The 71,610-nt window shown below is 46.1% G+C and overlaps 3 protein-coding genes across 5 annotated transcripts in view; 2 read left to right on the forward strand and 1 right to left on the reverse strand.

Annotated features, from left to right (window-relative positions):
• Positions 1–9,744, forward strand: part of LOC130125490 (tripartite motif-containing protein 67) — a 72,816-nt gene extending 63,072 nt beyond the window's left edge. The window contains exons 10-12 of the mRNA XM_056295065.1: positions 1,149–1,327; positions 6,975–7,137; positions 9,697–9,744. Of these exons, the coding sequence (XP_056151040.1) occupies positions 1,149–1,327; positions 6,975–7,137; positions 9,697–9,744 (390 nt within the window). The remainder of the gene's footprint in view (positions 1–1,148; positions 1,328–6,974; positions 7,138–9,696) is intronic.
• Positions 9,745–13,058: 3,314 nt separating this feature from the next.
• c15h1orf131 (chromosome 15 C1orf131 homolog) lies at positions 13,059–27,728 on the reverse strand. Of its 2 annotated transcripts, none has more exons than XM_056294792.1 (8): positions 27,533–27,728; positions 26,690–26,881; positions 26,489–26,589; positions 26,272–26,337; positions 26,031–26,126; positions 21,736–21,822; positions 16,417–16,451; positions 13,059–14,846 (listed from the first exon to the last, which is right to left on the reverse strand). In XM_056294792.1, the coding sequence occupies exons 1-8, from the start codon at positions 27,609–27,611 to the stop codon at positions 14,723–14,725; spliced, it is 780 nt and encodes a 259-aa protein (XP_056150767.1). In that variant the 5' UTR covers positions 27,612–27,728; the 3' UTR covers positions 13,059–14,722. The 2 variants fall into 2 exon arrangements, with proteins under 2 accessions (XP_056150767.1, XP_056150766.1); XM_056294791.1 differs by having other exon boundaries at positions 26,474–26,589.
• Positions 27,729–27,805: 77 nt separating this feature from the next.
• gnpat (glyceronephosphate O-acyltransferase) lies at positions 27,806–49,176 on the forward strand. Of its 2 annotated transcripts, none has more exons than XM_056294553.1 (17): positions 27,806–27,950; positions 28,054–28,245; positions 29,584–29,760; positions 30,005–30,134; positions 30,652–30,779; positions 31,070–31,145; positions 31,937–32,088; positions 32,770–32,900; positions 34,659–34,909; positions 37,098–37,199; positions 41,064–41,237; positions 41,791–41,870; positions 43,589–43,729; positions 43,950–44,049; positions 44,384–44,477; positions 46,007–46,068; positions 47,409–49,176. In XM_056294553.1, exons 1-17 carry the CDS (start codon positions 27,927–27,929, stop codon positions 47,450–47,452), a joined length of 2,058 nt encoding a protein of 685 aa, XP_056150528.1. In that variant the 5' UTR covers positions 27,806–27,926; the 3' UTR covers positions 47,453–49,176. The 2 variants fall into 2 exon arrangements, with proteins under 2 accessions (XP_056150528.1, XP_056150529.1); XM_056294554.1 differs by having other exon boundaries at positions 41,067–41,237.
• Positions 49,177–71,610: the final 22,434 nt, after the last annotated feature.

Genomic DNA, 71,610 nt, shown 5'->3' on the forward strand with positions numbered 1-71,610 from the left:
ACACACCCGGCCGTCCACATGATGTAAAAGAAAATGTGATTCATCAGACCAGGCCACCTTCTTCCATTGCTCCATGGTCCAGTTCTGACACTAACGTGTCCACTGTAGGTGCCTTCTGTGGTGGACAGGGGTCATCATGGGCACTCTGACCGGTCTGCAGCTACACAGCCTCATACACAGCAACCTGTGTGTTGTGACACCTGTCTATCATAGCCAGCATGAACATTTTCAGCAATCTGAGCTACAGTAGCTCTTCTTGGGATCAGACCAGATGGGCTAGTCCAGCGTTTCTCAAACCTCTCCTGGAGGACCACGTGTCCTGCATGTTTTAGAGCTCTCCCTGCTCCAAACACAGCTGATTTAAATGATCAGTTTTGTTATTCGGCAGCTTCAGGAGCTCATAACGAGTTGATCATTTGAATCAGCTATGTTGGAGCAGGGAGAGATCTAAAACATGCAGGACAAGTGGTCCTCCAGGAGAGGTTTGAGAAACGCTGGGCTAGCCTTCACTCCCCATGCGCATCAATGAACCTTGGGCGCCCATGACTCTGTCATCGGTCCACCAGTTGTCCTTCTTTGGACCACTTTTGGTAGGTATTGACCACTGCATACTGTGAACACCCCAAAGGACCTGACGGTGTGGAGATGCCCTGACCCAGTCATCCACTACTGCTACTACTACTACTACTACTTCTACTACAACATCTAACCATCACAATTTGGCCCTTGTCAAAGTCACCCGGATCCTTATGTTTGCCCATTTTTCCTGCTTCCAACACATCAACTTCAAGAACTGGCTGTTCACTTTCTGCCTAATACATCCTATCCCTTGACAGGCGCCACTGTAATGAGCTAATCAATGTTATCGACTGACCTGTCAGTGGTTTTAATGTTTTGGCTGGTCAGTGTACTTGGTACTGGGAATTAACTTTTCTAAAATCAGTATTTCAGACATAAACATTAATTTATTTTAATGAACCTTACAGATTTCCATTCTTCTCTAAACTGTTGTCCCGTTATTTATTTTATTTATATGTTCATGCTGTTGCAATGTACCAGGTCATGTGACTAAAGACTTTATTTTGGCGTCTTGTAACATTTCTTGCATCTGATCTGTATCTCACCTCTGACCTCTTTCTCTAATCTAGGGCATCCACTACTGGGAGGTCAGCATTGATCGCTATGACAACCATCCAGACCCAGCGTTCGGTGTGGCACGGATCAACACTATGAAAGACATGATGCTCGGGAAGGACGACAAGGCCTGGGCTATGTACGTGGACAACAACCGCTCCTGGTTCATGCACAACAACTCCCACACCAATCGGTAAGGGACACACACACACACACACACACACACACACACACACACACACCTGCACAGCTCTCAGTATGAGATAAAGCTGTTGAAACTGGTTTCCCTAATCAGTTTCCCATTATGAGCTATTGGGTCTAGGTTCTCATCTCATCTCATCTCATCATCAGCTGCTTCTCTGGGGTAGCAGCAAGCTAAGTAGGGCACTCCAGGCATCCCCCTCCCCAGCAACGCCCTCCAGCTCCTCCTTAGGGATCCCAAGACATTCCCAGGCTAGATTGGACATGTAGTCCCTCCAGCGAGTTCTGGGTCTACCCCGGGGTCTACTCCCAGTTGGCCGTGCCCGGAAAACCTCCAAAGGAAGGCGCCCAGGAGGCATCCTGATCAGATGCCCAAACCACCTCAACTGGCTCGTTCCGATGTGAAGGAGCAGCGGCTCTACTCCGAGCTCCCTCAGGATGTCCGAGCTCCTCACCCTATCTCTAAGGCTGAACCCAGATACCCTACGGAGGAAACTCATTTCAGCCGCTTGTATCCGTGATCTCACGGATTTTGGGTCACGATCCAAAGCTCATGACCATAGATGAGGGTTGGAACGAAGATTGACTGGTAAACTGAGAGCTTTGCCTTCCGGCTCAGGGAAGGTCTAGGATCTAGGGCTGTTACTTCAAATTTGAATATTGAAATTAATTAAAACTTGCATTTGTTTAAAAATGAATATGAATGGAGGAATTTGATATTCGGCTGAACCGAGCAAAGATGTATTTTTCTGTCACCAGGGCCTACGGTTCATCCTTAGGGAAATCAGATTCTGCCAGTTGACACATGTATGGCTGAACTATGGCAGTCATGCCTCAAGCTGCCGCTGCAGAAACTTCACTAGCTGAACACCACGTCGTTTGGGTCGCGTGTTTAAGACTTTTTGTCTCATGATACCTCTGGCTGCGTTCAATAGTGACTTCTACAGTTCAGGCTTTCTCTTTACATGTTATTTTTACATTTTAACTTCAAACTTGACATTCTACAAGACAATCTGACTTAAAAGTGAAACTCTTTCCATTGCCTACCAACATAGGGATCGCCGGTGCGAATCCCCGTGTTACCTACAGACACAATTGGCCGTGTCTGCAGGTGGGAAACCGGATGTGGATACGTGTACTGATCGTTGCACTAGCACTTCTTCTGGTCGGTCGGGGCGCCTCTTCGGGGGGGAGGGGGAACTGGGGGGAATAGCATGATTTTCTCACATGCTACATCCCCCTGGTGAAACTCCTCACTGTCAGGTGAAAAGAAATGGCTGGCGACTCCACATGTATCGGAAGAGGCATGTGGTAGTCTGCAGCCATCCCCGGATCAGCAGAGGGGGTGGAGCAACGACTGGGATGGCTTGGAAGAGTGGGGTAATTGGCCAAGTACAATTAGAGAGAAAAAAAATAAAGAAATGTGAAATACTTAAAAGTGAAAGCTATACCACAGCACATGGACATAGCTGAAGACTCAACGACCTGTTTATTAAAAACAAATATTCAAAAATTGCATCAGAATTGCATCTCTGCTCTTTGCAGATGATGTTGTTTTGTTGGCTTCATCAGAACGTGACCTCCAGCATGCACTGGGGCAGTTTGCAACTGAGTGTGAAATGGCTGGGATGAGAGTCAGCACCTCCAAGTCTGAGGCCATGGCTCTCTACCAGAAAATGGTGGATTGCTCCCTCCGGGTTGGGGTGGAGTTGATGCCTCAAGTGAAGGAGTTCAAGTATCTCGGGGTCTTGTTCACGAGTGAGGGTAGGATGGAGCGGGAGATTGACAGGTGGAATGGTGCAGCATCAGCCGTAATGCCAACGTTGTATAGGACCGTTGCAGTGAAGAGGGAGCTGAGCCAGAAGGCAAAGCTCTCAGTTTACCAGTCAACCTTAGTTCAAACCCTCACCTATGAGTAGGGCCCTACCAAATTCACGGTACATTTCGCTCAATTTCACGGACCTAGTTTCTCGAAAATCACAGATTTCACGGAATCTATAAGAAAAATGCGACATTTCACGGCAATTATTAAATTACACTTTTTATTCACACAGGGCCTGAATAGCCCAGCCTACTGTACACAGCATAACCGTACTGGTGGTTTAATGTAAGCATTGAGCATCCTGCGATGGTGCTTGGCTTCATGCTCTGTCTCTGCGATGAAAATACTTGTCCATGTTTTGACACGGCCCTCTCCGCGTCCAAAGAGTTCGTCGGGATTGACAGACAGCGCCACGCTACTTTAGCAAGGTGTGGTAGCCTAGATTCGGAGGATTTCCAAAAAGCTAGCGCTAGTAAAGTTGTGTCCACCTCTTGTGCGATGTGTTTGTAGTTTGGCAATTCCAGCCTACAGTTTTTGTCAAATCCAGGAATGTCCGTGCGGAGTGAGTTTAAATCCACCGTCAAAATAAGTGTTTGTGCAGGGTCAAAAATGCGCACTGCTTTCAGGAATTCGGCCGCTGGTTGTTTAAATCTACTTTGCGTAATGTTCTCGTTTGACTCGTCTCCGAACCACCTTGTGGTTCTTTTTCGGCAGCCCTCTTTTTGTGGAGATGAGTTTCACTTTCCAAGTGACGCTGAATCGTTGCTCGTCGACTGTGATCTAAGGAGATATTACAACTCGTACAAAATAATTTCCCGCCATCAGCGTGTAAAATATGTTTTCCAAACTCAATTACTCTGTCGTCTGCAGTCGTGTTTTTTGAGGCTTTAGATTTCGACATCTTCAGCACGTTAGGGCCTAAGCTAACATGCTGGCGACAGCTAACTCAAACTATGCTAGTAACAACTATGATCATTGCGACCACCCCGGATGCTCATTTAACCAATCAATGTCTTAGACACGTGAATGCTTTTATTCGCGCATCCAAAATGTCAATCATGTCAGCACAGTATTTTCTCAAACTGGTTGCGCACTTAAATTCTGCATTTCACTGCATTTCACGGCAAATGGTCAATTACACGGGAAGAGGCTGATTTCACGGTCCGTGACGCGATTTTCACGGCCGTGAATTTGGTAGGGCCCTACCTATGAGCTTTGGGTAGTGACCGAAACGGTGAGATTGAGGATACAAGCGGCTGAAATGAGTTTCCTCTGTAGGGTGTCTCACCTGGGCTCAGCTGTAGAGATAGGGTGAGGAGCGCGGACATCCGGAGGGAGCTCGGGGTAGAGCCACTGCTCTTTCGCATTGAAAGGAGCCAGTTGAGGTGGTTCGGGCATCTGATTAGGATGCCTCCTGGGCGCCTTCCTTTGGAGGTTTTCCGAGCACGTCCAACTTGGAGGAGACCCTGGGGTAGACCCAGAACTCACTGGAGGGTCTAGATGTCCAGTCTGGCCTGGGAACGTCTTGGGATCCCCTAAGAGGAGCTGGAGGGCGTTGCTGGGGAGAGGGACGTCTGGAGTGCCCTAGTTAGCTTGCTGCCACGGCGACCCGACCCCGGAGAAGCGGCTGATGATGAGAAGAAATGAGATGAGATGAGATGAAATATTCAAAAACACCAAGGATGAAATACATGAACTAAAACAAAGACTAACAACAAGATGTCTTGGCAGAAGGTCCTTGTTTGGGAGAGAGCTACACGGATCCCTGTTCCCATGGTTCAGCTCTCTCCCAGTCTTCCCAGTCCCTGTTTGCACCACTTAATCTGCCCTGAATTTAATAGACTAACTGATGGCAGCTGATCCACACCCGAATCTCCCTCACACCACTAACACCTCTTCCGCTCAGCGTCACAGCAAAATAAGACATTTGCAGCGGCATTGCCATTACCCTGTGACCTGCAACGTAGCTCTGGCGACACACCACCAGTACAACAAAAACACCAACACAGCTTGTTATCGCTTCCTTAACAGGCAGGGTACACGGACAGGAAACACGTGAGAGTAGAGTAGATTTTCCCTGAAGGCTTCAGCGAGAAACTTTGAATAAACGTAGTCACCTTTTTTGGATGGTGTTAGTGGACTACCTTAACAGTTGCCCCAGACGATGGGGACGGCTAAAGCCACGGAAGGTTAGATAGAATGTTCTGCACACACACACTGTTTTTGTTTGTTTGTTCTTTAGGGGTCTATGCATGCATTGCAGGGGCCCTGTTGTTATTGTAATGACATGACTCGGGGATGTCACATGACGATGTCACATGACACACGATGCTGGACATCATCTTCACATGACGCCCATGCTCTGATGTCACCGGTGCTGCGGGCAGCATGTATGGTTTGTGTGTTACCGCCTGCAGCTGCATTTCTTTTCTTTCGTATTCCGACCTTTCCACCTATCTGTTCTGTACTTGATGGTCTTTTAATGCCAATACCCTCCCCCCCTTCTTTTTTCCTGGTTATCTTCGCTCTAGGGATGGGAGGGAGGGGATGCATATGCATGATTGTGTGTTTGTGTCATGTTGAAAAAAAATTGCAAACCCCAATTAAAAAAAGAATAAACGTTTACAGCGTACTCCTACGTGGGGAAGATTCACATTTCGACGTGAAGAAAGTGTTCGGTAAAAATGAAAAAAAGAAAGAGCAAAGAAAAAAAGAGCGACTCATCTGCCACACGTCTCTAGACATAGCTCCGAAACAGGCAGTCTGACAGAACCGGAACCAAGGTGGTACCCCTTGTTCTTCCTCATCACCACCTTCTGCGTCAGATCCAGCAGCACAAAGCAATGCACACACACACACGCACATGTAGCATGACATGTACAGAGGCTGACAGCGAGACCCCCACCTAATGATGTCATAAGGGAGCAGAGCAAGACCCCCACCTAATGATGTCATCAGGGAGCAGAGCAAGACCCCCACCTAATGATGTCATCAGGGAGCAGAGCAGCCTGCACAACACTTCCACACATGTGTTTGCGTGTGTGTCTTAATGCCACGCTGCAGCAGAGGAAGCTGACACACACACACACACACACACACACAAACGCACACACTAACACCTAACTTAGAACACAACAGCTGCTCTGCACAGCACAACATGTAACTAGTGGCACTTCTTCACTCACTTCATAGGGGAGGCAGGTTCAAAGCTGACAGCATGAAATACCTGTCACCTGCACTGATTCAGGCACACATACACACACACACACACACACACACACAGTTGTGCAGTAATGTAGCCAGCAGGAGTGCTGGCATACAGAACAAGCTCACCTCCTCAGGTAAAATAAGCAGGTCTGACATCCTAATGATTCAGTTCCTTAGCATGACGCCACACCAGCCATGTCTGACAGAAGACCACAGCAGCATACACCTTATGGAATCCAACCTGGCTGTTGACTTTCCTTTGTTTTTTATTTATTTGTAGTTGGTGCAATAAAATACTGATTTAACTCGGACTCACACCTCAGCTTCGTAATTCAGTTTTATTCGCAGGCAAGCATTGTGCTGTTTCTCGCTAAAATGGTTAAGTAGCCCATCACGGCATCACTCTTTTGTAGTTTTACCCATCGTCTTCAACAATTCTAAGAATGAAAACTTATCTTCAGACTGTGGAAAAACCAGCTCCATGTGAACGTTGGTGCTCTTTGCATGTCAAGCCTTCCCATTCAGTCCAGATCTTCCTCTCGCTCTTGCTTGTTTATTCTGAACATGAGTGGACACACACTGACTCTCCACCCTTTGTGCTGGCGTGTAGAGCTGAAGGAGGCATCACCAAGGGCTCCACGGTGGGGGTGTTGCTGGACCTGACCAAACACACACTGACGTTCTACATCAACAAGGAGCAGCATGGACCAACTGCCTTTGAGAACCTTGACGGGGTCTTCATGCCTGCCGTCAGCCTCAACAGGAACGTTCAGGTCCGGGTCTGCACGTTTCTACATACTTGTGTTTGGGCAGTTGTAGATTGTGTGTTGATCTGCAGGGTGTGGTTTGTCCATTCGCTCTGCAGAGGCATGGGGCCAATTTAAAAGATGTTCTGCGAGGCCCTTCTGCACCACTTTCACATCCCTCCTTTCCCCTCTACTGATGGAGTTTACACAGCGTTAGCATTTTAGCGCTAGCTTGCCAAAGGACAAAGGAGGACTGAAAGGTCAGGAAGGGATGTGGCGGGCATCCGGGTGGCCTGGCGGTCTATTCTGTTGCCTACCAACACTGGGATCACCGGTTCGAATCCCCGTGTTACCTCCGGCTTGGTCGGGCCGGAGGTAACACAGGGACACGATTGGCCGTGTCTGCGGGTGGGAAGCCAGATGTGGGTATGTGTCCTGGTTGCTGCACTAGCGCCTCCTCTGGTCGGTTGGGGCACCTGTTAGGGGGGGAGGGGGAACTGGGGGGGAATAGCGTGATCCTCCCACGCGTTATGTCCCCCTGGTGAAACTCCTCACTGTCAGGTGAAAAGAAGCAACTGGCGACTCCACATGTATGGGAGGAGGCATGTGGTAGTCTGCAGCCCTCCCTGGATCAGCAGAGGGGCTGGAGCAGAGACCGGGATGGCTCGGAAGAGTGGGTTGATTGCCCAGATACAATTGGGCAGAAAAAGGGGATATATATATATATATATATATATATATATAAAACTTTGTTAAAAGAAACACTCAATAGTAGGGAAAGTGCTCAACAAATAAGGAGCAAAATAAAGAATTTACTTTTATACTATTTATTATTATTATAAAGAATTTACTTGACTCACTGGAGCATATATATATATATGATTTATATAACTGTTAAAAGAAACACTATATATATTATGATATCTATTATATATATATATAATATACACTACCGTTCAAAAGTTTGGGATCACCCAAACAATTTTGTGTTTTCCATGAAAAGTCACACTTATTCACCACCATATGTTGTGAAATGAATAGAAAATAGAGTCAAGACATTGACAAGGTTAGAAATAATGATTTGTATTTGAAATAAGATTTTTTTTACATCAAACTTTGCTTTCGTCAAAGAATCCTCCATTTGCAGTAATTACAGCATTGCAGACCTTTGGCATTCTAGCTGTTAATTTGTTGAGGTAATCTGGAGAAATTGCACCCCACGCTTCCAGAAGCAGCTCCCACAAGTTGGATTGGTTGGATGGGCACTTCTTTGAGCAGATTGAGTTTCTGGAGCATCACATTTGTGGGGTCAATTAAACGCTCAAAATGGCCAGAAAAAGAGAACTTTCATCTGAAACTCGACAGTCTATTCTTGTTCTTAGAAATGAAGGCTATTCCATGCGAGAAATTGCTAAGAAATTGAAGATTTCCTACACCGGTGTGTACTACTCCCTTCAGAGGACAGCACAAACAGGCTCTAACCAGAGTAGAAAAAGAAGTGGGAGGCCGCGTTGCACAACTGAGCAAGAAGATAAGTACATTAGAGTCTCTAGTTTGAGAAACAGACGCCTCACAGGTCCCCAACTGGCATCTTCATTAAATAGTACCTGTTAGAGCCTGTTTGTGCTGTCCTCTGAAGGGAGTAGTACACACCGGTGTAGGAAATCTTCAATTTCTTAGCAATTTCTCGCATGGAATAGCCTTCATTTCTAAGAACAAGAATAGACTGTCGAGTTTCAGATGAAAGTTCTCTTTTTCTGGCCATTTTGAGCGTTTAATTGACCCCACAAATGTGATGCTCCAGAAACTCAATCTGCTCAAAGAAGTGCCCATCCAACCAATCCAACTTGTGGGAGCTGCTTCTGGAAGCGTGGGGTGCAATTTCTCCAGATTACCTCAACAAATTAACAGCTAGAATGCCAAAGGTCTGCAATGCTGTAATTGCTGCAAATGGAGGATTCTTTAACGAAAGCAAAGTTTGATGTAAAAAAAATCTTATTTCAAATAAAAATCATTATTTCTAACCTTGTCAATGTCTTGACTCTATTTTCTATTCATTTCACAACATATTGTGGTGAATAAGTGTGACTTTTCATGGAAAACACAAAATTGTTTGGGTGATCCCAAACTTTTGAACGGTAGTGTATATCATATAATGTATATTATATTAAATATATATATATTTTTGACTGGCGGCCTGTCCAGGGTGTCTCGCCGCCTGCTGTGCAATGACTGCTGGGATAGGCTCCAGCATCCCCGCGACCCTGAGAGCAGGATAAGTGGTACAGATAATGGATGGATCTATTATATATATATATATTTATATATATAATATACATCACAAAATGTATATTATATATAATATATATTTAATATGATTTTATATATATATGAGTGCTTTAGGTGTCTAGAAAAGCGCTATATAAATGTGATTATTATTATTATTATTATTATTATAGTTTTCAGACAAACTAAAAACACATAGTATTTTGGTGTACTGGCTAGGATGCTAGCATGCTAAATTAGCATGAGTCTGTATGTCTGTGTGAACAGGCTTCTTATCTGAGCTCTTTTTGTCCATTGCAGGTCACCTTACTGACAGGCCTGGAGGTGCCAAAGACCATAAAACAGTAGGTGCTGTCTTCTCCCTCTGAGGGCCCTGGACACATGCCCACATCACATGGAGCCTCGCCCCACTCCCTTGATGGACCCACTCCAATAATGTCAGATGGGATCCCACTTCACCCCCCCCCCCACACACACACACACACTCCCCCAGCCTGTTTGAAGGTGCCCTTGGCCTTGGATTCATTTCAATGTGGAACATGCGCGGTACTTGGTGGCAAAGGAGCCGTAAAGAGCGAGATTTGGTCTTGCAGCGAGTTAAACTACACAGATATGAATGGGATTGGCATGAGCCGTGGCGTCGTCACCTTTTCACCTCGAACCCGAAACTGTTCCCACCCTGCAGTCTTCAGAGGGGGACACGTCCCGACAACGTGAAGAGGAAAGGCTGCTGTCTCTGAGGACGGGCACACCCCCACGCTCCCTCGTTTGCTCCAAAACGCTCCCCGTGCTCGTCCATGGCCCGCAAGTTCAAACAATCTTACTGTCCACATCTGGCGTCGTCCAGAGGGAGGACTCCCGCACCGCATGTTTTAAAAATGACGTCATGGTGGACGACATTCTTGATTGTTTTCGTTGTGCTATCAGAAAGCTGTTTTCACTCTTTCGAGCCATATTTGTCAGAATCACATTTCAGCCGGTACAATCGGGAAAACACCCGCCATCGTGATGTTTACAGCCCAAAGCCATGAGGTGCTTTCAGGAGATGTGAGAACACAACCCTCAGGTGTTTACAGCCAACCAGTCAAGACAAGAGGAGCATTGTGGGACATCAGCAGCATCATTTTATCCAAGTATGAAACGAATGAAAAAAAAAAAAGAATTGTCCCCCTGTGCGGGACAGCACTGTCTCCTCTGGTGTTTTCCTTGGAGATTAGTATTTGATTGGGACACACAGGTTACTGGTCTTACCCATCACGTGTCCGGGTTGGAATTCTGACGTCTGCAGGTTTGGGTCAGTCAGACCTCGTCATAAACGCAAGTTTTGGGGCGGTTGTCCAAAGTTTACACCGTCTTTTCAGAACGGAGGGTCCGCTACAGGAGGGTTGGGGTACAAATCCATTCATATCTGCTGGTAAAGACGGCAGACGTGTCCCACCGAGCGATATATTCACCTTGAAAGATGAATGTCAAAATGTGTCGAATGGAAATGGAATCAAGCCCCGCCTTTTTTTTTCATTTGCGTTTTCTTTTGTTCCCTAATTAGCTTTGTCGTCGATATGAAGTTCGTTTCTCGTACCCGAGAGAAAGAAGGAAGGCGTAGGAGCTGTCTGGTACGACTGGTAATAATGATGAATACCGTTCTGCACGGCCAGTTGCAGACACGTGTAGTGTCACGTTATGCAGATGATCCTGCCCTGCAGCTCTGACTGCCACGCGGCGCATCCTTCACGAACACGGTCAGGACGGGGACGTGACGCGTCGTGCGGAGGACGTCGGCTTCACATCCAAACCAAACCACTGTGACTAAAGATATATAACGTTGTTTAACGTTCCCGTGTATATTTTATCGAGCCACTTATCTAAATACAGCAGAGAATGGAGTCTTTTATCAACTTCAACCTATTTAATCTAGTTTAACACGATGAATTTTACTACATTACGATAATATTTATATTCCCGATGAAGGTGAAGGTGTATGTGAGCGCGTGCGAGAGAGGAAGGGGGTATTAGAGGACTATAGACATCCCAGTATATAAGGAGGGTTGTGTGTGTGCATGATAACGAAACATAAAGCTGTACATACGGATATGTGACTTATGAATATGAAGTTCGACATTAAGCATGATATTAGAAACCGTGGAAGACGTTTACGAAACACGCTGAGCCATGTTGTAAATAGGATGCTGTGTTGTGTCCGTGGTGGAGGAGGAGGAGGTCTGGGACAGTACCTTCTGGTGTGTGTGTTGTAAATAACCTCTGCAGTATTACATGATGGTTTCCTATGGCGTAAGCAGTTATGTTGTCTGAAAGGATGTCCCTTTTTTAAAGTGTTGTGATGTCACTTGATAAAAACAAACAAACAAACCCTCACGATGCTCAAAAACAGCAGAAACGAGGCGGTGTGATCGGCGCCCCTTTACGTTTCGGGGCCCTCGTGCTTCTAAGCAGGCCTCGGTTTGTTAGTTAGCTGGCGCTAAGAGACATTGTTGTGCACCGTTATGATGGCCAGTCCCCACCTCCAGCCCCCCCCCCCCCCAACACTCCCCTTAAACTGTGAATACGTTCACGTGGGACCACGTGAGACGAGACGTGTTCCTGTTGAACCGAGGTCCCTTTCTCCGAAGCTACTGAAGAGTACACGAATGAATAGTTTTGTTTGATTCTTTTTTAAGGATTATTGAAGTAATTCTGTTTAGATTGAAGCATTGCGGTACCAGGACACTGTCGGATTTTGTTCCCCTTTTGTTTTGATTGCAAACATCGTCTCTTGATTTTATCGATCAAAACTTCAATTTTTGCCTTTTGGTTTCAATGGGCAGGGGGTATTTGGGGTCAGATTTAGTATTACTAATATATGAATGAATACAAAGGTAACATTTTCAGCATAGCTGTTACCTTTGTGAAGTCAAACCTGTTGATGAGTGTTAGAAGAAGCCGGGAGGAGGTGGACCCTGAGATACCAGCACCGGCCTGGCACATGAAACCAGGTCTCTGCTGCAGCTCACCGTCACACCAAGACAAACCGTATCTACAGTCTACGATCTTTTTGTCTTCCAGGGAAGAAGAAAGATCTAATAACTAGTCAAAGGAATGCTAACAATGAAATGGGTGAAAGGGGGTCACCCTGTTACCACCCACCACCCATCTGCCTGCTTCTCCACACTCCACCACCTGGACCTCTGTAACAAAAACCAGATTTCATCCATTGTGATACACCAACTGGCTTTTACTCACTATCCCAGGCAGAATACACTTTAATGGAAGGATCCTCATAGTGCAGCGACACAGGTTTGTCTGTGGAGTGTACACAGAAACCTTACTGGTGTATCTCCACCTCAGCTCATGGACATCAGAACATCTCCAGACGTGGCAGCTACACAGACAGCATGAATCATCTGCTGCTCTCAGAATATCACACAGATGAACCTGGGTAGTTATGCACACGACAGTGTGTCCTTGTGACGTTCTCGTGTTTGTTGGGCATGCTCCCTCCCCCCCAACCTCACCGTCTCCATCCAAACCTGAACATCACAAGTCATTATTGTAACCCTGAAAACAAAAGATGTGAGGCTGAACAATGAGCACGTCCATGCTGTCAGCTGTCTGGTTAGGCACAGATAATATTTGTAATTACAGAAAACACAATATATTTACAAGACAATTGTTTTTATTTGTTCGTTACATGTTCTCACTTATTCATAGTGCAAAGGTCAAACGCCACTCATGGATTGCGTCAAACAGCTTAACGATTATTCCTAAAACTGAATAATCACCTTACGTTATATAAAATCCATCTTACATAACCACTTAGTACACTTCTGTTTAGTTTTTCCTCCGCGTGTATGAAGACCGTCTCGGGAGGACACACTGTGAGAATTGCGACCTTAATGCAGCTTCACACTGCCAAATTATGTTCCTTTATTTCCCACATCAAATCCTCTTAGTCCGCTCCCCCCAGAGAACACCGCCGTAAGACCGCCTCGCTTTGTGTCTGTCATGTTCACGCCTGAGACACAACTCAAAATAAAGCGAGTGAACAATGACACGGGCGGTACGTGCAGAAGTGCACCAGCTTTGATATCCTCTGGTGAGCTGCCGTCTTTCCTCATGAATGTGTGTGTGTGTACCGCCATAACAAGTCTTGCGTCACGTTGTGCAACGGTCAGGACCAATTCGTCTGCATCCTGTTCAGTTTCTACAGTCGCCGTCGTCCCTTCCACTGCCAGATGTACAAGCTTTGTACGGCTGTGGTTTGTTTGTATATAACAAAAACACTTTCTGCATCATTTTCTGAACCTCACATGGCGAAAGAAAAAAAAAAATCAGTTGTATTTTCTGTTCCTTTGTAAAATAAAAAAACATTTGATGGTACAAGATTTGACTGTCTGTTGATTTGGTGTTGGAAGTGTTACCTGTGGAGTCAGGACTCCATTTTGGAGAATAATAATAATAATTAAAAAAAAAAAGTTGATCTTAGCAGTCATTCACAACCTCCACATTTCACTGAGAAACGTTTGGCTGCACAGGTGTAGTAATAGTGTAGTGCCCACTTCACACTAGAACGACCGGGATTTCACTCCTACCTAAAACGACCATGGGCAGTCAAAATGACCACTGGGTTTTAAACTCTATATTCTGTCAAGATAAATACCCAACTGAGATATTAATGCATTACATATGTTAGTATGTCTGTTATGAAACTGACACCAAAATTAACATTTAAACAACTATAATACTGTTTTTCAAACAATTTAAAATGGCCGCTGTCCAACGCCTGTAAATACTGCAACGCCTCGGTGGTAGTCATGGTGCGTCTGTAACCAGACATGTTGGCAATCAAGTTTAGACTATTTCTCTGCACTGGAGGACGCTAGTGTGTTTCCAGAACAGACTAATGAACTTCACGAAGGAAATGACGCCACCAACACACGTCATAAATACTGACATGACGCGCACAATCACGTGCAAATTACGAGCGGTGAAAATGACCGCTCATGGTCGTTTTAGCTAGATCTTATAACTTTTTTCGTGCAATTGATCCATAACTAATTTTAATGCAAATATATGCAATTTTAGGAGCATTCAGGGAGCGGCAGGTCTGTATCTTTTTTTTTTTTTGCTTCACAAAGTTATTAAACTTTGAAAATCCAACACGGCCAAAACGACCGCCTTAGTCGTTCTAGTGCTAATCTTCAGTATTCCTGTCCAGTTCTTCTACAGGACGTCTGGATACATTGCAGTATTTAAGTCTCGGACATTTCATTTATTTTTTCCACCTTCTGCCTTGCCTCCGGTCTGTTGTTGTCTGAGCTGAACACCAGACTTATTTGCGAGAACGTTTGATTTTCTGGATCTCCTTCGAGCTGAGGATGAGCATGCCGTCCTTGAAGCGCCCCATCTGAGCTGAAGACGTGGAGCCCGACCCAGACGATGCCTTCTTCTTGGCCCTGGTTGAAAAAGTTGAGCAGGTATGTTTGAAAGGCGTTGGTATGAGCTACAAAACTCCTCATGTTTAAAAAAAAACATAACACAAAGATTTCCTCTAAATTTCCTGAACGAAATTAAGCCTGGAATTTCCATTTTAATCACGCTTTATAAACTACCGAGAGAGTTCTAGCCCCCCCCCCCCCCAACATTCATTTGGCTCTTTACCCCTGGTCTTACACCAGATACATTTTTAGTTGTACATTCTTGCATTTTAACCAAAGCGGTGGTCTACAACATATTCATGAGAGTGTGTATCTGCATCCCCAGCGCGCCAACGTTCCCTATTCTATCTTTTTGCACTTCAGTGTTTTGCCCAATTGCATGAAAAAGTGGTGCTTAATCCCAATATAGTCTTTGAAATCAACGTTTTTTTTCATCCCATGTTACAAAACCCAGAAGAGAAGAAACTGTACTAAAACCAGCACAAAAAGGCATACTTAACGAAACTTAGGTGCTTGTGTTATCATAAAGCGCACCGCCGACAGCTTTTGTTGTCGAGTTGCAATTATTCATTCTGTTCTCAGCTGACGTGCTGCTTATGCAATGGGACTACAACTCGGGGAAGTTCTGAAGATGATTTGTAAAAATGAGGATGTTGTGTTTGGTTGATTATTTCAGAGAATATGATAATGTCTCGTTCAGGGAGGGGCGGGTCTGTCCTTGGGAGCAACTTCAATTCACTTTTAACAATCTAAAAATGCTGTAGGCGACTTTGGAGTCACGAGCAAATCTGACTTAACCTCCCCCCCCCCCCCCAAGAAATCTAGTCCCACCTTTGCCCTTGCTCCCTCCTTCTCTCTTGTAACCCCTCCCTCCAAACCAGCTTCACGTACATGCCTCAGTTTGATCGGTGTTAACTGACAAGACTTACATTTTTGTTTATAATCTTTGCATGTAAAATTGTTTTTTTCGGTAACTAAGTTACCCCAACACCGAGTTCATGAAGCACTTGTACTTATTAAGATGAATGCTACTTAGTCTATCCACCTCTGAAAGAGCAATAGTGACAAGAAAATCAACAAAATGGCAGTTCATATGAACGACTGACAGGCAGCAGGACCGCCCCACCATAGAACTCCCCATCTGATGAAGGAGTGGTAGGCCTAAACCAACCAGGAGAGCTCAGTTGAGATTTTTGAGATCCTGAATATAGCTGCAGTGTTAAACACAGAGCCTTGATTTTCTCTCAGACCATTTGAATTACTCATAGCTGTAAGGGATATGACATTTTTCACAAATAACACTGAAAGAAAGCGGACTAGCCCAGCTTTGATAGACGGAAAAATCTCCTTTTGTTTACTACCTCCATAAGCACATGTCAAAGCAAAGTCAGCTCCAGAATATTAGCTCCACCAGAGGTGTCAGACATTCAACATCTTATACAAGGCCTGACAGGAGCTTGAACCCAGTTCCTCCAGCTGAAGGACAGCTTTAGTCTTCACTGTTATCATCCTGATAGGCAATGATCACCTCCTCTGGTCCTAAATCCTGCCGGCTCACAGTAAGATCACACATTAAACCCATACCTACCTTGGTTTACTTTGTTTCTTCTTGTTCTTCAGATCCTAGAGTGAGCAGAAAAATGGGTTAGACTAAACAAAAATGACCGCCTGATTCAAACTGGCAACAAGCTTACTTGCATTATCACACAAATGTCTCCACACTTTACATTAAAGGAATAAGAAAAACAAAGCACAAAGAATGATAAAAGTGTACTATAAGAGGACACAAGTGAACACTGAATGGTTCAGCCAACATGGGGTTGGTCAAAGAAGGCCATAAGAAAATGTCAACAGAACCTGTCTTTCAAATGGATACAGGAAGAGTGTTGCAAAAGCGAGGAAAGCAGTAGGAGAAGGCTCCACTATTTGATTTTCAATTAACTTTGTGAAATTTCTACAATATCTGAAGAAGATCTGAATGTATGGACGGTTGTATTCACTTTGTATATACTGAATTTCACTTGCTGTTGGGCGATGAGGTCATGTCAATGGTTTTTAGACGATCCGGTCATGTTTATTGTATGTATACCGTATTGGAGCACACTGGAGGGTGTGCTCCAATTACTGGGGCATCACACTGCTCAGCCTCCCTGTGAAAGTCTACTCTAGGGTGCTGGAAAGAAGGCTCCGGACGATTGTCGAACCTCGGATCCAGGGGGAAGAATGTGGATTCTGTCCTGGCTGTGGAACAATGGACCAACTCTTTACCCTTGCGGAAGTGCTAAGGGAGGCATGGGAGTTTGACCAGCCAGTCTACATGTGTTTTGTGAACTTGGAGAAGGCTTATGACCGTGTACCCTGGGGCACTCTGTGGGGGGCATTGTGGGAGTATGGGGTACCGGGGCAATTGCTACAAGCCATCCGGTCCTTGTATAACCAGAGTGAGAGCTGTGTCCGTATTCTCGGCACAAAGTCAAACACATTTTCGGTGGGTGTCTGACTCCACCAAGGTTGTCCCTTGTCTCCACTTCTGTTTGTGATATTCATGGACAGGATCTCAAGCTGCAGCCAAGGTGAGGAGTGTGTCCGTTTTGGGAACCTCAGAATTGCATCTCTGCTCTTCCCAGATTATGTGGTTTTGTTGGCTTCATCAGAACGCCACCTCCAGCTCGCACTGGGGTGGTTTGCAGCTGAGTGTGAAATGGCCGGAATGAGAGTCAGCACCTCCAAATCTGAGGCCAAGGTTCTCTACTGGAAAATGGTGGATTGCTCCTTCTGGGTTGGGACGAGTTGTTGCCTCAAGTGAAGCAGTTCAAGTATCTCAGGGTCTTGTTCATGAGTGAGGGTAGGATGGAGCAGGAGATTGATAGGCAGATAGGCGCAGCATCAGCAGTAATGTGGACATTGTACCAGACCGTTGTGGTGAAGAAGGAGCTGAGCCAGAAGGCAAAGCTCTCAGTTTACCAGTCAGTCTTCATTCCAACCCTCACCTATGGCCATGAGCTTTGGGTAGTGACCGAAAGGGGGAGATCGTGGATACAAGCAGCTGGAATGAGTTTCCTCCGTAGGATGTCTGGGCTCAGCCTTAGAGATAGGGTGAGGAGCGTGGACATCTGGAGGGAACTCGGAGAAGAGCCACTGCTCCTTTGCATTGAAAGGAGCCAGGTGAGGTGGTTCAGGCATCTGGTTAGAATGCCTCCTGGGTATCTGCATCCCCAGCGCGCCAACGTTCCCTATTCTATCTTTTTGCACTTCAGTGTTTTGCCCAATTGCATGAAAAAGTGGTGCTTAATCCCAATATAGTCTTTGAAATCAACGTTTTTTTTCATCCCATGTTACAAAACCCAGAAGAGAAGAAACTGTACTAAAACCAGCACAAAAAGGCATACTTAACGAAACTTAGGTGCTTGTGTTATCATAAAGCGCACCGCCGACAGCTTTTGTTGTCGAGTTGCAATTATTCATTCTGTTCTCAGCTGACGTGCTGCTTATGCAATGGGACTACAACTCGGGGAAGTTCTGAAGATGATTTGTAAAAATCAGGATGTTGTGTTTGGTTGATTATTTCAGAGTAATGTGGACATTGTACCAGACCGTTGTGGTGAAGAAGGAGCTGAGCCAGAAGGCAAAGCTCTCAGTTTACCAGTCAGTCTTCATTCCAACCCTCACCTATGGCCATGAGCTTTGGGTAGTGACCGAAAGGGGGAGATCGTGGATACAAGCAGCTGGAATGAGTTTCCTCCGTAGGATGTCTGGGCTCAGCCTTAGAGATAGGGTGAGGAGCGTGGACATCTGGAGGGAACTCGGAGAAGAGCCACTGCTCCTTTGCATTGAAAGGAGCCAGGTGAGGTGGTTCAGGCATCTGGTTAGAATGCCTCCTGGGTAGGGCTACACAATTAATTGAATATTAATCGTGATCACAATTTTGGCTTCCCACAATTAAATGAACATGATCGACTGCGATAGTGACGTTTAAAATGCATGCTCCGCTCATGGAACTGCTGTATATCAACTCAAGAACTTCCTAAACTAACTGCCTGACCAATCACAGCTGTTCCTTTTAAGCACCAACCCTGCAGCGGCAGCCTGTGCAAAACTTTTCTGGTTGTTGCGGCTGCAGTCCAGAGTAGACGAGTAAGGGCAAAATGAATATCAAATGTCTGGAGCAGATGGTGAAGAGCTAGTTCCTCGAAACAGAACATCATCCCTTGCTTGGAAATATTTTGGATTTAGGGCAAGTGATGTCAACCAAGACCAAGTCATATGCAAAGAGTGCTGTAGAGTTGTGTGTAAGCCACAAAGCATCACAACTAATCTTTTCAACCACCTGAAAAAAAACACCACAAACTGCAGTACGATGAATGCATGAAGGCCAAGAAGAATAAAGTTGCTAATGTTAGCTCACTGAATCCCTGCCCCTGTCCAACGTTAACTCAGACATCCATAACAGCAACCCCGTACAGCTCGTCACCGTATCCATCCAGCTCCCAAAGACAGACTGAAATAACCAATGCAGTCGCACGCCATTTAGCCACAGATGTGTGTCCAATAAACACTATGAGCAATGAAGGCTTCAGGAAAATGGTCAACACACTGGACAAAAGATATGTGATCCCCTCACGCAATTATTGTTCCAAAGTGGCATTACCTGCGCTGTATGCAAAATGTCGAGGGGCAATAGAGAGGGATGTCACAGCTGTCGAGTACTTTGCGACTACCACTGACCTACGGTCAAGCAGAACAATGTCGCCGTACTTGAGCCTGACAATTCCATTACATCGATGGTGATTTTAAAACGAATAGTCGACGCTTGCAAATGTCATTTTTTCCACAAGACCACACAGGTTAATTATTTTAAAAGAAAATAAATGTTGTCCCTAAAATCAACGAATAATCGCGATAAATAATCGTGATCTCAATATTAATCAAAATAATGATTATCATTTTGGCCATAATCGTGCAGCCCTACTCCTGGGCGCCTTCCTTTGGACGTTCAACTGGGAGGAGACCCCGAGGTAGACCCAGGACTCGCTGGAGGGACTACATGTCCAATCTGGCCTGGGAACGCCCTGGGATCCCCCAGGAGGAGCTGCAGGGTGTTGCTGGGGAGAGGGACGCCTGGAGTGCCCTACTTAGTCGGCTGCCACCGCGACCCGACCCCAGAGAAGCGGATGATGATGAGATGAGATGAGATGAGAGGCCATGTTTATTTTGAACAGCCATTAGACTGGAAAATGCCACCCTCCCTTTTCCTTTCATCTTTTTTTCTCCCTGTCTGTTGACTGAATATTGTATGGTTTAAAGTGACACTGACATCAAAATCTGAAAATTCCCATTGATAGGCTATGTTCCGAGTTGGAATGTGACCACAGAGAAATTCAGTGGCCAAAACAGCGCATCTGCAGCTACTCCAGAGAGATCTGTGATTGACTGTAGATGGCGTCCAATGACAAATTGTGCCGGTGGATACGTAGACACCAGTCAACCTGCATATAGGGTGTGTCCATAGCGAGATGCTATAAAACCACGGAGAAGCCGTTCTTTCACCCCCTCCTGCTAGCTACTTGGCTTGAGTTTGTGTTATTTTGCTGAGACTTTATTATCAATCTTGATACGATCTATCTATCTATCTATCTATCTATCTATCTATCTATCTATCTATCATCTTGCCCCACCCACGCGAACACCGAGCCCCACCCAAACAACCACCCAGGAAGACAGTAGCCAATAGCTTTGAATTCATAAAACCACACCTATTTTCGGTCATGATTCAAACTCCCAATATTAACAAATGTGTTCAGAAAGGGCATGTCAGTCTCTCTTTAATAATGGACAAACATCTCGTGCACTCTGTACTATGCACATATGGATTTCAAAAGCCTGTAAATAAAAAACGCGAAAAAAATTAAACGGGGATTTTTTAAGAAGCCAGCACTTTATGGGTGAAGGTGGCGTGTCAGAATGTAGGGTGCAGTAAGATCAGACAGGTAGGATGGTGTGAGTCCATTTAGGGAGGTGCTCCTTAAAATCAGCTCTGACTTGTATTGGCAGCCAAAATAGGAAGGTCAGAACAGGAGTTATATGATAATTTTCTGAATTTTTTAAGGATTCTGATCGTACCCTTTTGAACTGAAGACCGTTTAGTGGCTGAGTAAAGCAAACCAGAGTGAAGAACATCGTAATATCATAATAATCTAGTTTAGAAGATATGAATGATTGTTCCAAAATTTCACCATCCACCATTGTAAGAACTGGTCAGATTTTAGCAACGTTGCAAAGATAGGAAAATGAGGACCAAGAACAGCCTTAATGTAAGACTTGAATGACAAAGAGGGTAAAATATAACACGAGGATTTTTTTTAACAGTATCATACACAGTTACCATACACCCATCAAGGTGTACAGCAAAGTATTCAAATAGGTACTTATGTTTGGCTGACCTGGCAGTGTTGTCTGCATTTAAAAAGCAAAACATTTGCCAGCAACCATTTTTTGATGTCAACAAGGCATGAACCTTATACACACCACGAGCTGAGCTAAGATATATTCTCAAGAATTTGGTGTATACACTGGTTTGTTGATCTAGCGGGGTCATGGGAAATTGTAGAGGACTTCATGTCACCATTAAAAGTATTCCATGATACTAGTCAATGACATTTGTCCATTCCATTATATTTTGTTTTTGGACATGGATAGTATCTACTTGTATGCTGAGACAGTTTACGTGGTGCAGGGAAGTGGCCAGAGTCAGGTCAGTGGATTGTACAAAGATTTTGTCAAACACCAGTGACAAATGAGAATCTGGAAGTAATTTACTGGCTAGTGTCGCAGGCAAAAGGCACCCTGAAAAACTAGACACAAATAAACTGGCTATGGACCGAATGATGTGCAGAGTTGCAGAACTCACCGGTTCAACCTCCACCTTAACTTTATCTTTCTTCTCTTTGATCGTCTGTTGTAGAACCCGGTAGTTGACATACTCCTTCTTCGGGGCCTATGAAGGATCAAATGAGGGAATTAAAAAGTTCAACAAACTTTTTCAGCTGTTAAAAATGGACTACATGTGGAGTATAGCTGTGTTCATTATATAATATGGCTTGTGAAATACTTTTCGGAAAGGTCTTGATGCATGCTCAATACTCCAGGTAAGGAAATCCCATAAAGTTGAATCAGTTCATCTGGATCAAAGTTTAGAACTTTGCATCCTAAACTCTGTGTCCAGATGAACTGATTCAACTTTCTGGGACCTTCTTCGGAAGGTAGCTAATTGTGCTTACTGAGAAGAGGATGAGAAACACTTGTGTCCCATTATTCTTCTAAAATATTGTGTTGTAAATCCATCTAAAAGTTTCTCAGTGTACTATTTCATCTTTCCTGAAGCATAATATGACTAGCTAGTATAGTGAGTATTATCTCAGCCATTGAGGATGCACAAGCCAGTGCATTCTTAGTGCCGGTCACAAGCCCGGATAAATGGGGAGGGTTGCATCAGGAAGGGCATCTGGTGTAAAACCTTTGCCAAATCAAATATGCGGATCATAAGTCAGATTTCCATACCGGATCGGTCGAGGCCTGGGTTACTAATGACCGCCACTGGTACTGTTGGCCAGCAGGGTGCCGGTGGAAACTATGCTACTGTTGGGCGAAGGAGAAGGAGAGGGGGAAGGCATTTTCAGAGGCAGCATGAGAGGAGGAAGGGTAGGAGTATGGAGATGAGAGTCAGAACTTTGAATGTTGGCACTATGGCTGGTAGAGGGAGAGAGCTGTCTGATATGATGGAGAGAAGGAAGGTAGAAATACTGTGTGTGCAAGAGACCAGGTGGAAGGGGAGCAAGACCAGGAGCATCGGAGGTGGGTTCAAACTCTTCTACCATAGTGTGGATGGGAGGAGAAATGGAGTAGGAGTAATTCCAGAGTGGGTTGGAGGTGAAGAGTGTGAGTATGAGGCTGGAAATTGAAGGATGTATTGCTGAATGTTATCAGCACATATGCCCCGCAAGTTGGGTGTGAGATGGAAGAGAAAGAAGAATTCTGGAGTGAGTTGGACGACGTGGTGGAGAGGGTACCCAAGGAGGAGAGAGTGGTGATTGATTGGAGTGGACTTCAATGGGCATGTTGGTGAAGGGAACAGAGGTGATGAGGAGGTGATGGGTAGGTATGGTGTCAAGGAGAGGAATGTGGAAGGACAGATGGTGGTCGATTTTGTGAAAAGGATGGAAATGGCTGTGGTGAATACATATTTCAAGAAGAGAGAGGAACACAGGGTGACATATAAGAGTGGAGGAAGGTGCACACAGGTGGACTATATCTTATGCAAGAGGTGCAATCTGAAAGGGATTGGAGACCACAAGATGGTGACAGGAGTACGTAGCTAGGCAGCATCGGATGGCGGTCTGAAGGATGAATTTGGAGATCAAGAACAGGAAGAGAGTGAAGGCAGAGCCGAAGATAAAATGGTGGAAGTTGAAGAAGGAAGACTGTTGTGTGGAGTTCAGGCAGGAGTTAAGACAGGCACCGGTTGGTAGTAAAGAGTTGCTGTATGGCTGGGCAAGCACTGCAGAAATAGTGAGGGAGACAGCTAGGAAGATACTTGGTGTGTCATCAGCACAGAGGAAGGAAGACAAGGAGACTTGGTGGTGGGATAACAAGGTACAGCAAAGTATACAGAGGAAGAGGTTGGCAAAGAAGAAGTGGGATAGTCAGAGAGATGAAGAAAGTAGACAGGGGTACAAGGAGATGCAGCGTAAAGTGAAGAGAGAGGTGGCAAAGGCAAAGGCATATGGCGAGTTGCATGAGAGGTTAGACAGTAAGGAAGGAGAAAAGGACTTGTACCGATTGGCTAGACAGAGGGACCGAGCTGGGAAGGATGTGCAGCAAGTTAGGGTGATCAAGGATAGAGATGGAAATGTGCTGACAAGCGAGGAGAGTGTGTTGAGAAGGTGGAAGGAGTACTTTGAGGGGCTGATGAATGAAGAAAAGGAGAGAGAGAGAAGGTTGGATGATGTGGGGATAGTGAATCCGGAAGTGTGGTGGATTAGCAAGGAGGAAGTGAGGGCAGCTATGAAGAGGATGAAGAGTGGAAAGGCAGTTGGTCCTGATAACATACCTGTGGAGGCATGGAGATGTTTAGGAGAGATGGCAGTGGGGTTTTTAACTAGATTGTTTAACACAATCTTGGAAAGTGAGAGGATGCCTGAGGAGTGGAGAAGAAGCATACTGGTACCGATTTTCAAGAATAAGGGTGGTGTGCAGAACTGTAGCAAATACAGAGGAATGAAGTTGATCAGCCACAGCATGAAGATATGGGAAAGAGTAATAGAAGCTAGGTTAAGAGGAGAGGTGATGATCAGCGAGCAGCAGTATGATTTCATGCCATGAAAGAGCACCACAGATGTGATGTTTGCTTTGAGAATGTTGATGGAGAAGTATAGAGAAGACCAGAAGGAGTTACATTGTGTCTTTGTGGATTTAGAGAAAGCATATGACAGGGTGCCGAGAGAGGAGGTGTGGTACAGTGTGAGGAAGTCAGGAGTGGCAGAGAAGTATGTAGGAGTGGTGCAGGATATGTATGAGGGAAGTGTGACAGTGGTGAGGTGTGCGGTTGGAATGACAGATGGGTTCAAGGTGGAGGTGGGATTACATCAAGGATCGGCTCTGAGCCCTTTCTTGTTTGCAATGGTGCTGGAGAGGTTGACGGATGAGATCAGGCAGGAGTCTCTGTGGACTATGATGCTTGCATATGACATTGTGATCTGTAGCGAGAGTAGGGTGCAGGTGCAGCCTGGAGAGGTGGAGGTATGCACTGGAGAGAGGAGGAATGAAAGTCAGTAGAAGCAAAATGGATTACACATGCTGAATGAGATGGAGGACAGCGGAATGGTGAGGATGCAAGGAGTAGAGGTGACGAAGGTGGATGAGTTTAAATACTTGGGGTCTAATGTTCAAAGAGTAATGGGCAGTGCAGAAGAGAGGTGAAGAAGAGAGTGCCGGCAGGGTGGAGTGGGTGGAGAAGAGTGTCAGGAGTGATTTGTGACAGAATAATACCAGCAAGAGTTAAAGGGAAGGTTTACAAGATGGTAGTGAGACCAGCTATGTCATATTGTTTGGAGAAGGTAGCACAGATGAAACAACAAGGGGGCAGGGGGGGGTGTACTGGAGGTGGCAAAGTTGAAGATGCTAAGATTTTCATTGGGAGTGTTGCAGAAAGTTGGAATAAGGAACGAGTATATTAGAGGGACAGCTCAGGTTGGACGGTTTGTTGACAAAGCAAGAGAGGCAAGATTGAGATGGTTTGGACATGTGTGGAGGAGAGATGCTGGGTATATTGGGAGAAGGATGCTGAATATGGAGCTGCTGGGGAAGAGGAAAAGAGGGAGGCCAAAGAGGAGGTTTATGGATATGGTGAGGGAGGAAATGCAGGTGGCTGGTGTGACGGAAGAAGATGCAGAGGTCAGGAAGAGATGGAAACGGATGATTCGCTGTGGTGACTCCTAACAGGAGCAGCTAAGAGTAGTAATAGTAGTAGTATAGTGAGTATTAACAGGAGTTGCTGAATGGTACTAACTGAAACAAAGTAAAAGGTAGATGTCAGCAAATGTGCTGCATATTCTTTACCTTGCAATAGGAATTTGTCTTACTCACTTTAATTTGTTGTTGTTATCCACATCAGTGAATAATAGTGATCAGGAACTGATTAGAATCATATATGGTACCTTCCTTCTTTTTATGTTTCCGCCTTTTTGCCTGTTTCTCAGGGGTCACCACAGCGGACTGTACAGTTTCCATCGGTACCCTGTGAGGGCACAGCACCAATGGCGGCCGTGGTTAACCCGGGCCTTGACCGATCCAGTATGGTCTTGTCAATCTGCATACTGATTTGGCAAAATTTTACGGTGGATGTCCTTCCTGACATAACCACTAACCCTATGGACGGGGGCACAGGTAAAGCGCTGGATGCCATCCCAGTATTCATGGACTTGCACCTTTAAGGTTTGTAAAACAACCTCCTTTCTACCCCCTCATTTCATTTTAAGTATCACAATAGTTGCCTAGGACTACCTTATGGGATTATCTTGACAAGATTACCTTAGCGTCCTGTCAAAGGGATGCATACGGTACATCGAACTACATTAATTAGAAAATTCAAATCCTGATTTAGAAGCAATACTAGATTTGGAAGAATGTGGGAATGTTTTCCCTTACATTGGCTCCCAGCATGATTGCCCTGTCTTGTTCAAATACACGCTGCTGCTCCTTCTTGTAACCGGTGATTCCAAACCGATGGACCTCCAGGCGAGCCTACAGGCAGACACACACACACACACACACGCACACACACACACAAACAAAGACGCACAAATTACACACACACACTGATTAGGATCTATTGGTATGGAACCTGCTGCTTCCCTGTAATGGAGTATGTTAAGCAAATGTCTGTCACCTTTTCCAAGGTGAAGTCTTCAGGATGCTCTGTGTTTGCCTTTCCTTTTGCCTTTAGCTGAAGGGGCTTGAGGGGAGGATGGAGGAGATAAGAGGGAAAAAGAGAGAATATGAAAGAATCAGACAGGAGAGAAGAGTACACATGAAAACAGACAGGAGAGACATATACTAATATATTAATTAAAATGAATTAATTAATGTACCGAATGTAGGCCTACGCTATTTACGTCAGAAGCTGGTGCCTGCTTGATTCTGTTCATTTTGGTGGGGTCCTGAAATACGACCACCTCAACCTGGGGTTTGGGTTGAATGGGAGGACCTGGAGGATAAAAAAAAAAAGAAAATCACTATAAGCATTTCCTCATTATCAGTATTTCCCATCTGTGTGCTGATATGGGATATCACCACCGTATACATACTGGTTTGTTTGGCAGCAGGGCTGACTGTCTTGGCGTTTTCCTGGTGGTGCCTACTATCACCACGCTCTGCTCTGGGCTCTTTACTATTACCGCAGACATCTTCAGCAGTGACTAGTTCTTCCTCCTCCTGACATCGCTTACGTTTTTTCTTCTTCTGAGACTTGATCTTGTTTCCTGAAGCGGCTCCATTTTCTGTAACAATACATTGAAACATGGGTGACATTTATTCATAGTTAGACATCTACCAACTTCAGTTCAACCCAAAGTATCTTTTACTGTAGCCAAGCAGGTATATATAGAAGAATTAAATAAAGTGAATTAAATCAATATAAAAAACAAACAGCAGGGCCTGGATCTTGACTTGGGGCCAAAATGATGCCACTAGCCTGTCACCGTGACTGACTGCACGCTGCTGCCACTCAAAACAAAATAGAAAGAAACAGTAACCCCAAGACACACACACACACACACACACACACACACACAATGGATCAACTTCACATCTATCTGTTCATATAGGACAACTAATCATGAGCAAATAAAACAATATGATTTCATGGAAGTTAGCAGTTATAATACAATTGTGAAGGCATCTGATAACAGAGACCAGATGGCTATACCAGACTCCTCCCGGTACAGGTTTTCAAAATGGGAAAGACCGGGTTACCAGCCAGATCCACGTGGTATTTGAGCTCCTTAATGTATACGCTATCTTTTCTAAAGGTAGACAAAACATGGCATCCCTTAACCATCTGGCATGCCGACTGTATGTCCAGGCTAATGGCAAAACTAGCTTAGCCGAAAGTAGCAGTAGTAGCTTTTGAGCTACCTAATCACGCTTACCAAACTCATATAGCTTCTTCAGCACTTCATCAAGAAAGAAAACGCCGTCGTCTTCGTTGCTGTTGGTATTCCGACTCATCTCCAGCCTAAAACGGCAGGGACAGGCGGTCGCCGCCCGCAGCGAGAAACAAGCGTTTACAGGCGACCCACCACGTGTGCTGCGCGCCGCAGCTCGGAGACGGGCTCTTCCCGGCCACCGTAGGTAAGCTTACCGTAATACCCGGAAGTGACTCCGCCGCCGCCCGTGTGAATCCAAAATGTCCGCATACGCCGTTACGGCGCATCGGCGCGGTTAAAGTGAACGGTTAAGCGGCTGGAGAGGACCGACAAACATCCCGCATCCCACCTTCTCTGGGCGCAGCCTCCGCGCTCGCACCGCCGGTCCGAGGGAAGAATGGCAGCGCGCCCTCTTTATTCGGTACGTAAGCCTGTGTGTGGTTGGCTGAGCCGGTTGCTAAGCTACTCGAGTTTAGCACCGCTGCCCGGCCCTCCAGCCCACGTGTGTGTTTGCCTCTCCACAGCACGGGGACCCCGCGTTGAAGAAAAGAGACGACTTGGAGGACATGCTGGAGGAGAGAAGGAACTCCAGCGACCTGAGATATGCCCTCAGGTGCTACTCTCCCGTGCTTTACAAGGGAGTCGCCCCCTGCGAGGCCGGCATGCTCAAGACCATGGTGCTTCAGTCTGATCAGCTGCACTATGTCGTCAGTCAGGTGGGTCGCTGGCTGGTCTGGTGAGCAGTGGGGGGGTGGTGGTGGTGGTGGTGGTGTTTGGGCACTGCACTCTCTCAGCTTGCACACACATTACAAGGCCAACGACGCCTTGTAGAACCTGATAATGTAATAAATCCCCGATAATGTAATAACCCCTGATAATGTAATAACCCCCCCCGATAATGTAATAAATCCCCTATAATGTAATAACCCTGATAATGTAATAACCCTGATAATGTAATAAAAAACATGCTCTTGAGGCCATTGAAAATGCAATAAAACCTGATAATGTAATAACTTCCTGATAATGTAATAAACTATATATCATAGCTAACCCTAAACCTTGACCCTAAACCCTAAACCCTAACCCTAAATCCTAACCCTAACCCTAAATCCTAACCCTAACCCTAATAACGTCCCGTTAATGTAACACATTATTAAATTATTGGTAAAAGGTTTATTACATTATTGGGACATGCACTTTATTACATTACCAGGAAGTTATTACATTATCAGGTTTTATTGCATTTTCGATGGACTCGAGCAGATTTTTATTACATTATCGGGGTTATTACATTATTGGGAATTTATTAGGTGCTACTCTCCCGTGCTTTACAAAGGAGTTGCCCCCTGCGAGGCCGGCATGCTCAAGAGTATGGTGCTTCAGTCTGATCAGCTGCACTATGTCGTCAGTCAGGTGGGTCGCTGGCTGGTCTGGTGAGCAGTGGGGGGGGGTGGTGGTGTTTGGGCACTGCACTCTCTCAGCTTGCACACACATTACAGGGCCAACGAGGCCTTGTAGAACCTGATAATGTAGTAAATCCCCGATAATGTAATAAAAAAAATGCACTTGAGGCCATTGAAAATGCAATAAAACCTGATAATGTAATAAACTATATATCATAGTTAACCCTAACCCTAAACCCTAACCCTTACCCTAAACCCTAACCCTAAATCCTAACCCTGACCCTAACCCTGAACCCTAACCCTAACCCTAATAACGTCCCGTTAATGTAACACATTATTGGTAAAAAGTTTATTACATTATTGGGACATGCACTTTATTACATTACCAGGAAGTTATTACATTATCAGGTTTTATTGCATTTTCGATGGACTCGAGCAGATTTTTTATTACATTATCGGGGTTATTACATTATCGGGAATTTATTACATTATCAGGTTCTGCAAGGCCACTTGTGTGAATATGAAAATATTTCAGCTCATCCTGCCTGATATTGAGTCTCTCAGACAGGCTGGAAGCTTTAGAACCTGCTTTTGGAAATCCTGTAGAATGTATGGGCTCTGAATTTACCGTTGGACTAAACTTTTTTTTAGGTTTCCAAGGAGACAGGAGAGGCTATCGATGTCATCAAGGAAGAGGCGTCAGACATTTTGGAGGAGATGGCTCATTGTCTGCAGCTTAGCACTGTGCGTTTCTTTGCCTTCACGCTCAGCAAAGCCTTCAAATCCCTGTTCAGGAGCATCCATGTTAATGAAGATGGCATTCAGAGAGTAAGTATATAGACAAGCGGGCAGGTAGGGGTGAATTTACAATCAGACAAGCAATCCTACACACACACACACACACACACACACACACACACACACACACACAACTAACCAAACAAAACCATGTTTTCAAAATCCCTGTGTATCTGTTCAGTCATCATCCATCCATCCACTCAAAGGAAACATCCTCCATCCCACCTCATACACATCTACAAACACAAATATCTGTTCTCTTCATTATTGTCAGCTCCAGCAGGCTATACAGGAGCACCCTGTGGTTCTTCTGCCCAGTCATCGTAGTTACATGGACTTCCTACTGATGTCCTATATCCTGTATACCTACGACCTAGCTCTGCCTGTCATCGCTGCTGGCATGGGTAAGTACCGGCACAAACAACGTCCTTAGCATTTATGCATTTAGCCGACAGGTGTTGTGTGTTAATTACAGTGTGTACAACACTTGATAAAAAAAAATCCTAGCTAGCAAATGTTATAGGCTGGTAATGTAAATAAATAGTGTGGAACTTGCCACAGACTTAAACTTTTATAAAATTGTGATATTGGTTCAAACTGCGGCGTTGATTGTAATTGTCTAACCCGGTCACACTTGTCCATATGAGATTGTGGCTGTCACAGGACATTTTTCAGTTTTGTTATGCATATTATAGCTCAAATGTCATGTGGTCATATGAGCGTAGCAGTGATTTTTAGCCCAATGCACATTTTCTCTGCAGATCTCTGTTGGGGGGGGGGGGGGGACAACTTCAGAGACAATCTATTAAACTCGATGTTGACGCTAAGCCATGTCAGCAGCAGAAAACAATAACAGATATGCCGTATGTTACTTTTACTGTGACCGTCTTATTTGCATATAAAACAACCATGTCCTTTCAGATTTCATGGGGATGAAGTTTGTGGGAGAAATGCTCCGTATGTCTGGAGCGTTCTTCATCCGCCGGTCGTTTGGAGGAGACAAGCTGTACTGGGCTGTTTTCTCCGAGTACGTCAAGACCATGCTCAGGGTGAGAGGACCATTGTCCTTTTCAGTGTCATTGTCTTTTTTGTTGCGATGTACTGACACCCCAGTCCCTGCAGTGTCGGTTAGGCTGAATGATGTACATTAGGAAAGAGGCCTTGCTATGGAGCCCAACATGCCCTGTTATGGTAAACCCATGTGTGACACTCATGACAAAATAATCAATGTTGTTTATTCGAAACAAGGAAAAAAAATACCATTTTTATTTTGCAGATGAACAAGATGAATACATTAAACAGTAGTTTTATGCCTTTATCTCGGTGTTTGTCCCTCCAGAATGGCTTTGCACCCATTGAATTTTTTCTAGAGGGGACCAGAAGTCGGACATGCAAGTCTCTTACTCCTAAATTAGGTAAGGTAATGGAAACTAGTCAGTTGATCAATCCTTCACTTTTCCTTTGGATGTGATGTGGGGTTTGTGATGGGAGGACGGTACTGAGCTGTGCCATCATTGTACTGTACATCACGCAGCATTCCTCTGTCATTTAGTCTTGGTTTCACTTCTTAGTGGAAAATAAAGTTGACCAGTGGAGGTTTGTGTATGCACTGCCACATCATGACTCACTTAGAGGCTCTTAAGGGCCCGCAAAGAGCCACAGTAGCAGTGTTTTGTAACAGTAGCGACATCTGGCTTGTGGTTTTAGATTTTTGACCTGAACTTCGGGGCGGCACGGTGGTGCAGTGGGTAGCACGGTGGCTTCGCAGTAAGAAAGTCCTGGGTTCGAGCCCCAGGCTAGTCCAGCCTTGGGGGTCGTCCTGGGCCATCCTCTGTGTGGAGTTTGCATGTTCTCCCCATGTCTGCGTGGGTTTCCTCCAGGTGCTCCGGTTTCCTCCCACAGTCCAAAGACATGTAGGTCAGGTGAATCGGCCGTACTACATTGTCCCTGTGTGTGTGTGTGTGTGTGTGTGTGTGTGTGTGTGTGTGTGGGCCCTGTGATGGCCTGGCGGCCTGTCCAGGGTGTCTCCCCGCCTGCCGCCCAATGTCTGCTGGGATAGGCTCCAGCATCCCCACGACCCTGAGAGCAGGATAAGTGGTTTGGATGATGGATGGGCATGAACTTCTTGACCTCCCTCAAACGGACTCACTGTAGCTAAAGAGCCAAATCTCTGACATGTAATCCCTCTGTCTTCATCTTCCTTCAGGTCTGTTAAGTATAGTGATGGATCCGTTCTTTAAAGGAGAGGTGTTTGATGTCAGCTTGGTTCCAGTCAGTATCAGTTATGAAAGGATCCTGGAGGAGGCACTCTATGCCAGAGAGCTGCTGGGCGTGCCCAAACCTAAGGAGTCTACTTCAGTGAGTTGTTCAAGCACCTGACCTGTTTTACATAGATTCAGTAAGAATCAGACAGTGCTGTAGTGCAAGAGTCCATGGGAAAACCTTGAAAAATGATAGAATCTGGTCCACAACTGTTCCACAAGTTTTAGAAATACCTCCGGCTTGGTCGGGCCTCCCTACAGACACAATTGGCCGTGTCTGCGGGTGGAAAGCCGGATGTGGGTATGTGTCCTGGTTGCCGCACTAGCGCCTCCTCTGGTCGGTCAGGGTGCCTGTGCCTGGTGAAACTCCTCACTGCCAGGTGAGAAGAAGTGGCTGGCGACTCCACATGTATTCGAGGAGGCATGTGGTAGTCTGCAGCCCTCACTGGATCGGCAGAGGGGGTGGAGCAGCGACCGGGATGGTTCGAAAGAGTGAGGTAATTGGCTGGGTACAATTAGTGAGAAAAAAAGGGGGGGAGTCAAGTTTGGTTGCAAAAAAAATCACAGGAATTTCAAATGACGTAGTTAACAAGAAATGCTACGTGGACATTAACAGAGATTGGTTATGTAACTAGAACCAACTAGAACCATATGTCAAGATGTAGTTGTGGGGTTTATGATGTATGTAATAAACTCTCATTTAGTATGTGTAATATGAAGCCGAAGCTTTCTTGCTCATTGTCACTGTATATTCTGCTTGTTTGCCTCTCCCTTGCAGGGCCTCTTTAAAGCCAGGAAGGTTCTGAGTGAAGACTACGGCAGTATCCATGTGTACTTCGGCCAGCCTGTGTCAGTCAGAAGTCTAGCCCAGGGCAGGATCAACCGCTCTCATTTCAACCTGATGCCAAGGTATTCATCACCTATAAAGCTATTTCATCCATCCATCATCCAAACCGCTTATCCTGCTCTATGTTGCGGGGATGCTGGAGCCTATCTATCCCAGCAGTCATTGGGCGGCAGGTGGGGAGACACCCTGGACAGGCCGCCAGACCATCACAGGGCCCACATACACACACACACACACACACACACATTCAGACCTAAGGACAATTTAGTACGGCTGTTTCACCTGACCTACATGTCTTTTGACTGTGGGAGGAAACCGGAGCACCCGGAGGAAACCCACACAGACACGGGGAGAACATGGAAACTCCACACAGAGGACGACCCGGGATGACCCCCAAGGTTGGACTACCCCGGGGCTCAAATCCAGGACCTTCTTGCTGGGAGGCGACTGCGCTAACCGCTGCGCCACCATGCTGCCCGAATGGCCCATGTCCCGTGTCCCGTGTTTGGGCTCGTGTGGCCCAAATTCAACTCACCGCAACTCAAGATTATTTAATGCAAGTCTTATTCCTATCTGACCAAAACTGCAGTCCAGCTCATGAATGCTTGACACAACATGGGCTGTTATCAATTTTACTTTTCTTACAAGGTATACGGGTCACTTGAAGTTGTTAAAACTAGTGGGAAAATAAATCCAGTGCACTTAAAGGGCTGTGGTAATACCATGAGGAGGTGCCATGTAGTCTGCTGTAAGAGCAGTACGTACAGTCACATAATGCTGTACAACTCACTGTTGTCAATCATTCAGTCAGTCAAATTGCATTTTATATAGCACTTTTCTAGCTGCAACAGCCACTCAGCACTTCACAATACAAACACTTCAGTTCAGCTACACAGCTGCAAAAGCACATGAATGAAAGAACAGTGGCATACCTTTGGCAGCGGGACTGCTCAAGGTACAGGCATCGGATGCAGCGGGACCGCTCAGGGTACAGGCATCGGAGGTGGCGGGACCGCTCAGGGTACAGACATCGGAGGTGGCGGGACCGCTCAGGGTACAGGCATTGGAGGTGGCGGGACCGCTTGGGGTACAGACATCGGAGGCGGCAGGACCGCTTGGGGTACAGACATCGGAGGCGGCAGGACCGCTCAGGGTACAGGCATCGGAGGTGGCGGGACCACTCGGGGTACAGGCATCGGAGGTGGCGGGACCGCTCGGGGTACAGACATCGGAGGCGGGTGTCAGTGATCGATACAGGAGCAGAATGTGAAAGCGGAAATCGGCATGTGCAGACAAGATGGTGGAAAGTGACCGGGCCAATGTGACATGCAAACATTGCCACAAGCCATCTGGGAGGTTTCTCTGAGATTTTCAAATAGTTTCAATGGTGGTGTTTGTAAAATCCTCTATGATGAGGAAATTCTACTTAAAAACTGCCTTTCGGGAACTTAGTTATATGAGTTATATTAACGCTTTATTTTCAAGAATCATTACCTGGCGGCCTGTCCAGGTTGTCCCCCCCCGTCTGCCGCCCAGTGACTGCTGAGATAGGCTCCAGCATCCCCGCGACCCTGAGAGCAGGATAAAGTCATTGGTGTTGAGGTCAAAGAAAAGAATATTGATTACATAGAACGAAAGCTCTGCCTGGCCGCTATCCAGCGTTTCTCTCTCGTACCATTTTTACATTTCCCAGTCTCCCTCTCTCCAGTTAGTGATCGCTGAAGAATGGCCTCACAAATATGGCCTCAGTGTGTCATCTGGGATTTTAAACGACTGACATTTTTGTGTAATATGTTCCAAATTTACCTGCTCATTTCCAGACACATCCCCAGAAGGCCCAGTGAGGAGACACAGGCCTTTGTTAATGACGTGGCCTACAGGCTGGTGCGGCTGCAAGAGGACAACATGGTGCTGAAGCCATGGGTCCTGTTGGCTTCGGTCCTGCTTCAGAATCACTACCAGGGCCAGGGGGGCGGCCAGCAGCAGGGGATAATGGTGGATGAGCTGACCAAACAAGTAGACTGGCTCAGAGGCCTTTCCCGGGAATGTGGAGCCTTCCTGCGCTGGCCTGGTATGGCTCCACTTTTACTTCCTGTTATTCTGAAGCAGTGTTAAAGTGGCTGTTCTTCATTTTTCAACAGTATAATTTTGTACATCATTTTGGCATATGGCACGGTGGCGCAGTGGTTAGGATGGTCGCCTCAACGAGAAGGTCCTGGGTTCGAGCCCCGGGGTAGTCCAACCTTGGGGGTCATCCCGGGTCATCCTCTGTGTGGAGTTTGCATGTTCTCCCCGTGTCTGCGTGGGTTGAATGTGTGTGTGTGTGTCAGCCCTGTGATGGTCTGGCGGCCTGTCCAGGGTCCAGGGTGTTTCCCCGCCTGCCGCCCAATGACTGCTGGGTTAGGCTCCAGCATCCCAGCAACCCTGAGAGCAGGGTAAGCGGTTTGGCTAATGGATGGATGGATGGATGGATTTTTTTACTGCAAATCATGGTGGGCCACTCGAAATGAATGCGATCCTGAATGCACAGAAAGCATTCATGTATAGGTCACGGTTTCTGACCGCTGCAGATTTTGGTGTAACATCGACAAAATAATCAAAAGACTGATCAGAAGTGCCATCCAGTAAGGCTGTCTTGAGCAACATTAAAGCCATATCAAACATTTAATGAAACCTAATTAAACATGAGATAATGTTTAGCTTTGTATCTTAGCCGCTATTACTTTCTCTGCTGCATTCAACATGCAAATTCCTTCTTCTTCTTCTCTACCTTTTGTGGCAGACGTGACTTATTTCCTGTACAGGCACCATTTCATTTGAATACTTGGTTCACTTAGCGGACCCTTGCTCCTAGCGACGCTGTCGGGTTCGAAGATTTCTAGAGCTTATGTCCCCCCCGCCCATTTCCTCCCCAATTGTACCCAGCCAATTACCCCGCTCTTCTGAGCCGTCCCGGTCGCTGCTCCACCCCCTCTGCCGATCCGGGGAGGGCTGCAGACTACCACATGCCTCCTCCGATACATGTGGAGTCACCAGCTGCTTCTTTGACAGTGAGGAGTTTCACCAGGAGGACGCAGCGTGTTGGAGGATCACACGCCCCGACCGACCAGAGGAGGCGCTAGTGCAGCAACCAGCACACATACCCACATCTGGCTTCCCACCCGCAGACACAACCAATTGTGTGTGTAGGGATGCCCAACCAAGCCGGAGGTAACACAGGGATTCGAACCGGCGACCCCCCTGTTGATAGGCAACGGAATAAACCGCTACGCTACCCGGATGCCCCCTCTTAAGCTTATGTCATCCCATTGTAGTGCCATCGGGTGTTTATGATAAGGTCTCTAGCAGGGAAGACAGGCGCTGGAGAAAGGAGTGGGTCGTGCTGTTGGAACAGCCAGGAGCAGCTGGTCTGGAATGAATTAGATAGAAAGTCAGATCTCTTACAGCAGGGATGGGCAACATGATCCAGAAAGAGCCAGTGCAGGTCTTTGTTCCAACCAAGCAGTTACACACACCTGAGTCTACAAATCAAGGTCCTTAGCAAAGACTATTGGTTGACTGATATACTCAGGTGTGTAACTGCTTGGTTGGAACAAAGACCTGCACCGGCACCAGCCCTTTCTGGATCATGTTGCCCATCTCTGTCTTACAGTAATCCTGCAAATATATTGAAGACGAGGGTAAAATTGGGTAACCGATGATTTGCATCCTTATTTGTGGAAAAATGAAGCTCTTTGATCTGGTGTATCCATATATATATATATATATATATATATGTGTGTGTGTGTGTGTGTGTGTGTGTGTGTATGTCAGTATGAACTGAGCATGTCTGAAGTAATTCACTAGATCAGTTCAGTGTCAGCCTTAAGGCCTCATTTTTGATTCATAAGAATTTCAAGGTTTGTAGAATACAGCTTCTATTCAGTTCCTCTGGGAGATAAATCTCTTTCTGCTTCGTTGTCTACTTGACATATCAAATAATGATGTATTGTTCTCTGGCAGTATCCGGTTGTAGAAATGGTCTGTTGTTCTTTGAATGCAGTGTCCTCTCTCAACTCCTCATCCTCATTTTCTTCATATTCTGTCTCCTCTTCATCTCTCTGTCCTCCCTTATGAAACTACTTGTTCCCCTCCTCACACTCCTTCCATCGCTCTTCTTTCTCTCTCTGCGCCCCCCCCCCCCATTTTCATCCCCCCCTCCCTTTTATTCCACATGCTTTCATCATCAACCCCTCAACACCACCCGGTCTCATCTGTAGACCACATGCCTCCGTCTGAGGTGGTCTCCTCCAGCCTGTCCTTGCATCGGGGACTTGTGACAACTTGTGACGGCCGGGTCCAGCTCGCATCGGGAGAACCAGGTGGATATTTTGTATTTTGTGATTCGTGGTTCACGTCACTCAGCTTTCAGTCTCACAATAATACCATGCATAAAAATTGTATAATTCTCCAATCAGGGAAGTAAGAAACTATCAATACACTGGGTGTTGCGATAATATCATTCACATTTTTGTATTGGTTTTAAAGAAAAAACCCACTATATTGTCGCTTTAAGTTGAAATCTCAAAGATTTCCATTGTCTGTTAGATTACTATCTTTCACTAGTTTACTATCTTAGATTGCTTCTTTCTGGTTGGTCCACCAGAAGGGAAGTTCCGCCTTCCTCTCCAGTGGGCCTAATGTGGCTTGCTAGTGAAATGAATGTCCTTTATTTACAAACCCCAATTCCAATGAAGTTGGGACGTTGTGTAAAACGTGAATAAAAACAGAATACAATGATTTGCAAATCCTTTTCGACGTATATTCAATTGAATACACTACAAAGACAAGATATTTAGTGTTCAAACTGGTAAACTTTATTGTTTTTTGCAAATATTCACTCATTTTGAATTTGATGCCTGCAACACGTTCCAAAGAAGCTGGGACAGGGGCAACAAAAGACTGGAAAGTTGAGGAATGCTCAAAAAACACCTTTTTGTAACATTCCACAGGTGAACAGGTTAACTGGGAACAGGGGAGTGTCATGATTGGTATAAAAGGAGCATCCCCGAAAGGCTCAGTCGTTCACAAGCAAGGATGGGGCCAGGTTCACCACTTTGTGAACAACTGCGTGAGCAAATAGTCCAACAGTTTAAGAACAACGTTTCTCAACATACAATAGCAAGGAATTTAGGGATTTCATCATCTCCAGTCCATAATATCATCAAAAGATCCAGAGAATCCGGAGAAATCTCTGCACATAAGTGGCAAGGCCGAAAACCAACACTGAATGCCCGTGACCTTCGACCCCTCAGGCGGCACTGCATTAAAAACCGACATCATTCTGTAAAGGATATTACCACGTGGGCTCAGGAGCACTTGGGAAAACCATCGTCAGTTAACACAGTCCGTCGCTACATCTACAAGTGCAAGTTAAAACTCTACCATGCAAAGCCAAAGCCAGATATCAACACCACCCAGAAACACCGCCGGCTTCTCTGGGCTGAGCTCATCTGAGATGGACTGACGCAAACTGGACACGTGTGCTCTGGTCTGACGAGTCCACATTTCACATTGTTTTTGGAAGTCATGGACGTCGTGTCCGCTGGGCTAAAGAGGAAAAGGACCATCCAGATTGTTATCAGCGCAGAGTTCAAAAGCCAGCATCTGTGATGGTATGGGGGTGTGTTAGTGCCCATGGCATCATGGGTAACTTGCACATCTGTGAAGGCACCATTAATGCTGAAAGGTCCATACAGGTTTTGGAGCAACATATGCTGCCATCCAAGCGACGTCTTTTTCGGGGACGTCCCTGCTTATTTCAGCAAGACAATGCCAAGCCACATTCTGCCCGTGTTACACCAGCGGGGCTTCGTAGTAAAAGAGTGCGGGTACTGGACTGGCCTGCCTGCAGTCCAGACCCGTCTTCCATTGAAAATGTGTGGTGCATTATGAAGCGCAACATACGACAACGGAGACCCCGGACTGTTGAGCAACTGAAGTCGTACATCAAGCAAGAATGGGAAAGAATTCCACCTACAAAGCTTCAACAATTAGTGTCCTCAGTTCCCAAACGCTTGTTGAGTGTTGTTAAAAGGAAAGGTGGTGTAACACAGTGGTGAACATGCCCCTGTCCCAGCTTCTTTGGAGCATGTTGCAGGCATCAAATTCAAAATGAGTGAATATATGCTAAAAAACAATAAAGTTTATCAGTTTGAACAGTAAATATCTTGTCTTTGTAGTGTATTCAACTGAATATAGGTCAAAAAGGATTTGCAAATCATTGTATTCCATTTTATTTACGTTTTGCACAACGTCCCAACTTCATTGGAATTGGGGTTTGTATTTACTAGCAGAGGTACCCGACATTGCCCGGGGAAAGTGTTCTCACCAAAACAACCAACATGATCTGATCTTTACGATATAATCGATGATGAAGTATAGGATAATTTATGATATGATACATGTGATAAACGAATGTCGAATAAACGAATGTTATTAACGAAAATTATCAAACGTCATAATTTTCAATCCATTCATCAAGCTTCTTTGCCAATATGTGTATTAATTGCTGCAAATCCACTGCTGCCGCAAATCGCCATAAAATAAACTAAATTTCACAAATAATTTTTTAACTTGGTTTTTGAAATATTGTTCGAACTGTGCAATCCTTGGAAAGTGCTGATTCTAAAGATACCTTTCTTTTAGTTCTACAATGAGTATTTCTGGAGTTTTAAGGGAACATACAAACATACAATCTTGCTTGATATATATAGATTAATTTATTTATTTTTTGAAAATTTTTTTCCCCCTTTTACTCCCAATTGTATCCGGCCACCGAGCCGTCCCGGTCGCTGCTCCACCGCCTCTGCCAATCCGGGGAGGGCTGCAGACTACCACATGCCTCCTCCCATACATGTGGAGTCGCCACCCACTTCTTTTCCCCTGACAGCCTTCCCTCTCCTGAACAGGCGCCCCGACTGTCCAGAGGAGGCACTAGTGCAGCGACCAGGACACATACCCACATCCGGCTTCCCACCCGCAGACACGGCCAATTGTGTCTGTAGGGACGCCCGACCAAGCCGGACGTAACACGGGGTTTTTAACCGGCGATCCCCGTGTTGGTAGGCAATGGAATAGACCGCTACGCTACCCGGACGCCCCCATAGGTGTCCTTTATGATCTGAAGCAGAGCTCTCTGGCTGGTCCACAAGAGAGGAGGTTCTGCTCTCCTCTTTAGTGGACAGACCACTGCTGACTGAAGAAAAACGTTTCAGTTCCCATCATGGCAACTTGAGGTTTTTTTGCAGAAAGTGTCTCACTGACACAGTTATTTAAAAGGCAGTGGTTTCAGGAGTAAAGGCCTTTGTGAACTGATAGTGAGCTGACTCATTATTGTTTCACCTTAGTCAGTGATGGATAATGCCAAAACGGACATTTGTTTATATAAAACGTTTGAGATTATCGCTTTAAGATTACAAAGAGACGTGACAGCGACACTGCCTCATTGTGTTGTTTCAATCTCTGACCACTAGATGGCAGATGCAGTATTGTAGCAGGACTGCACATAACCACAACAGCAGGCGTTGCCAGTGTCACACTAGCTGTGGCTCTGATCACTTTGATTTTATGCCTGTTGAGGTGTTTTCTTTATGAAAAGTTTCTAAAATTATGAGCTCTGTGATGGACTGGCGGCCCGTACAGGGTGTCTCCCCGCCTGCCGCCCAGTGACTGCTGGGTTAGGCTCCAACATCCCGCGACCCCAGTTGGGATAAGCGGCTTGGATAATGGATGGAGGATGGATGAGATAATATAGCAAAGTATTGCAGTGTTTTTTGTGTCAAAATATATTCATCATCATCATTATCTAAGCCGCTAATCCAAATCGGGGTCGCGCGGATGCTGGAGCCTATCCCAGCAGTCATTGGGCCGACACATTCACACCCAGGGACAATTTAGTATGGCCGAGTCTCCTGACCTACATGTCTTTGGACTGTGGGAGGAAACCGGAGGAAACCCACGCAGACACGAGGAGACCATGCAAACTCCACACAGATCTGTGTGGCACTTGCATGGTCTCAAAATATATTACAAAATATAAATCCAGGTGTGACTCATATTACCAAATTCTTGTGAAGACATAGCCCTGTCTCCAATAATGACTCGCCACACAGATGCCTGGTATTATACTAAGAGCATAAACCAGTAATTTGCTGTCCAGTGACTTCAGTCTTGACTTTGTGCAGGAGGGCAAGTGAAGCCAGGGGAGCGTCCTCTTGATGCTACCCCAGAAGAGAAGCTCTTCAGTCAGGCAGTCATTGTGCTGTCCTGTGCCTCCTACAGGAACCAGGTGCTGCATGTCTTCCTCCGACCGGCTCTGCTTGCTGCAGCCATCAACATCTCTACCTCTACCAAGAAAGGTGAGACTGCTCTTTATCTGTTTCCAACCTGCAGATCTGATACGCACACACTGGCTTGAGCTGGTTCACCATGTGGTGGGATGGGACCATCAGGAGGCAGGCTTGTGATTGGAAGGTTGGTTGAATCACTCGGCTATCTGTCTGGTGAAGTAAATAGTGCTTCTTATCTTCAAAATGTTGCGAAGGTCCCAAGAGAAGGGTGTTTCAGTTCTAACTGCTCAGGTTGAGAAGATCTTTACTTTTGTAAAGCTAACATCAAGGACAGTCTGACAGGATGCGGAAGCGGGGCAGGCTAAGCTAACTGCTAGCCCATGCAGACCGGCAGTTCCGACAGTCATCCTGGCTGGCGTTCGTTCTCCTGGACAGTGATTTTTTTTTTTTAGTTTGGATATGTGTATTCTTGTAGTTCTTGCAATTGTGTTTTTGTCTTTGTGTTGCACTGCTGTGGGCTGGGAGAAACCATGTTTCGTTTCATTTCATGTGCGCAAGTGCATGAACTGAAACGACTGTGTGTTTCTGATTCTGACTGATATGCTATGTGTTGTTCATCCAGAGGACGTGTACAACAGCTTCAGCTTTCTGAGAAACGTGTTCTCCAGCGAGTTCATCCTCTGTCCTGGAGCTGCTGTGCAGGTGAGGAATAACGTCTTCTATTGTACTTGTGAGGATCTTTTTTAGATCCCGTCATGCAAATTGTCCTCTTGCACTTCTGATCTTGATGCGGAGGTGGAAAACCTGGCTTCAGGAGATACAAGTACTAACCATGTATTTGCTCCACCCCTGGACTAAACCAGCTGATTTCACTAATTAGTTCTCCTCCCTGGCTGAAGTGTTGTGCTAATTAGAATCAGCTGGTTTAGTGCATGGGTGGAGCAAATACATGGTTAGTACTTCTACTTTCTAAAGCGGAGTTTTCCACCTCTGTCTTGATTTGTATGTACACACACCGCACCACCATTTGGCTGGGCGTTTGCTTGGGGGGGGGTATGTTGCCAGGCTTTCACCTTTCAGAAAGCATTCAGAACTGTGCAGAAACCTGTCACCAGATTGTGTGCAATAAGCAAGGCTCAGCGTTTTCGGTTTTTATTCTTCAAAGCCATCCAGCATGCCGAATTTCGCCACCAGAGGACACTGTTACATAACCTCACACGAACAGGAGCAACTTTTGGATCCGCGGAAACATAAAATCCGGGTGGAAATCAGTTTAAAATCTGGGTATTTTTCAGTGAAAATCGGTAAAAACTGAAAACGCTGAGCCTTGGCAGTAAGAGAACAAGCTGTGAATTTTGGGATCATAATTAAAGAGTCCAGCTGGAGTTGGACATGAGCTCTCAATGCTTTCTCCGTACAGCTCACAGCTTCTCCACACTGAGTAAGTTTTGGGGAAAAAAAAGAGTGTTTTACACAATACATACGCAATTTTGGGGTGGCGTGGTGGCGCAGTGGTTAGCGCGGTCGCCTCACAGCAAGAGGGTCCTGGGTTCGAGCCCCGGGGTAGTCCAACCTTGGTGGGTCAGCCCGGGTCGTCCTCTGTGTGGAGTTTGCATGTTCTCCCCGTGTCTGCCTGGGTTTCCTCCAGTTGCTCCGGTTTCCTCCCACAGTCCAAAGACATGTAGGTCAGGTGAATCGGCCGTACTAAATTGTCCCTAGGTACGAATGTGTGTTTGTGTGTGTGTGTTTGTGTGTATCGGCACTGTGATGGCCTGGCGGCCTGTCCAGGGTGTCTCCCCGCCTGCCGCCCAATGACTGCTGGGATAGGCTCCAGCATCCCCGTGACCCTGAGATGAGGATAAGCAGTTTGGGTAATTGATGGATGGATTTCGTACAGTTCGGGTGGTGTAGTGGTCTGTTCCGTTGCCTACCAACACGGGGATCGCCGGTTCAAATCCCTGTTACTGCCGGCTTGGTCGGGCATCCCTACAGACACAATCGGCTGTGTCTGCGGGTGGGAAGCCAGATGTGGGTATGTGTCCTGGTTGCTGCACTAACGCCTCCTCCGGTCGATTGGGGCGCCTGTTCGGGGGGGAATAGCGTGATCCTCCCTACGTCCCCCTGGTGAAACTCCTCACTGTCCGGTGAAAAGAAGCGGCTGGTGACTCCACATGTATGGGAGGAGGCATGTGGTGGTCTGCAGCCCCCTCCGAATCGGCAGAGGGGGTGGAGCAGCGACCGGGACGGCCTGGAAGAGTGGGGTGATTGGCCGGATACAAAAAAAATCACCTACAGAGCCATGTGAAGTCATACAGCCATTTTTGTTGAATACTGGGCTTGAGTAATCGTCGCTGAGGATACTGCATCCGTTTTGTGTTCTGAAAACGGATGAGATGTTTCTGCCTACTGTGTTTGTGTAGGATTTCGAGGAGGCGAGCCACCTGCTTGTGAAGACAGGAGCACTGCAGGTGTCCCAGCAGGAGGTGCTGGTGACAGAGAGAGGCCGCAGAACATTGACCTTCCTCATTGGCATGATGGATCCCTTCCTGCAGGGGTACCAGGTCAGATACGCTTACACACACACACACAGGCATGCAAAGGACACACAAAGCATAGGACAGACCCACACAAACTCCGCCACAGAAGGACATGTATGTTACACACATGGCATGTTAGCGGTTCATGTTAGCATCTTTGAGAAACGGTGCATGTACCTGGCAAAACATGAGGGGTAGGTCAGCACGTGATGGGTCTGGTGTTTGTGGTTCTCCCCGTGTCCAGGTGATATGCAGGTATCTGTGCGAGGAGACCGCCGAACGTCTGACAGAAAAACAGTTCGTCCCTGCTGTCCGGAACTTCATGGTCAAACAAATCCTTGCAGGTATTGACTCCTCTCTTTTTTGTGCGTCTTCCAGTCGCAGTGTTTCCCAACCCAGTCCTCAAGGACCCCCTATCCTGCAGGTTTTCATTGTAGCCCTGCATAGGTAGCCCTGCTTGTACTTACTCAGCCAATCATCTCACAGCACTCAGTTATGCAAGGTGTGCAACATCTGACATTCTTTGCTGATTGGCTGAATAACTACAGACAGGCGCCGCCTCAGGGTTGCATAGAAAACCTGCAGGACAGGGGGTCGGGTCCTTAAGGACTGGGTTGGGAAACACTGTTACAGTGTCCTCGGTGTGCGTTTCTCAGTGTGTTTTGTGTCTTCTCTCAGGCGGTCTTAGGTACTGTGAGGTGTTGTCGTCAGACCTGCAGAAAAATGCACTGGCCGCTTTGCAGAGACTGGGTGCTGTGCAAAAGGTCAAAAGGTATGCTGTTTTCTTTTTTTATCCTTACCTGTCCCAAACAGTCAAGGTGACATGCACAGTCGTACACAGAGACTATGAGGTACTACATCCCCCTGGAGCAGGACGTCTTTTCATCCATTTCCTGATATCCACACATCCTTTTCATCGTCCGCTGTCACACATTTTAAACTACTTGTTTTGGAATGGAGTATTTTTGAAACCTTAATAAAGCTAACCCACAGAGGACAATCCATCATGCACTGCATTTTACAAAATTACCACAATTTACAAATAAAGGCTTTTTTTAATTTGTGATTTGGAAGTTGATATGGTGAATATAAACTTATTTCGTCCACATTTTAAAAGCAAAGTTGTATGCACAGTTATTAACCAATGCACAGGATATGATGTTACCCTCCTTGTGCCGTAGCCCAGAGTGACTTTTGTCCTTTTCTGAGGGCAAATCTGTAAAAAAAAAAACAAAAACAAAAGTCTTTTACTTCCTTGTTTCTTTCGACATAATGGCAGACTTAACACAGTGAAGGCATTCTTCTGCCAGACATTGTTAGCAGTTGTTTGGGCACATCATGCCCCCCCCCCTCCAAAAAAAAAGAAACACTTAAAAATAAGTAAATATTAAATAATAAAATAAACAATAAAAAATAAACAATAATAAGAAAATATAATAAACGTTATATTATTTAATAAATATATAATATAATATCATAATAAAAATATTTATATAGTATAATATGATATAAAATATAAATATATAATATATGAACTTTGTATAAAATATATAACATAAGATATATAAGAATAAATATAAATATATAAAATATATACAAATATAATATATAAATATATATAATATAATATGTAATATTATATAATGAATTATTAATGAAACTAATAATAATAACAAATTATAAGGAAGCCACACTTAATCTGCAGTGCATTCCCCTGCTTTAGACATCACCTCCTGACCTTGTTCAGCAGCATCTCAGTTTGCCCAGCTGAACATGGCAAACCTATGGCAACTCTGGTGGGTGAAGGAGTTGAGCCAGTGAAAGTGGGCTCAAGCTTTGATTTGGCTGCCACTTAATTTGAAAGAAGTTTTTTATAGCTTAAAGTTAGCTGGAAATGGTATGTGATAGACTAAGTTTAATTGAAAGTTTTACCTTCAGTTTCCAACAAATAGAAATTTATTTTTTGCTACACAAATTCCTATTTTAAACGCAATCATTTGGTTTTTGGTATACAAATTCAAATGATTGCAGTCTAATTTAAGTTTTGGTTGCTCTATTTTCTGCCATTCTGCACATCTACAATTTCTCTATTGGGATCATAAAAACTGTATTTACACAAACTCTAACAATACATTTGCATTTGTTGTCACGTATGAATTCGAAATTCTTTTTCCCTCTTTTTGGTCCGCTAAAATGTTAGCATGCATCTTACAGTACTAACCAGCTGTGGTCATATTTATGGCCGTGTGGAGTTGTGTATGTGCGGAATAATAATTGTTTGCTTTAATGTTTATACTGAAGAGCGGACCAAGTGACCCTGAGAGTGGACAAGCTGATGGTGAGCTCGTTGGAAGACACTTTAGGTAAGAAACAAGTTGCAGAGGGCGGCGTAAATGCACATATTTACATTTACTCATTCGGCAGATGCTTTTATCCAAAGTGATTTACAGAGGAGTCAGCAGCTTGCAGATTGATTCACATGTTGCCAATGGACATCTGAGGGCGCTCCATCCTAAACATGCCCAAGTAATGTGTAGTAGCAGTAGTATTACATTTGCTACATAGTAACCATGTTATAGACGAGAGAGCATGTCATGTTTAGTGCATTTAAGTGTTTTAAGTAGAGTTAGAAGGTTAGTGAGTGAAAAAGAAGAAGGTTAGTGAGTGAAGAAGAAGGTTAGTGAGTGAAGAAGAAGAAGAAGGTTAGTGAGTGAAAAAGAAGAAGAAGGTTAGTGAGTGAAAAAGAAGAAGAAGGTCAGTGAGTGAAGAAGAAGCTTAGTGAGTGAAGGAGAAGAAGAAGGTTAGTGAGTAAAGAAGAAGAAGAATAGTGAGTGAAGAAGAAGGTTAGTGAGTGAAGAAGAAGGTTAGTGAGTGAAGAAGAAGGTTAGTGAGTGAAGAAGAAGAAGAAGGTTAGTGAGTGAAGGAGAAGAAGAAGATGATGTGCCTTCCTGACGAAAACTAAAATCTGCTGTGGCGACCCCTGAAAAACAGGGAAAAGCTGAAAGAAGAAGAAGTAGGGTTGGGGTTTAAGGGTATTTTAAGTGTTCCTTAGAGCAGAGGGGCGTTGAGTAGGCAAATCAAAATACAAAGTAGATTTGTACTGCCATATATCTGCATAACAGGACTATCACCACCATCAGAGTATAACATGTGAAATGCAGGTAGAGGCTAAACTCTAGACGCCGGTCATGGTTCCTGAGTAAGTAAGGGCGTAGTAACAGCCACCACCAGTAGTAGTATTACATGATTGTTATCAGCTGGAAAGTGCGTCTAGACAGTTTGACAATATTCCTTACAGACCGTTTAGGGATCGAGGTAGGTCTTGGAAAGGAAAGTTTTTCGGCCTTTGTTGTAGGAAGTGAGCGAGTCAGTAGCTCTGGTGGAGGCCGGGAGTTTGTTCCCCCATTCTGGGGCCAGGTGAGAGAGAAAGCTAGCGTAGAGCTGGTCACCTTGGTAGAGGAGACGGATAGTAAGAGCAGCAGGGGTAGAATGGAGATGGTGAGCAGGAGTGTGCATGCTCACATGGGTATGCAGTTAAGTTGGTGCAGTTCCTTGGAATGCCTGGACGGCAGGGTTTTGAACTTTACGCTGCCAGCAGCCGATAGCCGGTGTAAGGACACGGTAGAACATGCAGTAACAACATAGTCCGTTCCAGACTCCTCCAATCTCCCTTTTCCTGCATTGCCTTTGTCCACTTTTGCAGGAGGTAAGCAGCCCACCCAGAAAGCTGCTCTGGCCCGCCTCTAGCTCGCGGGTATCCTTGGCCAAGGGGAGCTCTGGAGTGTCGGCCTCGTTTCCCGTGAGCCGCTGTCCCGTCTAATGTCAGCGTGACTCCGGCTGCTGTGGCCGGCCGACCGCAAAGACTGTCTGTCTGCAGCAGAGGAGCTGTCTGACGAGTCCTCCCTTCTCGTCTCTTCCTCACCTTTTTTTTTTGTTTTAACTAAATAATGAAGACCTTTCAAGCGGCGTCACTGAAATCTTTGGCTTACTTCAAATAACCAACCGTTGACTTAAGCAACCCTCTAAATGCTTCTGCGAGCGCTGCATCCCCCGAGAAGAGCAGCCACCCTCCAGCGCTGCGCTCGACGAGTGTTTTCTAATACCCTGGTTTGGACCTACTCTCTCTTTTTCCATGCAATATTTTTTTACTGTTGCAAACACCTTCGGTCTGGGATCAATTTGCTTTTGACACTTTACGTATTTATTTTTTACAAGACCTGTGGTGTGGAGCTGCCCTTCCTGATACTGTTGCCTTGTCGTCGTTTTATATCCGTGGAGACGTTTTTGTCTGTCGACCCCGTAGAGGAAAGACTTACGTAGCTACGTGCAAATTGTCAAACTGGGTAAAAAATGGTTTGGTATCTTGTGTATTTGAATAACATGCAAACACAGGTTTCTATTCTTGGGTTGAACTTGCCATAGAGCTGGGGCGTCCGGGTAGCGTAGTGGTCTATTCTGTTGCCTACCAACAAGGGGGTTGCCGGTTCAAATCCCCATGTTGTCTCCGGCTTGGTCGGGCGTCCCTACAGACACAATTGGCCGTGTCCGCGGGTGGGAAGCCGGATGTGGGTATGTGTCCTGGCCGCTGCACTAGCGCCTCCTCTGGTCGGTCGGGCGCCTGTTTGGGGGGGGGGAATAGCGTGATCCTCCCATGCGCTACATCCCCCTGTTGAAACTCCTCACTGACAGGTGAAGAGAGGCGGCTGGTGACTCCACATGTATGGGAGGAGGCATGTGGTAGTCTGCAGCCCTCCCCGGATCGGCAGAGGGGGTGGAGCAGCGACCGGGACGGCTCGGGAGAGTAGGGGTAATTGGCCGGGTACAAGTGGGGAGAGAAAGGGGGAAAATTCCAAAAAATCAAAATCAAAAAACGACTTGCCATAGAACTAAACCAAAGGGTGCACAAAAAGACTTGCCCGGGGATCAGGTCCTATTCAAGACCTGTTCCTGCATAAATAAGTAAAAGAAAGTGGGGGGGAAACAACTATCGCGTGCTAAAACAGTGGCACAGGATCTGCAATATTTTATGCAAATGTGTCTTAAATGCTCTTCAGGGTGGATGGATAGAGAATACGAGGATTATTTGCAGATCCATGACTATGCTTAACTTGGTCATCCTCTTAGCCAAATTATTTTTACGTCGGCTCTGTGCATAACTCTAATCCATTGACTTCCGGTTTCTACTGCAGCGGTCATACCGGTTTCCTGTTTGTTGGCGCGCGCTATTGACGACGGCCTATTTTTCGCGATGCCTGCAAGATTTACCGTGGATAAATGTCAGCCACGTGCACACAACTGTCCACGCACTTTCACCTGCACCAGCCAGCACACGGGAGACACGTTTCAAGTTGTACATATCAAGTTACGTCCACAACCACGAGGACGAGGACGCTCATCCCCGTAACTGCGGACGTTTGTGGACAGTTGTGTGCACGTGGTTGACATTTATCCGCGGTAAATCTTGCAGGCATCGCCAAAAATAGGCCGCCGTCAATAGCACGCGCCAACAAACAGGAAACCGGTATGACCGCTGCAGTAGAAACCGGAAGTCAGTGGACTACTGGTTATGCACAGAGCCGATTCCAGCGCTCCGTTTCCTGGTGGGTGCGCGCCTAAAACTTCCGTGACATCCGAGTGCATGCCAGTCGTTCTCGTTGCCAACATGCTTTGCTACACTAGAGGGCGCAGCCACACGTTCAGTTTGCATGTCTTTTGTACGGCCGAGCTGCTTCACAAAGTCCAACGCCAAGAAGACGTGAGTTGTACACAGTGCCGCAACAGTGAAGGAGGTCTCCGGGTTACACGAGATGGTGCAGTTCTCACTTCGTCCAGAGTCGCTGGCGTTCCCCGACTGTCACTACCCGGGTGTTGACGTCATAACAGTACGCACTATAACTCTGAAAGTAAGCTATACAAGTTGTCACTGTGTCAAGTGCTGATTTACTGATTTTTGTCTATTGTACCGAGTGTCCTGGCCACTGTTTTGTTTCTTTTAATAAAAAGTGATTGTCATCATGACGTGTGAGGAGGGACAAGATGAACAGCAGAGTGTAACACAGCACCGTGCTGTGTAGACGGCCCTGTCGGGGTGTGAACGTGTTCATATATCTCCCTGATGAAAACCCATGAATAACAATGTAACTTGTGTTTGCTCATTACAATTGCCACGAGTTCGCTTCATCTTCATCCACTGACGAAACTTTAATTTGGGGTGTCTGCAGAGTGATTTGGGGACCTGTACGTGTGTGTATTCGGGATGTGTGTGTGACGTGTACATAAAGCTGAGACATACAACACCAACTGTGCCGCTGTCTTGTTACTGCTGGAGCGACACGTCAGTCAAACCGCGGGTCAGGCGACAGCTATCAACTGCCTATAATGTCGGTCGCCCATTTATTGTTTCAGTACTGGAAATGCATCTACTCTATCCATAGTATATAATATACTGTATATTAACTATATGAATTATATATATTTAATTATGAATTATATGCAATATAAATGATAATATATAATCACGTCAGGGGTTTTCAAAATGTGAGGCGCGCCTCCCCTGGGGGGCGCCAGAGAGCTTCGGGGGGAGGGGCAGCGGGGGGGGGGAGACGTGAAGAAAAAGTAACCGTAAACGTCCAGCTAAATGTAGTTAACCTCAGCAATGCTTGGAGCAAAATGGATGGGTTTTTAGTAACACGACCTACAGCGAGGAAGGAGACAGCGTCTGGGGCAAGCAGAACACGGAGGAAGTAGGACCACCAGGATTATGTGAAGTTGGGATTTTCATGGATTGGTCCTGATGACGCCCCACTGCCGCGGTGTGTTGTCTGCAAAGAGGTGCTAGCTAACGACAGTATGAGACCATGTGAACTCCGGCGTCATATTGATACCAAACACCCAGGTTTGGTGACCAAGCCACAGGAGTTTTCTGATAGGAAGCTAAAGGAATTGCGGTGACAGAAGAAAGCCAGTGACACATTTAGCACCGTAAATACCAAGGCAACCCAAGCATCATACCGAGTGGCGCTGAGCTAAGGCAGGTAAACCCCACTTTAAAAATATGTTTAAAAAGATGTTTAAAATGTTTAAACATGTTTAAAAAGATGTTTAAAAATATGTTTACAACGTTTAAAAATGTTAAAAAGATGTTTAAAATGTTTAAAAAGATGTTTAAAACTTTTAAAAATGTTTAAAAAGATGTTTAAAACGTTTAAAAATATGTTTAAAACGTTTAAAAATGTTAAAAAAGATGTTTAAAATGTTTAAACATCTTTTTAAAACGTTTAAAGATGTTTAAAAAGATGTTTAAAACGTTTAAAAATGTAAAAAAGATGTTTAAAATGTTTAAAAAGATGTTTAAAACGTTTAAAAATGTTAAAAAAGATGTTTAAAATGTTTAAAAAGATGTTTAAAACGTTTAAAAATATTTAAAAAGATGTTTAAAAAGATGTTTAAAACGTTTAAAAATGTTTAAAAAGATGTTTAAAACATTTACAAATGTTAAAAAAGATGTTTAAAATGTTTAGAAAGATGTTTAAAACGTTTAAAAATGTTTAAAAAGATGTTTAAAATGTTTAAAAAGATGTTTAAAACGTTTAAAAATGTTAAAAAAACATGTTTAAAATATTTAAAAAGATGTTTAAAACGTTTAAAAAGGTTTAAAAAGATGTTTAAAACGTTCAAAAATGTTTAAAAAGATGTTTAAAACATAAAGATAACGATGTTTACAAATGTTTGAAAAAGATGTTTAAAAAAATAAGAGATCATCTTCAAAGATACATCATTTATTGTTGAAACCTGTTTTTATACCTGAGTGGAACATAAATTATAGCAACAACAATAATAGTAATAATAGCAATAATAATTGGGAGGGGGGGCGCAGCTGTTTTTATGTTCTCTGAGGGGAGGCTCACTTTCCTACACTTTGAAAACCCCTGACATATGTGATATATAATCATGTAAATATATATATATATATAATATAAATATATAAATATATATTGTTTATAGATCATATATAATATATGATATCACATATATGTGATATTAACTATATAAATGTACAACTATAAGCATAGCTTAATTTGTCTGTAAATACTCAGTACTTCCGGTTTTGAAGGCGCAGACAGCATTTCAGGAATTCCCCTGAGAGCAGCTGAGGAAAACTAATCCGAACAGCAGGCATACAAACACGCTGCTGTTGCACATGTGGGCGATGAGGTAGTGTGTGTGATCCACCGCTAGGTGTCAGTCTTGCATTTCAGTTGGCTCAATTCACACCCTACGGCTGAGACACGCACACACTTCCACACAACCTGGCACAGCAGCGTTTCTCATGCAGTTTCGTGGCCGTGCTGCTGAGTAAGAGACTGCTGCTGCTGCTGCCTCCAAATCCACCTTTCCATCCCTCTCACCCGTCCCCCCTCTCTCACCCTGACAAAGTACACGTTCATCCCAAACTGCCATATCAGCTGGCCTATGTACACCCCCCTCCCCCCGTACACTTACTTTCCATCTATCCATATCGTGTACCCTGGTGGCGTTGTGTAATAATGTTAGTCACAGCCACATCAGCACTTTATTTGCCACATTATGACAAGCTTTATTGAATTGGAACACTCACACACACCCACACCCACACCCACACACACAAGCACCACCTGAATAAACTGCTGTTTTCCACCCCGGAGCTTCTGTTTTTTTCTGGATCGTGGTTTTTGTTCAGAAGTTGTAATTTGAAGCATTGTTACTGTACTTCTCTTTATTGGTGTGTTTTTCATTCCGTGCGTACGCGTGTTTTGTTTGTACCCCTACACGAGAGTGTGTGCCATGCCACGGGGCTGTGTGGACACGTGTGTTGAAGTTGAGTGAAAGAAATTTCCCGTTGGTGGAATTTTAGCCATGTTACGTAGGTGTAAAGAGGCAGTCTTGGTGGTTTCTTTAATGTGCTTACCAAAGGAAAGGCTGGGATCGAACGCAACACCAAGACTTTTGGCTGCCACACTTTGTGAAACCACAGAGTTGTCGATCGTTATCGTTACTTGATCAAATCGGTGTCTGTGTCTAGCAGGGCCAATGGCCAGCATCTCGGTTTTATTAGCAGAAAGTTAAGTGACATCCAATTTTTCACTGCAGCCAAGCAGGCCTCTAAGTAAGTCAATTGAGTATGATCATCAGCCCTTATTGGCAGTTGAATATCATCTGCATAGCAATCGAAATTCATTCCATAACTGTGTATAATTTGGCCAAGAGGTGAAATATAAAGAGAGAAAAGTAGAGAGCCAAGAACTGAGCCCTGAGGCACGCCACATTTAAGGTCAGAAAATTTTGATATAATATTACTGTAGCGGACACAATGTGTTCTTCCAGATAAGTAGAACTTGAGCCAAGAGAGAGCTAAACCAGAGACACCAAAATTATAATTTAATCTGTCTAATAGTATACAGTGATCAATGGTGTCAAAGGCTGCACTGAGGTCCAGTAGTAGAAGCACAAAAGTGGAATCAGAGTCGATAGCCAGTAAAGAATCGTTCACCACTCTGGTTTAGAGCAGTTTCAGTGGAGTAACAGGCCCTGAAAGCCGATTGAAAAGGTTCATATAGATGGCTTTCTTCTACATGGGTCGAAAGTTGTTGATACACAACTCTCTCTAGGACTTTAGAAAGCAATGGAAGATTAGAGACTGGTCGATAGTTATTAAGAGACCCTGGATCGAGGGGCGGGTTTTAAGTAGAGGTTTAACCACAGCTGCAGCACGGTGGCGCAGTGGTTAGCGCGGTCGCCTCACAGCAAGAAGGTCCTGGGTTCGAGCCCCGGGGTAGTCCAACCTTGGTGGGTCGTCCCGGGTCGTCCTCTGTGTGGAGTTTGCATGTTCTCCCCGTGTCGGCGTGGGATTCATCCGGGTGCTCCGGTTTCCTCCCACAGTCCAAAGACATGTAGGTCAGGTGAATCGGCCGTACTACATTGTCCCTAGGTATCTCCCCGCCTGCCGCCCAATGACTGCTGGAATAGGATCCAGTATCCCCGCAACCCTGAGAGCAGGATAAGCAGTTCAGATAAATGGATGGATGGATGGTATAATATGTGGACAGGTAACCCTGAGTGATGTAGGTGTAGTATCTGTACAGGTAACCCTGAGTGATATGGGTGTGGTATCTGTACAGGTAACCCTGATTGATGTGGGTGTAGTATCTGTACAGGTAACCCTGAGTGATGTGGGTGTAGTATCTGTACAGGTAACCCCGAGTGATTGTACAGATGGTGGATCCAGTCCATTCACGTCAGCAGGTCCTGCTCATGAGCCCTATGCAAGAGACCCTGCTTTATGCTTTAACTGTTATGGCCCAGTTGTCAAACCAACATCCGGGGACACACAGGGAGCCCCACGAGGTGTCATGGGTCTGAAGAAGGAGAACGGTTTTTTGTTTCTTTAAAGTATTCTTCCCCCTTTTGGTTTTTTACCCATTTCATAGCCAAGCAACATTAGTTCAACATTCACTTAAAAAGCTCAAATTTAGTTCAGTGAAATTCTACCGAGTTGGAGAGGAAATTCAAGTTAATTTCTGTGAAAATGTGAGTGTGAACAACAGGAAGATCTTGGATGGCAGGTCAACTTATTTTACTCATTTAAATTTCCATTCAGAAAAACGACATTTCATACCACATCTTTGATAAGACAGTTTGTTTGATAGTTTTCCTGCTCGGAAGATTTATACGTACAAGGTCCGTTCAATATATCTAGTAGTTGATCCTCCCATGGATTTATGACTACTGTTGCTGCGGTGTTGAGAAGCCCAAACACAAGAATTTCACTCTCCTGTACTTGTGTAATGACACGTAACAAATAAAGACTCTTGAATCTTGAACCCTGAATCTTGAGATTACATTTTATTTTAGTTACTGTGGTTTCAACTGAGGAAAAACAACCCATCATTCAGCCATCACCATCCATCACAGAGGTGGGCACATTTCAGCAGGTGTTTAATTGCTAATTTCTATTGACTTCCATGATTAAATTAGAGAAAGGAGCCCAGAAACACAAATCCTGTGCGATTTAACGCATTGCAACATCATCCCCTCATCACCACTGTCATTCATCTGTTTCCTGTTTCCTCTGGTTCCTGTGTCCTCTGTTTTCTCTGTTTCCGGTTTCCTCTGTGTCCTGTTTCCTTTGTTTCCTCTGTTTCCTGTTTCCTCTGGTTCCTGTTTCCTCTGTGTCCTGTTTCCTCTGGTTCCCGTTTCCTCTGGTTCCTGTTTCCTCTGGTTCCTGTTTCCTCTGTGCCCTGTTTCCTCTGGTTCCCGTTTCCTCTGGTTCCTGTTTCCTCTGGTTCCTGTTTCCTCTGGTTCCCGTTTCCTCTGGTTCCCGTTTCCTCTGGTTCCTGTTTCCTTTGTTTCCTCTGTTTCCTGTTTCCTCTGGTTCCTGTTTCCTCTGTTTCCTCTGTGTCCTGTTGTCTCTGTTTCCGGTTTCCTCTGTGTCCTGTTTCCTTTGTTTCCTGTTTCCTCTGGTTCCTGTTTCCTCTGTGTCCTGTTTCCTCTGGTTCCTGTTTCCTCTGTTTCCTGTTTCCTGTTTCCTCTGGTTCCTGTTTCCTCTGTTTCCTCTGTGTCCTGTTTCCTCTGTTTCCTGTTTCCTCTGGTTCCTGTTTCCTTTATTTCCTCTGTTTCCTGTTTCCTCTGTTTTATGTTTCCCCTGTTTCCTGTTTCCGCTGTTTCTTGTTTCGTTATTCCTCTGCTTCTCCTGTTTCCCGTTTCCTCTGTTTCCTGTTTCCCCGTTTCCTGTTTCGTTTGTTTTTCACCTGTTTCCTCTGTTTCTGTTTCCTCTGTTTGCTGTTTCTATTTTCCTCCATTTCTTGTTTCCTCGTTCACGTTTCCTCTGTTTCCTGTTTCCTTTCTTTCCCGTTTCATTTGTTTCCTGTTTCCTCGGTTTGCTGTTTCCTCTGTTTCCTGTTTCCTCTCTACACCGGAGGGGCTCAGACACCGCTGGTAAATGGTACAACCATGGGGACAATTCTCTGTCACAGAGCGGTGTCAAATTGTCACTTAACCAGACTACAAATAAATTACCTCATGTAATGCCCATTTTCTTCCAGAAAGTGAAAGAGGGAGATAAATAGTTGTAAGAGAGGGGGGGAGGGAGGGAGACAGTCATTATCCTGTCTGTGATAGATGTTGCTGTAAGCGGTGCACGGTGCTTTACTTGAGGACTCGCGGTAAGTGGCTATTTGGCACAATGACAGCTGCAGGAGATGAAGTGTGGAGAGTTTATGTACCGAGAGTTTCACTGCGTCTTTAAAAGCCCATTTCACAGCACCTGTCATCCGGTACGCTTTGCTCCCGACCCGCTTTTTATAGGCCAAAGGAACCATCACGCCCGAGCACGCTGAAGAACGAATATACACTTCTGACCCTTACAACGCTGGAGAAATCCTCGATACTGTAGCGCATTCGGGGGGGCAACCACGGGAAGCGCCGCAGCCGGGACGCGAACCCGCATCGCCCGCACATCGCTAACCGCTCGACTAAAGGGTCCTACCCGTAAGCCACGGGCCAACGTGTCTGCTTATCCATGCACGTTACAATCCAGTATCGCAGATCATATAGCACAGTAACACACCTTCCCCAGCTGCTGCCATGTTCCAGTTCATATTTCTTGCTTTAACGCATCTTTGAGGCTGCAGAAGGGGATGCGCTGCACGCGGAGCGGCACGCTCTCAGTCGACTATGAGTCACATGAAATCTCATGAAGTCACGTGACTGTCCGCCACCACCAAAAAACCACCCCATAGACCGCTTGTACCAGCAGCTTATTGCGACCTGTAGTGACGTTTTAAGCTACGTCCTCGCGCTCCTCCGTCATTATAACACGTCACTTCCCCTGTAACAATAAGCACCTCCTCCCATAAGCTCTCGCGAGAGCGAATATTAATAACAGCAAAGGTTAATGTCACATAGCGGTTATAATGTCCACGCTAGCTGACTTACTAACTTGTGGCTAACGTTAAGTTAGCTCTTATGACGTCATTCATAGGTAAACATACGGCCGATAGCAATCTTACTTACTACAGTGGACGGCGACACAACACAAAAACACACTGACTACATATTCAATTGTTCTCACATTGTTTTAAAAACCCACAATGCACCGAGGCGAAAAGTATCTGTGGCATACCTCCTGCCGCCGGTAGGGGCGCTAACTTAAGAAACGCTCCTCTGGGTCGTATTAGAGGACAAGCGACCTATGTATGTTGGAGGACTTGTCAAGTCACTGGAGTGACACGAGACAAACGTGGGCTGCTGTGAGTCCCTGGATTTGTTTCGTTTGTGTACAACCAACATAATCACAGTAACCTCAGCTGAAGTAAATATAACATACACATAAGAGAAACGCTATACACCACTGCGCGGCACGGTGGCGCAGTGGTCAGCGCGGTCGCCTCACAGCCAGAAGGTCCTGGGTTCGAGCCCGGGGTAGTCCAACCTTGGGGGTCGTCCTCTGTGTGGAGTTTGCATGTTCTCCCCATGTCTGCGTGGGTTTCCTCCCACAGTCCAAAGACATGTGGATCGGCCGTGCTAAAGTGTGTGTGTGTGTGTGTGTGTGTGTGTGTGTGTGTGTGTGTGTGTGTGTGTGTGTGTGTGTGTGTGTGTGTGTGTGTGTGCGTGCGCGCGGCCTGTCCAGAGTGTCTCCCCACGTTCCTGAGTAAGGATAAGCGATTTGGATAATGAATGAAATACATCACTTCCGGTGCACCAGGAAACGCGTCCAGCAGTCAGCTGATGGGCAGATTTACAAAGTTGTTTCTTGTGTTGTCGCTGGAGTTTGGGGGAAGCTGTCAACACTAATAGCCATTAAAAGGACTATTTTACCATAAAAATATTCCTTCCTGCAGCTCAAAAGACATATTCCGAGGTAATTGATTACCACCACAAGAATCTATTTGCATACTTAACTTGGTTTGTGTAATTAGACGTGGATGCATTTCATACGGCAGCGTAACGCCCGCTATCACAATCACATTACACACCAAGATAAACGCGTTTGCTCCAACGTTCACTGCGGGACACGTGTCACACACGCACGCACACGCACGCGCGCACACACACACACACACACACACACGATATGCGTGTCGACTTCACACGCGCGCGCACACACACAAAAGATATGCGTGTAGACATCACGCGCGCGCGCGCAGAAGCATGCGTGTAGACATCGCACGCACGCACGCGCACAAGATATGCGTGTAAACATCACATGCACGCACGTGCACACAAGGTATGCGTGTAGACCTCGCACGCGCGCGCGCGCCCACACGCACACAAGATACGCATGCAGACAACAACATCACATGCGCACACACACACAAATGCTCGTCACCGGAAGACTCCCGTACGTGTGTACAGGTGTCTTCATCTTCATCTTCATCTTCGCTGGTCTCGGTGGGCCGTCTAAAGTTCCGGACAGCAGAATAAATAATAATCCTCTGACGGCTGCTGCCATGACGCGACAGCTCAGAGAAGATTTAATAAAATCCAATAGAATCTAATCAAAGCACTGCCCCGGCGTGTGTGTGTGTGTGTGTGTGTGTGTGTGTGTGTGTGTGTGTGTGTGTGTGTGTGTGTGTGCCAGACATGTCTTTGAAGGGCTGAGGCTCTTTATATCAGCCATGATTTCTCGGGAGCACATTTTGACTGAAAGAAAAAAAGGAGATCAGATTTTGGCAGATGAAGGGAACTGACTGCGGTCCTCTGTGCTTGAATTGTGTGCGTCTGTGTGTGTCTGTGTGCGTCTGTGTGTGTCTGTGTGTGAGCGCTGTCTGTTTCTGATCTCTATCGACTTACTCATTACCAGAAAGGGAAAGAAAAGTCCTGTGATTCTCATATCCTGGAAGAAAATCTGCTGTTTCATCAGAGGGCTGTAACGGTATGCAGATGTAACGTTAAACAGATGTAACGTTATACAGACGTAATATCGTGCAGCTCTAACTTTATGCAGATGTAACATTATGCAGATGTGGAGTTACGCAGGTGTAGCAGCATGCAGATGTAACGTTATGCAGATGTAACGTTATGCAAGTGTACATTTACGCAGATGTAACGTTATGCGGATGTAAAGTTATGCAGATGGGAAGTTATGCAGATGTAACGTTATGCAGATGTGAAATTATGCAGATGTAACGTTATGCAGATGGGAAGTTATGCAGATGTGAAATTACGCAGATGTAACGTTATGCAAATGTAACGTTATGCAGCTCTAACGCTATGGAGAAGTGAAGTTATGCAGATGTAACGGTATGAAGATATATCGTTAGGCAGATGTAACGTTAAGCAGATGTAACGTTATACAGACATAATATTATGCAGCTCTAACTTTATGCAGATGTAAAGGTATGCAGATGTAACATTATGCAGATGTGAAGTTACGCAGGCGTAGCAGAATGCAGATGTAACGTTATGCAAGTGTAAATGTATGCAGATGTAAAGTTATGCAGATGGGAAGTTATGCAGCTGTAACGTTATGCAGATGTGAAATTATGCAGATGTAACGTTATGCAGATGTGAAGTTATGCCGATGTGAAATTATGCAGATGTAACGTTATGCAAGTGTAAATGTATGCAGATGTAACGTTATGCAAGTGTAAATTTATGCAGATGTAACGTTATGCAGATGTGAAATTATGCAGATGTAAGGTTATGCAAATGTGAAATTATGCAGATGTAACGTTATGCAGATGTGAAGTTATGCCGATGTGAAATTATGCAGATGTAACGTTATTCAAGTGTAAATGTATGCAGATGTAACGTTATGCAAGTGTAAATTTATGCAGATGTAACGTTATGCGGATGTGAAATTATGCAGATGTAACGTTATGCAAATGTGAAATTATGCAGATGTAACGTTATCCAAGTGTAAATGTATGCAGATGTAACGTTATGCAAATGTGAAATTATGCAGATGTAACGTTATGCAAATGTGAAATTATGCAGATGTAACGTTATACAGATGTGAAAATATGCAGATGTAACGTTATGCAGATGTGGAGTTAGGCAGATGTGCTTTACGCCTTGTGCATCCTGCGCTTTTTGAAGAGTGTTTTAGGGAAACGAACCCTTCTCTTTATGACATTTCTCTGTTTGTTCTCCCTGTTAAAAGGGTTTTCTTACTTATGAGAGGGTCTAAGGGCAGGATGTTGTTTTGCTGTTAAGCCCACTGAGGCAAATTTGTGATATTGGGCTATACACATAAAATTGACTTGACTTGCCTTAGTCCAGTGTTTCTCAACCGGGGGTCCGCGGACCCCTAGTGGTCCGTGGTGTAGTTGCAAGGGGTCCGTGAAAATAAAATATCTTTAAAAAAAAGATCCTATGACATTTATAGAAACAGGATTATTTTACTCAAATGTGACTGAGACCTTTATCTACCTAAACTATAAAGGGTAACAGGACTTTTTTCTCTAATTACATCTGTTTCACAAGTGTAATTTATTGTATTTTAATAAGAGATCTCGCTCCCGTTTGCATTGTTAAAAGTTACTGCCTAGAAATCCTGTTGTTACATATATCTGAAAGTTACTGAATACATATTCTGTTTAGTTACATATATCTGAAAGTTACTGAATACATATTCTGTTGTGTTACATATATCTGAAAGTTACTGCATAAGAATTCTGTTTTGTTACATATATCTGAAAGTTACTGAATACATATTCTGTTTTGTTACATATATCTGAAAGTTACTGAATACATATTCTGTTTTGTTACATATATCTGAAAGTTACTGAATACATATTCTGTTTTGTTACATCTATCTGAAAGTTACTGAATACATATTCTGTTTTGTTACATCTATCTGAAAGTTACTGAATACATATTCTGTTTTGTTACATATATCTGAAAGTTACTGAATACATATTCTGTTTTGTTACATATATCTGAAAGTTACTGAATACATATTCTGTTTTGTTACATATATCTGAAAGTTACTGAATACATATTCTGTTTTGTTACATCTATCTGAAAGTTACTGAATACATATTCTGTTTTGTTACATCTATCTGAAAGTTACTGAATACATATTCTGTTTTGTTACATATATCTGAAAGTTACTGAATACATATTCTGTTTTGTTACATATATCTGAAAGTTACTGAATACATATTCTGTTTTGTTACATATATCTGAAAGTTACTGCATAAGAATTCTGTTTTGTTAACTATATCTAAGTTACGACTGAAAGCTCTTATTTTTGCCCCAAAGAGTGAATAAATGCTATAATGCAATTTAAAATGCAGTTTCTACTGTTTCTATCAAATTGCAACCCCCCTCCCCCAAGATCAGGTGGAGGGGTCCTCAGGGTAGATCACAAATACGCAGGGGGGGGGGGTCCAGGACCCCAAAAAGGTGGAGAACCACTGCTTTAGGTCACTGGTTAACGTAGTCGCCCGTGGTGCGGGAGACCCGGGTTCGCGTCCCGGCCGCGGCGGTTCCCGGCTGCCCCCCCACCCCGGATTCGCTGCAGTATTGTGGGAGCCGGTGTGGAAGAACGAGTCGAGAGGCAAAGATCTCTTTTTAATCACAGCTCCCGCGCCCCATACACCGCACCACCCCGGAAGTACAACAACGTAACGAGTCCCCCCCCCCCCATGCCTCAAGTGGCGACATCAGTCCCAGTCACGGTCCTGCAGTCAGTCAGCTGGTCAGTAAACGGCCTCCTACTCAGTGTGAGTCGAACCCCCAAAACAACAACAACAACACAAGAATAACCACAACACGAACACCACATCACTAAAACACAATTTTAAATCTAACATTAACAGTCCCATCAGCCACTGCGCTTCCCCAAGCGCAGAACCGCCGACATTCAGAGCGACCGCCTCCCCGGGTCGCTACAGTGTGACGTCATTGTTTTGTCTGTAAGCAGCGTGTGTGGCCGGTTTGGAGTGGAGGGGTTACTCCCTTCATTATTAACCATGTACATTACACACAGCCCCGCCCACTGCTTCACACGAAGGTGTGCTTTAGTGTTTCGTAGTATGTGTACGTCAGGAGAAGTTGGGCACAGACTGTCGGGTCCAGATTGTCGGGTCCAGACTGTCGGGTCCAGACTGTACTGGCGGCTCATTTCTGTTTTAAAAAAAATTTTTTTTTTATTAATTGATATTTTTCTGGACAGATCAACAATTGCATCCATAAACACAACGCATCATAACACAAGTATCCAACACACTCAACTGCCCTCTTTTCCTGTTTTTAAACAACATGCACCCAAACAAACAAACAAAGTAAACACACAAATGAAAAAAAAAACCCCAATCAGACAAGACACATAGCCATGGAGTCCATATGAATATTCATGCAGAGTGATCATCTATTTCCATGTCCACATCCTGTGAAGAGTAAGCCCCAGACCTCCTTAAACATGGTCTCTCCACCCGCCACCCTATAGGCGACTCCTTCACATGTTGCCATCTGATACATTGTTTCCATCCCTTCGCTGTAGGTTGAAGGAGCAGAGGATTTCCAGGGTCTCAGGTTGTTTCTGCAGCCCGGTATCAGTGCCAGCTGTACCCATAGCTCCACCCGAGTAGACACTCTGACCTGTTCTGGTCACAGTCCCAAAAGACACAGTGCTGGGGGTTTTAATCAGTGACAACTTCACCATCCCGTCCAGAAAAACAACAATGCACACCGTCTTCTCCCAATAACACAATAGATACACTACAGTCCCAGACTCCTTCCCACATCTCCAGCAAGCATCACGGTCCCTTAGCTTCAGTTTGGCCAGTTTACACGGGGGCCAGCAGCTTCTATCGATCCCCTTATAATGAATGAGTTGTGACTGTGCTTCACGTGAGCATTTACGCCACGGTGCAACACTCTTCCCCCAGACCTCTGTCGAAACCCCCCCTCCCCCCCCCAACTCATTTCTCAGTGAACCCGCTGAACCAACACAACACGTGTCTTGTGAAGGTCAGTTTGCTGGGGCCTTCCGGGAAGATCCGCATCACCGGTCGTTTCCTAAATTTGACAATTTCTCTGAGTTGAAAACAGACACTGCTGACTGTCCTCTGCCTCCACCCTTCCCTCTCCTGGCTTTCCCCGGAGAACCACCCGTGCCTCGGAACGGCTGGATCCTCGTGTGAGACGCGTCTCCTCGCTGCGCTGTCCACCAAATATGAAGAGGCCACAGATCTCCTCAAAGAGCATGTTGCCCCTCCACAGAGCGCTCTTCTCGTCCCCTTATATTCAGGCACCGACCAGCGGGTGGCTCTATCCCGGCTATGTGGCTGATCTACGAGGCCTAGCTAGCGTATGCAAATGCGAGGCGCTGCAAGATGAAATGACACTCGCCCAGGCCAGGCTCCTAAGATGGCACTGCGGGTCGAGTCTGCATTGGAATGCGCGGCCGGTCTGTCTTCTCCCACCTCGCTGCCCCTGAGTGCTCAGCCAGTGGGTACCACCCGGCCACAGACACCAACTCCCCCCCCGCCAGTGCTGTTAGCAGCCCAGACAGTAGCCTCACAACCCCATGCTCGCTCACAGCAGCGATGTGGGAACCGTGGCTCTCCCACACACAATTCAAGAGCACAAACCTGTCCTGCTCGTGGGAAAACCTGCTCCAACTGTGGAAAGCCCAGCCGCATTCCCAAAGTCTGTAGGGTCTGCCCCAGCCAGAGCCCACCGGCAACGCCCAGCCGCGCCTGTTCCTGCAACAATGATCCACAATGTTCGCTCAGGACGAGTGTCATTCAAAACGTGTTCATTGATGAGTGACGACATCGCTCTACCCCTGCTCCTCGACGCGGGGGCCACAGTATCACAGCTGAACTTGGCAACTTGGAACCAATTCTTCCCCCACAAGCCGCTGGGACCGCCCTCCACGACCCTACATGGCCTACGGTAATGCTGGAAGTGACATTGTGGGCTCTCTTCAGCTGCCCGTGAGGTATGGGGACAGGACTCTGCCGATGTTCACGTTTCACGTGTCACGCCACGGGGCCGATCTCCTTGGCCTCGACCCCTTCAGCAGCCTGGGTCTCACCCTGTTAGACACTAGAGAGATTCACACCGTCGCCAACCCCTGACAGCAACAGTGGCCTGCACTGTTGGACGGGCTGGGCATCGCTGCCTTCACCCACCAACCCCCGTTAGACCCAACAGTAAGGCCTATCATGCAGCCGCTCCACCGCTCTCCTCTGGCCCTGTGTGACGACATCTCCTTTCAGCTACAGCGCATGCTTGATGACGGCATAATTGAGCAGGTGAATGCTTCACCTTGGATATCCAATTTGGTTGTGGCTGAGAAGAAGCATGGGGGGCTGTGCATCTGCGTGGACCTGAAAGCTTTAAACAAAGCCAAAATACCTGATAGACACCCCTTGCCAACGACAGAGGAGCTCACCGCCCAGTTCCATGGGCCAACTATTATCTCAAAACTTGACCTCTGCCAGGTGCCCCTACACCCTGAAAGCCGCAATCTGACCGCCTTCATTACCCACAAAGAGGTCTTCCGCTACACCCGTATGGCTTTTGGGTTGAGTTCGGCTCCAAGTTGTTTCCAGAAAATCATGGCCTCCATCTTTGCCGGGATCCCGGGCGTGGCCGTCTACCTTGACGACATCGTTGTCCACGGAGCCAGCACCGCAGTGCGCGACGAACGCCTCCACAGCGTACTTGGTGCATTAGCTGAGCCAACCCAGTCGCACGGACTTTCGTGATGGCATCACGTTAATTAATCTATCGTGATACCATCACGACTATGACCTGATTTACGTGATGTGGTCACGATCTGATAGAACCCTAACCCTAACCCTAACCTTCGTGACCACATCACGTAAATCAGGTCATGATCGTGATGGTATCACGATCGAAAGTCCGTGCGACTGGGTAGGCTGAGCGCCACCTCACACTAAATGGTGAAAAGTACGTTTTTGGGGCCTCAGCCATTGAGTATGTGGGGTCCCGCCTATTCGCTGAGGGCATCCGCCCGCTTCACTCAAGCACGGAAGCCATCCTACAGGTCCCAGAGCCTACGTCGCACACCCGGGTTGCGTCCTTCTTGGGCATTACCTCCGGTTTTTGCCGCAGTACTCCGACACAATGGTGCTGCTGTGCAAACTGTCGAGGACTGACAAGCCTTGGCTCTGGACACCAGCCTGCTCTGACGCGGTGCGCCGCCTGAAGTCACAGCTCACCTCACCACCGATCCTGGCGCACTTTGACCCAGCCAGCCCTACCCTCGTCCCACGTGATGCCTCCGCCATCGCCATGTCCCAGCTGCATGGGGGAGTGGAAAGGCTGCACTCAGCCCCACAGAACAGAGGCACTCAGTAGGGGAGCGAGAGGCTTTAGCGCAGGCACGCGCCGTGAGCTTTGAGATTGGGTAAGCATAAATATTTTAATACACTTAATTACACATTGTGCCAAGCACACAGGTTACGGGTGAGTGCAGTGTCAAGGAAATGCCATTCAGGTAAGTTGATGCCCTAGGACCCGCTAATAAACAGTGAGCGGAGTGTTACAGTGGCGGACTTTAGGATCGAATTAGCAAAAACAAAAAAACAAAAAATTGCCAGTCGCGATACAATGTTTCAAATCAAGGGCCACACACGTCGCCCTTCGCTCATCGATTGCCTCAGTCTGATCGCTTTGGGTGTTATTGGAAAGGCCAGAGAAAACAGTAGACGAGCTTACACGGGTGGCTAAATCCGCATCGTACTTTGCAATGAGATGAATGAGGTCCACGTAGTCGCCCCCGGTTCCGAGTCCTCGCCTTCCTCATCGCCCCCACGTGCTATTTCGTGCTCAGCTAAATAGCAGGTGGCATCAGTCAGTTTGTTTAGAATACCCCTATTCTCGCTCGATTGATAATCCCGTTTGCTCATCGAGAGCTGAGTCGATACGGCTGGGGCCAGATGTTTTCAGTGCCACCTGGCTTCTGATGTGGACTGCGGTCTTCTCGTGTTTACTGAGCGCCTGAAGGTGTCCGTGGCCCGCCTGAGTCCACGCACTATGATCACTCGCTGAAAACAACGGACAGGAGCAGCAGGAGAGGCGGCTGGTCGCTGCACAGCCAGTGCCAGAGGTGGAAAAACCCGGTCCAGAAAGTAAAAACTCTAACCATGTCTTTACTCCATCCATGTATTAAACCAGCTAATTTGGGAAACTAGTCAGTGCAATCTGATGGTTTAGTACATGGGTGGAGTAAAGACACAGTTAGGGTTTTTACTTTCTGGACCGGGTTTTTCCACCTCTGACAGCCACATAGCCATTTCTGACGACCGTGCCAGGCTTGTTGGAATCCCTCACCAGCCTGCATCCCTCACCAGCCTTCCCTTTTTACTGCGAAGGTCTGTCAGCGCTGGTTCCGGGCGGCCTGTAGAAAGTGACTCAGTCCAGCTTGCGAAACCTCCGAAGGTCGCTGGTGTTTACAGGACTACTGTCCATTTTCACCGTAACGTTAACATTAGTCGACAGTGGTTAGGTAGGAGCCAGCGTGGACGTGATGACGTTGATAAGGAAAGCGCTGCTGATTGGTTAGTGAGCGTGCTTACCCTGGGCATGTTAGTGGTGGGCTGAGGGAGCAGGTTCAACGTCCTTGGTGGATAACGCATTCTTCTAATGCATTCCAATCGGCGCTACAGAAAGCGGAGAGAGAGAGAGCTTACACCTGCAGGTGGCACCAAAAAGCCAAGACAAAGTTAATGGCTGCTGCTGCGCTGGAACCAAAGATGACGAACTCTTTTAATGAAGACAAACAAACGGTTTACATTAGCCCTTTTATTTTAACATTTCACAGTGTTATTTTTTCTTTTTTCATTGGGTAAGCACTGCTTACCTTGCTTATATGGACGGCACGTCCCTACTTTAGCCTGCCTCTGGGCCTGTGAACGCTGGCACATGTACCTTTATGGACGCGAATTCACCTTGAGGACGGACCATCAAGCGTTTACCACCCTCCTGGCCACACCACGCGCTGGCCACAAACCCCTCCGCCTTCCCCGTTGGGCTGACCACTTACAGCAGTACAACTATCGCCTGCACTTTATGCCAGGCCGGGACAACGTGGTGGCTGACCTGCCATCACGTTCGATCCCCAACCTACCCACAACCTTGGTTCTGGCCTCTGAGTATGATCAGGCAGAGCATGACCGTGTGCAGCTTCTCCACACACCCCTTCAGGAGACGGTGTCACTGAGGGAGCTCCAGGATACCTCAGCAGCTGACCCTGTCTTCTCCTCAGGTCCAACGTACATCAGGCAGGGCTGGCCCACGAAGGGGTTGGATGAGCTGTCCCCCTACTTCAAGAGCCGGGAGGAGCTGGCATGCTGGCATGACACTTGTGTTGCCAGAGGGCCCTGCACTGTGGTCCCAAGTGCCCTTCATGTGCGTGTCCTTGCTATGGCACACGAGGGCTACTTGGGCGTAGTCAGGCTCAAACAACGATGCCAGGACCATGTATGGTGGCCAGGGATTGACAGAGACATCGAGACCCTGGTCAAGGACTGCACCGCCTGTCTGCTCAGCAGCAAGACCAGGGCTCCAGTCCTAACCCCGCCCATGCAGCCCCTGAACTGGCCGTCCCAACCCTGGGAGCATCTACAAGTCGACATGTGCGGCGAGATACATGGGGTACCACACCACCAGCGGTTTCTTGTTGTGACCTATGACCTCCACTCTAAGTGGCTGGAGGTGACACCCATGGGCTCGGTTACAGCCAAGGGGTTAATTGATATTTTAGACTCCCTGTTATCATGATGGGGTTTGCCGAGGAAAATCACGATGGATAATGAATGGAGTTAGTTGTGTTGTTTGATTAAACGGAGTACGCTCCGACTAGAGCGTCACCTGTCGTGTCTTTTTCACAACATAACAGTGGTGTCCATCGGTGATGGTCAAGTCTTTGTATTTTTTTTTAAATGTCCGTTCTTATCAAGTGCTAAAGCATGAGAAAAATCCCTGTATAGAGGTGAGGTAAAAGAAAAACAGCACGATTTTCTTTTTTTATTTATTTGATAATGTATTTGACCAAGTATTGATAATTATGAGGGAAAAGTCAACTATTTACAGCTGGGATCAAGTCAACAATACCGGTGTGGAGGTAATTGCATCTAGTAAAGCGGTTGTGTAATTGTTCTATTTCTGTGCTATTTGTGTTTTACAAGTGTGCTGTAAGCACGGTGAGCCACAGACAGGGAAGGAATTCTCCTGATCCTCCCACATTAAGGGCTCACCCCCCCCAACACCTCTAATTAGCTGGCATTATTAACTGCTTTCTGTGGATTCTGTGTCCCAGGTCCAAAGGGTTCTGTTTGTTCAAAAGGTTAAATCTGGCTTGTTTTCAGGATTAAAAGTCTCTGTCTGGAGGGCTAGTGATGAACGGCTGATTCAGCATACCATTTCCTCTCAAGCCAAGGATCTGTCTGTTAACCTTCTCTTGAGCACAACCGGCGCGACTCACTAGGTTCTCAAGCCACCTCTTCAGAGTGTCAGTGCAGATCTATCTCTGATTTACATGACAGGATTGCTCAACTTCCCCACTCCCCTTACTATTGTTTCTACTTCACAGCCGAAAAAGCTGTTACAGGGCATCCGGGTAGCGTGGCGGTCTATTCCGTTGCCTACCAACACGGGGATCGCCGGTTCGAATCCCCGTGTTACCTCCGGCTTGGTCGGGCGTCCCTACAGACACAATTGGCCGTGTCTGCGCGCGGGAAGCCGGATGTGGGTATGTGTGCTGGTCGCTGCACTAGCGCCTCCTCTGGTCGGTCGGTTAGCAGTAGTCCTAGGTGCATTCATCGATACACTGATGTTATGGACCGGGGGACATTGCGGCTTTGCAGATGATCAGTGCATCTTGACAATGGAAAGGCACAAAATCTGCAGTTAGCGGAGAACCACAGAACTGCATGTGGAGTGGTGCCCCCATGCTTTAAACAAACATGCGCAACTGAAACCCTATAGGGGCGTCCTGATGGACGACCTAGATGAGGTTAGGGTACCTCTGTCTGTCTGTCTGTCTGTTAATGCTAGTAGGTGTGCTAGTATACCTTCATACAACAGATCCATTATTAATGTTGCCTGCTGCTGTTTATCCTGCTATGCTAACACCACGGAGTACCAACACCAGCCTGCTATGTTTTTAACCTGTAGATGTCAGCAAACTCATTAAAATGGTCTAGGGCAGTGTTTCTCAACCCAGTCCTCAAGGACCCCCTATCCTGCAGATTTTCTTTGCAACCCTGAATAGGTACCTGTTTGTAGTAATTCAGCAGTGAATGTCAGAGTTTGCACACCTTGCATAATTAAGTGCTGCGAGATGATTGGTCGAGTAAGTACAAGCAGGGCTACCTATGCAAGGTTACAATGAAAATCTGCAGGATAGGGGTTCCTTGAGGACTGGGTTGAGAAACACTGGTCTAGGGTGTAGTTACTCTTTAACAGCTGTTAGCTAATGGGGCAGCTGGCACTGCTGGCTTGAAGCAGCCTGCTCAGCAAGCCAGAAACCGAACGCCTATTAATTCATACTCACACTTGACATTTACAACTTTAAGCTACTGGAACGGCTGCCACTCCTAGCGGACATCCTTATCATCTGTAATTTCTCCACCTCAGTGATGGCCATCTCATATACCGTCAATGGCCACATTATATATGGAAACAATCCAAACTGCAAGCACCACAATTTCAATTTGCCAAACAATAATGATCTACCAGTGCTTCTAATACCTTGCACAATGAGCTTTCTCAACTCACAGCCTTGCTCCCTATTGCTGAAGCAAGTGCTATACCCTCCACCTAGACTCTTGACAGATTTCTCTATTATAGATGGAATTATCTCATCAGTCTGAAAGCTTTCCTGCGCCACTCTCCCGCTATTGTCGTTGAAATTGCCTGCAAACACTCAAGACTCAGAAATAATGACACAAAGCACTGGTGGTTGATGATAAAAGACAAGTTGTATTGCATGGAATAGGAGAGGACAACCAGTGGGTGGACTTACTTCAGTCTCGCTGAACAAATGAGTCATCTCCCTTATATTCCATTTTCCTTGGACAAAGAAAGGCCTGCCCATTGGTCAGCTAAAGCCATACCTTTCCCTACACCTCACACCGTAGGGCCGTTTAAACACCTGCTCATCGCCAGTTATTGGGCCATAGAGAATTCCAGTGGACTGTGATCTGCAGGGAAGATGGGAGAGGAAGTGGCACCCATCCCCCAGCACAAACATTCCTTTCTCCTCTATGGGAAGTTCTCAAGACCCCCTTTAGAGCAGACTTAAACGACAGGCGTGGAGAATCAAATACACAATGAGTAAACGCTACCTCTTAATGCTTCATGCCAATTTCCTTCAAACTACCGAAATAATGCTGACTTGACGACTGAATAACTCCTAACCTGGAATTTTGTGCAGACTACCACATGACTCCTCCCCTACATGTGGAGTCACCAGCCGCTTCTTTTCACCTGACAGTGAGGAGTTTCACCAGGGGAACGTAGCGTGTGGGAGGATCACGCTATTCCCCCCAGTCGCCCCCCCCCGAACAGGCGCCCCGACCGACCAGAGGAGGCGCTAGTGCAGCGACCAGGACGCATACCCGCATCCGGCTTCCCACCCGCGGACACGACCAAGCGGGAGGTAACACGGGGATTCGAACCTGCGATCCCCGTGTTGGTAGGCAACGGAATAGACCGCCATGCTACTCGGACGCCCATATATTTGTTTATATGTGTATATTTGTTTGATGTTTGTATCGCTTCAGTACACAGAAGACAAACTGGATGCAATGGTTGAAAGTCTTCTTCCAACTGCATTTCAGGGCAGCATCAGAGGTGCGTCATGGGAGCGAGTGAAATGATCACATTTCTTTGGTGTGAGTGGCATCTCATTAGTAATAGGACATCCTTTCTGGGAGGTTGTGACGTCAAGTGAAACTGCCTGCTGCCACGTGCCAGCTTTCATCTGACCACCGCCACACCCCCGGCTGTCCCGCAGCGACAGTATCGCCAACAACAACTGACTAAGAAGAGACAGCAACGGCCCCACAGACCTGATTCTACACCCAGGAGAATGGCTTTCTCCGCTGGCTTGGCAAATTCGGCCTGCCTCCGGAACTGTCGACTTAGTTCTTCACTGCAGTGGTCCGGTCCGTCCTCTGCACATCCATCACTGTCAGGCAGGACAGGGACGGACTACTACGGACAGTTAGGTCTGCAGAGAAAATCATTGCTGTCAAGCTGTCCTCCATTCAGGACTTACACACCTCCAGACTCAGGAAACGGGCAGGCAACATCACCGCAGACCCATCACACCCTGGTCACAACCTGTTGTAACCCCTCCCCTCTGGTAGGCGCTACAGAGCACTGTACCCCAAAACAACCGGATATAAAAACAGTTTCTTCCCGCGGGCTGTCATTCAAATGAAAACGTATTGCCTCTCTCAGTGCAAGCATCCAGGACACAGGTCTGTGGGACCCCTCCGCTTGTTCGTGGCTTTCCTCCTGCTCGACACCGAAAATCCTATCATCCTGGGCCGAAGCGGTGGTCCGCGGTTGCAAGAGAGGCTCGGACAGGTGTCCCCCCCCCCCCACTTGCCTAGGCCTCTCCAACTGCTATGCAACCCTGTCTGATGACGCTACGGTCCACCCTGCTGATATTCCTGTGGTTCCGACGCATCTCAATCGGGGCCCTTCTGTGAAAATGGCACTGGCCTACACTGCAGCTTCCCCACTGGTGGCTAGGTGTTCAGGTGGCTGTGAAGCCAAAACAACAGCCCTCATCCCAGGTAATGACCTCCTCTTCCCGTCCTAAGATCCTGAATGAGGCTTTGATTAGACGCTCTCGAGGTTTTCCATGCCCCGAGCCAGCAGGGAAATCCATTCCCAGAGCTGATGTCACTGCCTCGTCACAACACTTG

The sequence above is a fragment of the Lampris incognitus genome, chromosome 15, assembly GCF_029633865.1.
Source record: "Lampris incognitus isolate fLamInc1 chromosome 15, fLamInc1.hap2, whole genome shotgun sequence".
Lineage (NCBI taxonomy): Eukaryota > Metazoa > Chordata > Actinopteri > Lampriformes > Lampridae > Lampris > Lampris incognitus.

Coding starts and splice junctions, on each gene's coding strand:
- c15h1orf131 (XM_056294791.1), bottom strand. CDS start 27,611: ATGAGTCGGAATACCAACAGCAACGAAGACGACGGCGTTTTCTTTCTT. Junction 26,590..26,689: donor CCCTGCTGCCAAACAAACCA/GTATGTATACGG, acceptor TTTATCCTCCAG/GTCCTCCCATTCAACCCAAA. Junction 26,338..26,473: donor ATAGCGTAGGCCTACATTCG/GTACATTAATTA, acceptor CCTCCCCTCAAG/CCCCTTCAGCTAAAGGCAAA.
- gnpat (XM_056294553.1), top strand. CDS start 27,927: ATGGCAGCGCGCCCTCTTTATTCG. Junction 27,951..28,053: donor CAGCGCGCCCTCTTTATTCG/GTACGTAAGCCT, acceptor GCCTCTCCACAG/CACGGGGACCCCGCGTTGAA. Junction 32,089..32,769: donor AACCTAAGGAGTCTACTTCA/GTGAGTTGTTCA, acceptor TCTCCCTTGCAG/GGCCTCTTTAAAGCCAGGAA.